The sequence below is a fragment of the Rhamphochromis longiceps genome, linkage group LG2 (assembly GCF_057381845.1).
Source record: "Rhamphochromis longiceps isolate RC_006_pf linkage group LG2, R_longiceps_female_GT1.1, whole genome shotgun sequence".
Lineage (NCBI taxonomy): Eukaryota > Metazoa > Chordata > Actinopteri > Cichliformes > Cichlidae > Rhamphochromis > Rhamphochromis longiceps.
Genome location: NC_140558.1, coordinates 17273467 through 17345555, shown reverse-complemented (window position 1 = coordinate 17345555; position 72089 = coordinate 17273467). Strand labels below are relative to the sequence as shown.

Here is a 72089-nt window from a genome sequence, read left to right as displayed (position 1 = left end):
TGAATGGGAAACTCACCCGAGACAAAGTATAGGTTTTCATTATGTGAATAATTTTAAAATCTTAGCTCAAACGGCTGCAAAACCTGTTTGCCCAGCACGGGGATATTGAGTTCTATAAGATAAAGCCATAAATATGTTTGTCTGAGTCTTCTATCAAAAGTTACAGCGATTTATATGAAGTTGTACGAAAACGCTTTATTTCGCCAAGACAATGCGTTTCTCACTGTTACATGCATTTGAATGGGAAACTCGCCTGAAACAAAGTATAGGTTTTCATTATGTGAATAATTTTAAAATCTTAGCTCAAACGGCTGCAAAACATGTTTGCCCAGCACGGGGATATTGAGTTCTATAAGATAAAGCCATAAACATGTTTGTCTGAGTCTTCTATCAAAAGTTACAGCGATTTATATGAAGTGGTTGAAAAACGCTTTATTTCGCCAAGACAGTGTATTTCTCACTGTTACATGCATTTGAATGGGAAACTCGCCTGAAACAAAGTATAGGTTTTCATTATGTGAATAATTTTAAAATCTTAGCTCAAACGGCTGCAAAACCTGTTTGCCCAGCACGGGGATATTGAGTTCTATAAGATAAAGCCATAAACATCTTTGTCTGAGTCTTCTATCAAAAGTTACAGCGATTTATATGAAGTTGTACAAAAACGCTTTATTTCGCCAAGACAATGCGTTTCTCACTGTTACATGCATTTGAATGGGAAACTCGCCTGAAACAAAGTATAGGTTTTCATTATGTGAATAATTTTAAAATCTTAGCTCAAACGGCTGCAAAACCTGTTTGCCCAGCACGGGGATATTGAGTTCTATAAGATAAAGCCATAAACATGTTTGTCTGAGTCTTCTATCAAAAGTTACAGCGATTTATATGAAGTTGTTCAAAAACGCTTTATTTCGCCAAGACAATGCGTTTCTCACTGTTACATGCATTTGAATGGGAAACTCGCCTGAAACAAAGTATAGGTTTTCATTGTGTGAATAATTTTAAAATCTTAGCTCAAACGGCTGCAAAACATGTTTGCCCAGCACGGGGATATTGAGTTCTATAAGATATAGCCATAAACATGTTTGTCTGAGTCTTCTATCAAAAGTTACAGCGATTTATATGAAGTTGTACGAAAACGCTTTATTTCGCCAAGACAGTGTGTTTCTCACTGTTACATGCATTTGAATGGGAAACTCGCCTGAAACAAAGTATAGGTTTTCATTATGTGAATAATTTTAAAATCTTAGCTCAAACGGCTGCAAAACATGTTTGCCCAGCACGGGGATATTGAGTTCTATAAGATAAAGCCATAAACATGTTTGTCTGGGTCTTCTATCAAAAGTTACAGCGATTTATATGAAGTGGTTGAAAAACGCTTTATTTCGCCAAGACAGTGTATTTCTCACTGTTACATGCATTTGAATGGGAAACTCGCCTGAAACAAAGTATAGGTTTTCATTATGTGAATAATTTTAAAATCTTAGCTCAAACGGCTGCAAAACCTGTTCTGTTTGCCCAGCACGGGGATATTGAGTTCTATAAGATAAAGCCATAAACATCTTTGTCTGAGTCTTCTATCAAAAGTTACAGCGATTTATATGAAGTTGTACAAAAACGCTTTATTTCGCCAAGACAGTGTATTTCTCACTGTTACATGCATTTGAATGGGAAACTCGCCTGAAACAAAGTATAGGTTTTCATTATGTGAATAATTTTAAAATCTTAGCTCAAACGGCTGCAAAACCTGTTTGCCCAGCACGGGGATATTGAGTTCTATAAGATAAAGCCATAAATATGTTTGTCTGAGTCTTCTATCAAAAGTTACAGCGATTTATATGAAGTTGTACGAAAACGCTTTATTTCGCCAAGACAATGCGTTTCTCACTGTTACATGCATTTGAATGGGAAACTCGCCTGAAACAAAGTATAGGTTTTCATTATGTGAATAATTTTAAAATCTTAGCTCAAACGGCTGCAAAACCTGTTTGCCCAGCACGGGGATATTGAGTTCTATAAGATAAAGCCATAAACATGTTTGTCTGAGTCTTCTATCAAAAGTTACAGCGATTTATAAGAAGTTGTACAAAAACGCTTTATTTCGCCAAGACAATGCGTTTCTCACTGTTACATGCATTTGAATGGGAAACTCACCTGAAACAAAGTATAGGTTTTCATTGTGTGAATAATTTTAAAATCTTAGCTCAAACGGCTGCAAAACCTGTTCTGTTTGTCCAGCACGGGGATATTGAGTTCTATAAGATAAAGCCATAAATATGTTTGTCTGAGTCTTCTATCAAAAGTTACAGCGATTTATATGAAGTGGTTGAAAAACGCTTTATTTCGCCAAGACAGTGTATTTCTCACTGTTACATGCATTTGAATGGGAAACTCGCCTGAAACAAAGTATAGGTTTTCATTATGTGAATAATTTTAAAATCTTAGCTCAAACGGCTGCAAAACCTGTTTGCCCAGCACGGGGATATTGAGTTCTATAAGATAAAGCCATAAACATGTTTGTCTGAGTCTTCTATCAAAAGTTACAGCGATTTATATGAAGTTGTTCAAAAACGCTTTATTTCACCAAGACAATGCGTTTCTCACTGTTACATGCATTTGAATGGGAAACTCGCCTGAAACAAAGTATAGGTTTTCATTATGTGAATAATTTTAAAATCTTAGCTCAAACGGCTGCAAAACCTGTTTGCCCAGCACGGGGATATTGAGTTCTATAAGATAAAGCCATAAACATGTTTGTCTGAGTCTTCTATCAAAAGTTACAGCGATTTATATGAAGTTGTTCAAAAACGCTTTATTTCGCCAAGACAGTGTGTTTCTCACTGTTACATGCATTTGAATGGGAAACTCGCCTGAAACAAAGTATAGGTTTTCATTATGTGAATAATTTTAAAATCTTAGCTCAAACGGCTGCAAAACCTGTTCTGTTTGCCCAGCACGGCGATATTGAGTTCTATAAGATAAAGCCATAAACATGTTTGTCTGAGTCTTCTATCAAAAGTTACAGCGATTTATATGAAGTTGTACAAAAACGCTTTATTTCGCCAAGACAGTGTGTTTCTCACTGTTACATGCATTTGAATGGGAAACTCACCCGAGACAAAGTATAGGTTTTCATTATGTGAATAATTTTAAAATCTTAGCTCAAACGGCTGCAAAACCTGTTCTGTTTGCCCAGCACGGGGATATTGAGTTCTATAAGATAAAGCCATAAACATGTTTGTCTGAGTCTTCTATCAAAAGTTACAGCGATTTATATGAAGTTGTACAAAAACGCTTTATTTCGCCAAGACAGTGTGTTTCTCACTGTTACATGCATTTGAATGGGAAACTCACCCGAGACAAAGTATAGGTTTTCATTATGTGAATAATTTTAAAATCTTAGCTCAAACGGCTGCAAAACCTGTTTGCCCAGCACGGGGATATTGAGTTCTATAAGATAAAGCCATAAATATGTTTGTCTGAGTCTTCTATCAAAAGTTACAGCGATTTATATGAAGTTGTACAAAAACGCTTTATTTCGCCAAGACAGTGTGTTTCTCACTGTTACATGCATTTGAATGGGAAACTCACCCGAGACAAAGTATAGGTTTTCATTATGTGAATAATTTTAAAATCTTAGCTCAAACGGCTGCAAAACCTGTTTGCCCAGCACGGGGATATTGAGTTCTATAAGATAAAGCCATAAATATGTTTGTCTGAGTCTTCTATCAAAAGTTACAGCGATTTATATGAAGTTGTACGAAAACGCTTTATTTCGCCAAGACAATGCGTTTCTCACTGTTACATGCATTTGAATGGGAAACTCGCCTGAAACAAAGTATAGGTTTTCATTATGTGAATAATTTTAAAATCTTAGCTCAAACGGCTGCAAAACCTGTTTGCCCAGCACGGGGATATTGAGTTCTATAAGATAAAGCCATAAACATGTTTGTCTGAGTCTTCTATCAAAAGTTACAGCGATTTATATGAAGTGGTTGAAAAACGCTTTATTTCGCCAAGACAGTGTATTTCTCACTGTTACATGCATTTGAATGGGAAACTCGCCTGAAACAAAGTATAGGTTTTCATTATGTGAATAATTTTAAAATCTTAGCTCAAACGGCTGCAAAACCTGTTCTGTTTGCCCAGCACGGGGATATTGAGTTCTATAAGATAAAGCCATAAACATGTTTGTCTGAGTCTTCTATCAAAAGTTACAGCGATTTATATGAAGTTGTTCAAAAACGCTTTATTTCGCCAAGACAATGCGTTTCTCACTGTTACATGCATTTGAATGGGAAACTCGCCTGAAACAAAGTATAGGTTTTCATTATGTGAATAATTTTAAAATCTTAGCTCAAACGGCTGCAAAACCTGTTTGCCCAGCACGGGGATATTGAGTTCTATAAGATAAAGCCATAAACATGTTTGTCTGAGTCTTCTATCAAAAGTTACAGCGATTTATATGAAGTTGTTCAAAAACGCTTTATTTCGCCAAGACAGTGTGTTTCTCACTGTTACATGCATTTGAATGGGAAACTCGCCTGAAACAAAGTATAGGTTTTCATTATGTGAATAATTTTAAAATCTTAGCTCAAACGGCTGCAAAACATGTTTGCCCAGCACGGGGATATTGAGTTCTATAAGATAAAGCCATAAACATGTTTGTCTGGGTCTTCTATCAAAAGTTACAGCGATTTATATGAAGTGGTTGAAAAACGCTTTATTTCGCCAAGACAGTGTATTTCTCACTGTTACATGCATTTGAATGGGAAACTCGCCTGAAACAAAGTATAGGTTTTCATTATGTGAATAATTTTAAAATCTTAGCTCAAACGGCTGCAAAACCTGTTCTGTTTGCCCAGCACGGGGATATTGAGTTCTATAAGATAAAGCCATAAACATCTTTGTCTGAGTCTTCTATCAAAAGTTACAGCGATTTATATGAAGTTGTACAAAAACGCTTTATTTCGCCAAGACAGTGTATTTCTCACTGTTACATGCATTTGAATGGGAAACTCGCCTGAAACAAAGTATAGGTTTTCATTATGTGAATAATTTTAAAATCTTAGCTCAAACGGCTGCAAAACCTGTTTGCCCAGCACGGGGATATTGAGTTCTATAAGATAAAGCCATAAATATGTTTGTCTGAGTCTTCTATCAAAAGTTACAGCGATTTATATGAAGTTGTACGAAAACGCTTTATTTCGCCAAGACAATGCGTTTCTCACTGTTACATGCATTTGAATGGGAAACTCGCCTGAAACAAAGTATAGGTTTTCATTATGTGAATAATTTTAAAATCTTAGCTCAAACGGCTGCAAAACCTGTTTGCCCAGCACGGGGATATTGAGTTCTATAAGATAAAGCCATAAACATGTTTGTCTGAGTCTTCTATCAAAAGTTACAGCGATTTATAAGAAGTTGTACAAAAACGCTTTATTTCGCCAAGACAATGCGTTTCTCACTGTTACATGCATTTGAATGGGAAACTCACCTGAAACAAAGTATAGGTTTTCATTGTGTGAATAATTTTAAAATCTTAGCTCAAACGGCTGCAAAACCTGTTCTGTTTGTCCAGCACGGGGATATTGAGTTCTATAAGATAAAGCCATAAATATGTTTGTCTGAGTCTTCTATCAAAAGTTACAGCGATTTATATGAAGTGGTTGAAAAACGCTTTATTTCGCCAAGACAGTGTATTTCTCACTGTTACATGCATTTGAATGGGAAACTCGCCTGAAACAAAGTATAGGTTTTCATTATGTGAATAATTTTAAAATCTTAGCTCAAACGGCTGCAAAACCTGTTTGCCCAGCACGGGGATATTGAGTTCTATAAGATAAAGCCATAAACATGTTTGTCTGAGTCTTCTATCAAAAGTTACAGCGATTTATATGAAGTTGTTCAAAAACGCTTTATTTCACCAAGACAATGCGTTTCTCACTGTTACATGCATTTGAATGGGAAACTCGCCTGAAACAAAGTATAGGTTTTCATTATGTGAATAATTTTAAAATCTTAGCTCAAACGGCTGCAAAACCTGTTTGCCCAGCACGGGGATATTGAGTTCTATAAGATAAAGCCATAAACATGTTTGTCTGAGTCTTCTATCAAAAGTTACAGCGATTTATATGAAGTTGTTCAAAAACGCTTTATTTCGCCAAGACAGTGTGTTTCTCACTGTTACATGCATTTGAATGGGAAACTCGCCTGAAACAAAGTATAGGTTTTCATTATGTGAATAATTTTAAAATCTTAGCTCAAACGGCTGCAAAACCTGTTCTGTTTGCCCAGCACGGCGATATTGAGTTCTATAAGATAAAGCCATAAACATGTTTGTCTGAGTCTTCTATCAAAAGTTACAGCGATTTATATGAAGTTGTACAAAAACGCTTTATTTCGCCAAGACAGTGTGTTTCTCACTGTTACATGCATTTGAATGGGAAACTCACCCGAGACAAAGTATAGGTTTTCATTATGTGAATAATTTTAAAATCTTAGCTCAAACGGCTGCAAAACCTGTTTGCCCAGCACGGGGATATTGAGTTCTATAAGATAAAGCCATAAATATGTTTGTCTGAGTCTTCTATCAAAAGTTACAGCGATTTATATGAAGTTGTACAAAAACGCTTTATTTCGCCAAGACAGTGTGTTTCTCACTGTTACATGCATTTGAATGGGAAACTCACCCGAGACAAAGTATAGGTTTTCATTATGTGAATAATTTTAAAATCTTAGCTCAAACGGCTGCAAAACCTGTTTGCCCAGCACGGGGATATTGAGTTCTATAAGATAAAGCCATAAATATGTTTGTCTGAGTCTTCTATCAAAAGTTACAGCGATTTATATGAAGTTGTACGAAAACGCTTTATTTCGCCAAGACAATGCGTTTCTCACTGTTACATGCATTTGAATGGGAAACTCGCCTGAAACAAAGTATAGGTTTTCATTATGTGAATAATTTTAAAATCTTAGCTCAAACGGCTGCAAAACCTGTTTGCCCAGCACGGGGATATTGAGTTCTATAAGATAAAGCCATAAACATGTTTGTCTGAGTCTTCTATCAAAAGTTACAGCGATTTATATGAAGTGGTTGAAAAACGCTTTATTTCGCCAAGACAGTGTATTTCTCACTGTTACATGCATTTGAATGGGAAACTCGCCTGAAACAAAGTATAGGTTTTCATTATGTGAATAATTTTAAAATCTTAGCTCAAACGGCTGCAAAACCTGTTCTGTTTGCCCAGCACGGGGATATTGAGTTCTATAAGATAAAGCCATAAACATGTTTGTCTGAGTCTTCTATCAAAAGTTACAGCGATTTATATGAAGTTGTTCAAAAACGCTTTATTTCGCCAAGACAATGCGTTTCTCACTGTTACATGCATTTGAATGGGAAACTCGCCTGAAACAAAGTATAGGTTTTCATTATGTGAATAATTTTAAAATCTTAGCTCAAACGGCTGCAAAACCTGTTTGCCCAGCACGGGGATATTGAGTTCTATAAGATAAAGCCATAAACATGTTTGTCTGAGTCTTCTATCAAAAGTTACAGCGATTTATATGAAGTTGTTCAAAAACGCTTTATTTCGCCAAGACAGTGTGTTTCTCACTGTTACATGCATTTGAATGGGAAACTCGCCTGAAACAAAGTATAGGTTTTCATTATGTGAATAATTTTAAAATCTTAGCTCAAACGGCTGCAAAACCTGTTCTGTTTGCCCAGCACGGGGATATTGAGTTCTATAAGATAAAGCCATAAACATGTTTGTCTGAGTCTTCTATCAAAAGTTACAGCGATTTATATGAAGTTGTACAAAAACGCTTTATTTCGCCAAGACAGTGTGTTTCTCACTGTTACATGCATTTGAATGGGAAACTCACCCGAGACAAAGTATAGGTTTTCATTATGTGAATAATTTTAAAATCTTAGCTCAAACGGCTGCAAAACCTGTTCTGTTTGCCCAGCACGGGGATATTGAGTTCTATAAGATAAAGCCATAAACATGTTTGTCTGAGTCTTCTATCAAAAGTTACAGCGATTTATATGAAGTTGTACAAAAACGCTTTATTTCGCCAAGACAGTGTGTTTCTCACTGTTACATGCATTTGAATGGGAAACTCACCCGAGACAAAGTATAGGTTTTCATTATGTGAATAATTTTAAAATCTTAGCTCAAACGGCTGCAAAACCTGTTTGCCCAGCACGGGGATATTGAGTTCTATAAGATAAAGCCATAAATATGTTTGTCTGAGTCTTCTATCAAAAGTTACAGCGATTTATATGAAGTTGTACAAAAACGCTTTATTTCGCCAAGACAGTGTGTTTCTCACTGTTACATGCATTTGAATGGGAAACTCACCCGAGACAAAGTATAGGTTTTCATTATGTGAATAATTTTAAAATCTTAGCTCAAACGGCTGCAAAACCTGTTTGCCCAGCACGGGGATATTGAGTTCTATAAGATAAAGCCATAAATATGTTTGTCTGAGTCTTCTATCAAAAGTTACAGCGATTTATATGAAGTTGTACGAAAACGCTTTATTTCGCCAAGACAATGCGTTTCTCACTGTTACATGCATTTGAATGGGAAACTCGCCTGAAACAAAGTATAGGTTTTCATTATGTGAATAATTTTAAAATCTTAGCTCAAACGGCTGCAAAACCTGTTTGCCCAGCACGGGGATATTGAGTTCTATAAGATAAAGCCATAAACATGTTTGTCTGAGTCTTCTATCAAAAGTTACAGCGATTTATATGAAGTGGTTGAAAAACGCTTTATTTCGCCAAGACAGTGTATTTCTCACTGTTACATGCATTTGAATGGGAAACTCGCCTGAAACAAAGTATAGGTTTTCATTATGTGAATAATTTTAAAATCTTAGCTCAAACGGCTGCAAAACCTGTTTGCCCAGCACGGGGATATTGAGTTCTATAAGATAAAGCCATAAACATGTTTGTCTGAGTCTTCTATCAAAAGTTACAGCGATTTATATGAAGTTGTTCAAAAACGCTTTATTTCGCCAAGACAATGCGTTTCTCACTGTTACATGCATTTGAATGGGAAACTCGCCTGAAACAAAGTATAGGTTTTCATTATGTGAATAATTTTAAAATCTTAGCTCAAACGGCTGCAAAACCTGTTTGCCCAGCACGGGGATATTGAGTTCTATAAGATAAAGCCATAAACATCTTTGTCTGAGTCTTCTATCAAAAGTTACAGCGATTTATATGAAGTTGTTCAAAAACGCTTTATTTCGCCAAGACAGTGTGTTTCTCACTGTTACATGCATTTGAATGGGAAACTCGCCTGAAACAAAGTATAGGTTTTCATTATGTGAATAATTTTAAAATCTTAGCTCAAACGGCTGCAAAACCTGTTCTGTTTGCCCAGCACGGGGATATTGAGTTCTATAAGATAAAGCCATAAACATGTTTGTCTGAGTCTTCTATCAAAAGTTACAGCGATTTATATGAAGTTGTACAAAAACGCTTTATTTCGCCAAGACAGTGTGTTTCTCACTGTTACATGCATTTGAATGGGAAACTCACCCGAGACAAAGTATAGGTTTTCATTATGTGAATAATTTTAAAATCTTAGCTCAAACGGCTGCAAAACCTGTTTGCCCAGCACGGGGATATTGAGTTCTATAAGATAAAGCCATAAATATGTTTGTCTGAGTCTTCTATCAAAAGTTACAGCGATTTATATGAAGTTGTACAAAAACGCTTTATTTCGCCAAGACAGTGTGTTTCTCACTGTTACATGCATTTGAATGGGAAACTCACCCGAGACAAAGTATAGGTTTTCATTATGTGAATAATTTTAAAATCTTAGCTCAAACGGCTGCAAAACCTGTTTGCCCAGCACGGGGATATTGAGTTCTATAAGATAAAGCCATAAATATGTTTGTCTGAGTCTTCTATCAAAAGTTACAGCGATTTATATGAAGTTGTACGAAAACGCTTTATTTCGCCAAGACAATGCGTTTCTCACTGTTACATGCATTTGAATGGGAAACTCGCCTGAAACAAAGTATAGGTTTTCATTATGTGAATAATTTTAAAATCTTAGCTCAAACGGCTGCAAAACCTGTTTGCCCAGCACGGGGATATTGAGTTCTATAAGATAAAGCCATAAACATGTTTGTCTGAGTCTTCTATCAAAAGTTACAGCGATTTATATGAAGTGGTTGAAAAACGCTTTATTTCGCCAAGACAGTGTATTTCTCACTGTTACATGCATTTGAATGGGAAACTCGCCTGAAACAAAGTATAGGTTTTCATTATGTGAATAATTTTAAAATCTTAGCTCAAACGGCTGCAAAACCTGTTCTGTTTGCCCAGCACGGGGATATTGAGTTCTATAAGATAAAGCCATAAACATGTTTGTCTGAGTCTTCTATCAAAAGTTACAGCGATTTATATGAAGTTGTACAAAAACGCTTTATTTCGCCAAGACAGTGTGTTTCTCACTGTTACATGCATTTGAATGGGAAACTCACCCGAGACAAAGTATAGGTTTTCATTATGTGAATAATTTTAAAATCTTAGCTCAAACGGCTGCAAAACCTGTTTGCCCAGCACGTGGATATTGAGTTCTATAAGATAAAGCCATAAATATGTTTGTCTGAGTCTTCTATCAAAAGTTACAGCGATTTATATGAAGTTGTACAAAAACGCTTTATTTCGCCAAGACAGTGTGTTTCTCACTGTTACATGCATTTGAATGGGAAACTCACCCGAGACAAAGTATAGGTTTTCATTATGTGAATAATTTTAAAATCTTAGCTCAAACGGCTGCAAAACCTGTTTGCCCAGCACGGGGATATTGAGTTCTATAAGATAAAGCCATAAACATGTTTGTCTGAGTCTTCTATCAAAAGTTACAGCGATTTATATGAAGTTGTTCAAAAACGCTTTATTTCGCAAAGACAATGCGTTTCTCACTGTTACATGCATTTGAATGGGAAACTCGCCTGAAACAAAGTATAGGTTTTCATTATGTGAATAATTTTAAAATCTTAGCTCAAACAGCTGCAAATCCTGTTTGCCCAGCACGGGGATATTGAGTTCTATAAGATAAAGCCATAAACATGTTTGTCTGAGTCTTCTATCAAAAGTTACAGCGATTTATATGAAGTTGTTCAAAAACGCTTTATTTCGCCAAGACAATGCGTTTCTCACTGTTACATGCATTTGAATGGGAAACTCGCCTGAAACAAAGTATAGGTTTTCATTATGTGAATAATTTTAAAATCTTAGCTCAAACGGCTGCAAAACCTGTTTTCCCAGCACGGGGATATTGAGTTCTATAAGATAAAGCCATAAACATGTTTGTCTGAGTCTTCTATCAAAAGTTACAGCGATTTATATGAAGTTGTACAAAAACGCTTTATTTCGCCAAGACAGTGTGTTTCTCACTGTTACATGCATTTGAATGGGAAACTCGCCTGAGACAAAGTATAGGTTTTCATTATGTGAATAATTTTAAAATCTTAGCTCAAACGGCTGCAAAACCTGTTTGCCCAGCACGGGGATATTGAGTTCTATAAGATAAAGCCATAAACATGTTTGTCTGAGTCTTCTATCAAAAGTTACAGCGATTTATATGAAGTTGTTCAAAAACGCTTTATTTCGCCAAGACAATGCGTTTCTCACTGTTACATGCATTTGAATGGGAAACTCGCCTGAAACAAAGTATAGGTTTTCATTATGTGAATAATTTTAAAATCTTAGCTCAAACGGCTGCAAAACCTGTTTGCCCAGCACGGGGATATTGAGTTCTATAAGATAAAGCCATAAACATGTTTGTCTGAGTCTTCTATCAAAAGTTACAGCGATTTATATGAAGTTGTTCAAAAACGCTTTATTTCGCCAAGACAATGCGTTTCTCACTGTTACATGCATTTGAATGGGAAACTCACCCGAGACAAAGTATAGGTTTTCATTATGTGAATAATTTTAAAATCTTAGCTCAAACGGCTGCAAAACCTGTTTGCCCAGCACGGGGATATTGAGTTCTATAAGATAAAGCCATAAATATGTTTGTCTGAGTCTTCTATCAAAAGTTACAGCGATTTATATGAAGTTGTACAAAAACGCTTTATTTCGCCAAGACAATGCGTTTCTCACTGTTACATGCATTTGAATGGGAAACTCGCCTGAAACAAAGTATAGGTTTTCATTATGTGAATAATTTTAAAATCTTAGCTCAAACGGCTGCAAAACCTGTTCTGTTTGCCCAGCACGGGGATATTGAGTTCTATAAGATAAAGCCATAAACATGTTTGTCTGAGTCTTCTATCAAAAGTTACAGCGATTTATATGAAGTTGTTCAAAAACGCTTTATTTCGCCAAGACAATGCGTTTCTCACTGTTACATGCATTTGAATGGGAAACTCGCCTGAAACAAAGTATAGGTTTTCATTATGTGAATAATTTTAAAATCTTAGCTCAAAACCTGTTCTGTTTGCCCAGCACGGGGATATTGAGTTCTATAAGATAAAGCCATAAACATGTTTGTCTGAGTCTTCTATCAAAAGTTACAGCGATTTATATGAAGTTGTACAAAAACGCTTTATTTCGCCAAGACAGTGTGTTTCTCACTGTTACATGCATTTGAATGGGAAACTCACCCGAGACAAAGTATAGGTTTTCATTATGTGAATAATTTTAAAATCTTAGCTCAAACGGCTGCAAAACCTGTTTGCCCAGCACGGGGATATTGAGTTCTATAAGATAAAGCCATAAACATGTTTGTCTGAGTCTTCTATCAAAAGTTACAGCGATTTATATGAAGTTGTTCAAAAACGCTTTATTTCGCAAAGACAATGCGTTTCTCACTGTTACATGCATTTGAATGGGAAACTCGCCTGAAACAAAGTATAGGTTTTCATTATGTGAATAATTTTAAAATCTTAGCTCAAACAGCTGCAAATCCTGTTTGCCCAGCACGGGGATATTGAGTTCTATAAGATAAAGCCATAAACATGTTTGTCTGAGTCTTCTATCAAAAGTTACAGCGATTTATATGAAGTTGTTCAAAAACGCTTTATTTCGCCAAGACAATGCGTTTCTCACTGTTACATGCATTTGAATGGGAAACTCGCCTGAAACAAAGTATAGGTTTTCATTATGTGAATAATTTTAAAATCTTAGCTCAAACGGCTGCAAAACCTGTTTTCCCAGCACGGGGATATTGAGTTCTATAAGATAAAGCCATAAACATGTTTGTCTGAGTCTTCTATCAAAAGTTACAGCGATTTATATGAAGTTGTACAAAAACGCTTTATTTCGCCAAGACAGTGTGTTTCTCACTGTTACATGCATTTGAATGGGAAACTCGCCTGAGACAAAGTATAGGTTTTCATTATGTGAATAATTTTAAAATCTTAGCTCAAACGGCTGCAAAACCTGTTTGCCCAGCACGGGGATATTGAGTTCTATAAGATAAAGCCATAAACATGTTTGTCTGAGTCTTCTATCAAAAGTTACAGCGATTTATATGAAGTTGTTCAAAAACGCTTTATTTCGCCAAGACAATGCGTTTCTCACTGTTACATGCATTTGAATGGGAAACTCGCCTGAAACAAAGTATAGGTTTTCATTATGTGAATAATTTTAAAATCTTAGCTCAAACGGCTGCAAAACCTGTTTGCCCAGCACGGGGATATTGAGTTCTATAAGATAAAGCCATAAACATGTTTGTCTGAGTCTTCTATCAAAAGTTACAGCGATTTATATGAAGTTGTTCAAAAACGCTTTATTTCGCCAAGACAATGCGTTTCTCACTGTTACATGCATTTGAATGGGAAACTCACCCGAGACAAAGTATAGGTTTTCATTATGTGAATAATTTTAAAATCTTAGCTCAAACGGCTGCAAAACCTGTTTGCCCAGCACGGGGATATTGAGTTCTATAAGATAAAGCCATAAATATGTTTGTCTGAGTCTTCTATCAAAAGTTACAGCGATTTATATGAAGTTGTACAAAAACGCTTTATTTCGCCAAGACAATGCGTTTCTCACTGTTACATGCATTTGAATGGGAAACTCGCCTGAAACAAAGTATAGGTTTTCATTATGTGAATAATTTTAAAATCTTAGCTCAAACGGCTGCAAAACCTGTTCTGTTTGCCCAGCACGGGGATATTGAGTTCTATAAGATAAAGCCATAAACATGTTTGTCTGAGTCTTCTATCAAAAGTTACAGCGATTTATATGAAGTTGTTCAAAAACGCTTTATTTCGCCAAGACAATGCGTTTCTCACTGTTACATGCATTTGAATGGGAAACTCGCCTGAAACAAAGTATAGGTTTTCATTATGTGAATAATTTTAAAATCTTAGCTCAAAACCTGTTCTGTTTGCCCAGCACGGGGATATTGAGTTCTATAAGATAAAGCCATAAACATGTTTGTCTGAGTCTTCTATCAAAAGTTACAGCGATTTATATGAAGTTGTACAAAAACGCTTTATTTCGCCAAGACAGTGTGTTTCTCACTGTTACATGCATTTGAATGGGAAACTCACCCGAGACAAAGTATAGGTTTTCATTATGTGAATAATTTTAAAATCTTAGCTCAAACGGCTGCAAAACCTGTTTGCCCAGCACGGGGATATTGAGTTCTATAAGATAAAGCCATAAACATGTTTGTCTGAGTCTTCTATCAAAAGTTACAGCGATTTATATGAAGTGGTTGAAAAACGCTTTATTTCGCCAAGACAGTGTGTTTCTCACTGTTACATGCATTTGAATGGGAAACTCGCCTGAAACAAAGTATAGGTTTTCATTATGTGAATAATTTTAAAATCTTAGCTCAAACGGCTGCAAAACCTGTTCTGTTTGCCCAGCACGGGGATATTGAGTTCTATAAGATAAAGCCATAAACATGTTTGTCTGAGTCTTCTATCAAAAGTTACAGCGATTTATATGAAGTGGTTGAAAAACGCTTTATTTCGCCAAGACAGTGTGTTTCTCACTGTTACATGCATTTGAATGGGAAACTCGCCTGAAACAAAGTATAGGTTTTCATTATGTGAATAATTTTAAAATCTTAGCTCAAACGGCTGCAAAACCTGTTTGCCCAGCACGGGGATATTGAGTTCTATAAGATAAAGCCATAAACATGTTTGTCTGAGTCTTCTATCAAAAGTTACAGCGATTTATATGAAGTGGTTGAAAAACGCTTTATTTCGCCAAGACAGTGTATTTCTCACTGTTACATGCATTTGAATGGGAAACTCGCCTGAAACAAAGTATAGGTTTTCATTATGTGAATAATTTTAAAATCTTAGCCCAAACGGCTGCAAAACCTGTTTGCCCAGCACGGGGATATTGAGTTCTATAAGATAAAGCCATAAACATGTTTGTCTGAGTCTTCTATCAAAAGTTACAGCGATTTATATGAAGTGGTTGAAAAACGCTTTATTTCGCCAAGACAGTGTGTTTCTCACTGTTACATGCATTTGAATGGGAAACTCGCCTGAAACAAAGTATAGGTTTTCATTATGTGAATAATTTTAAAATCTTAGCTCAAACGGCTGCAAAACCTGTTTGCCCAGCACGGGGATATTGAGTTCTATAAGATAAAGCCATAAATATGTTTGTCTGAGTCTTCTATCAAAAGTTACAGCGATTTATATGAAGTTGTACGAAAACGCTTTATTTCGCCAAGACAATGCGTTTCTCACTGTTACATGCATTTGAATGGGAAACTCGCCTGAAACAAAGTATAGGTTTTCATTATGTGAATAATTTTAAAATCTTAGCTCAAACGGCTGCAAAACCTGTTTGCCCAGCACGGGGATATTGAGTTCTATAAGATAAAGCCATAAATATGTTTGTCTGAGTCTTCTATCAAAAGTTACAGCGATTTATATGAAGTTGTACGAAAACGCTTTATTTCGCCAAGACAATGCGTTTCTCACTGTTACATGCATTTGAATGGGAAACTCGCCTGAAACAAAGTATAGGTTTTCATTATGTGAATAATTTTAAAATCTTAGCTCAAACGGCTGCAAAACCTGTTTGCCCAGCACGGGGATATTGAGTTCTATAAGATAAAGCCATAAACATGTTTGTCTGAGTCTTCTATCAAAAGTTACAGCGATTTATATGAAGTGGTTGAAAAACGCTTTATTTCGCCAAGACAGTGTATTTCTCACTGTTACATGCATTTGAATGGGAAACTCGTCTGAAACAAAGTATAGGTTTTCATTATGTGAATAATTTTAAAATCTTAGTTCAAACGGCTGCAAAACATGTTTGCCCAGCACGGGGATATTGAGTTCTATAAGATAAAGCCATAAACATGTTTGTCTGAGTCTTCTATCAAAAGTTACAGCGATTTATATGAAGTTGTACGAAAACGCTTTATTTCGCCAAGACAATGCGTTTCTCACTGTTACATGCATTTGAATGGGAAACTCGCCTGAAACAAAGTATAGGTTTTCATTATGTGAATAATTTTAAAATCTTAGCTCAAACGGCTGCAAAACCTGTTTGCCCAGCACGGGATATTGAGTTCTATAAGATAAAGCCATAAACATGTTTGTCTGAGTCTTCTATCAAAAGTTACAGCGATTTATATGAAGTGGTTGAAAAACGCTTTATTTCGCCAAGACAGTGTATTTCTCACTGTTACATGCATTTGAATGGGAAACTCGCCTGAAACAAAGTATAGGTTTTCATTATGTGAATAATTTTAAAATCTTAGCTCAAACGGCTGCAAAACCTGTTTGCCCAGCACGGGGATATTGAGTTCTATAAGATAAAGCCATAAACATGTTTGTCTGAGTCTTCTATCAAAAGTTACAGCGATTTATATGAAGTGGTTGAAAAACGCTTTATTTCGCCAAGACAGTGTATTTCTCACTGTTACATGCATTTGAATGGGAAACTCGTCTGAAACAAAGTATAGGTTTTCATTATGTGAATAATTTTAAAATCTTAGCTCAAACGGCTGCAAAACATGTTTGCCCAGCACGGGGATATTGAGTTCTATAAGATAAAGCCATAAACATGTTTGTCTGAGTCTTCTATCAAAAGTTACAGCGATTTATATGAAGTTGTACGAAAACGCTTTATTTCGCCAAGACAATGCGTTTCTCACTGTTACATGCATTTGAATGGGAAACTCGCCTGAAACAAAGTATAGGTTTTCATTATGTGAATAATTTTAAAATCTTAGCTCAAACGGCTGCAAAACCTGTTTGCCCAGCACGGGATATTGAGTTCTATAAGATAAAGCCATAAACATGTTTGTCTGAGTCTTCTATCAAAAGTTACAGCGATTTATATGAAGTGGTTGAAAAACGCTTTATTTCGCCAAGACAGTGTATTTCTCACTGTTACATGCATTTGAATGGGAAACTCGCCTAAAACAAAGTATAGGTTTTCATTATGTGAATAATTTTAAAATCTTAGCTCAAACGGCTGCAAAACCTGTTTGCCCAGCACGGGGATATTGAGTTCTATAAGATAAAGCCATGAACATCTTTGTCTGAGTCTTCTATCAAAAGTTACAGCGATTTATATGAAGTTGTTCAAAAACGCTTTATTTCGCCAAGACAATGCGTTTCTCACTGTTACATGCATTTGAATGGGAAACTCGCCTGAAACAAAGTATAGGTTTTCATTATGTGAATAATTTTAAAATCTTAGCTCAAACGGCTGCAAAACCTGTTCTGTTTGCCCAGCACGGGGATATTGAGTTCTATAAGATAAAGCCATAAACATGTTTGTCTGAGTCTTCTATCAAAAGTTACAGCGATTTATATGAAGTTGTTCAAAAACGCTTTATTTCGCCAAGACAATGCGTTTCTCACTGTTACATGCATTTGAATGGGAAACTCGCCTGAAACAAAGTATAGGTTTTCATTGTGTGAATAATTTTAAAATCTTAGCTCAAACGGCTGCAAAACCTGTTCTGTTTGCCCAGCACGGGGATATTGAGTTCTATAAGATAAAGCCATAAACATGTTTGTCTGAGTCTTCTATCAAAAGTTACAGCGATTTATATGAAGTTGTACGAAAACGCTTTATTTCGCCAAGACAGTGTGTTTCTCACTGTTACATGCATTTGAATGGGAAACTCACCTGAAACAAAGTATAGGTTTTCATTATGTGAATAATTTTAAAATCTTAGCTCAAACGGCTGCAAAACCTGTTTGCCCAGCACAGGGATATTGAGTTCTATAAGATAAAGCCATAAACATGTTTATCTGAGTCTTCTATCAAAAGTTACAGCGATTTATATGAAGTTGTACAAAAACGCTTTATTTCGCCAAGACAATGCGTTTCTCACTGTTACATGCATTTGAATGGGAAACTCGCCTGAAACAAAGTATAGGTTTTCATTATGTGAATAATTTTAAAATCTTAGCTCAAACGGCTGCAAAACCTGTTCTGTTTGTCCAGCACGGGGATATTGAGTTCTATAAGATAAAGCCATAAACATGTTTGTCTGAGTCTTCTATCAAAAGTTACAGCGATTTATATGAAGTTGTACGAAAACGCTTTATTTCGCCAAGACAATGCGTTTCTCACTGTTACATGCATTTGAATGGGAAACTCGCCTGAAACAAAGTATAGGTTTTCATTATGTGAATAATTTTAAAATCTTAGCTCAAACGGCTGCAAAACCTGTTTGCCCAGCACGGGGATATTGAGTTCTATAAGATAAAGCCATAAACATGTTTGTCTGAGTCTTCTATCAAAAGTTACAGCGATTTATATGAAGTGGTTGAAAAACGCTTTATTTCGCCAAGACAGTGTATTTCTCACTGTTACATGCATTTGAATGGGAAACTCGTCTGAAACAAAGTATAGGTTTTCATTATGTGAATAATTTTAAAATCTTAGCTCAAACGGCTGCAAAACCTGTTTGCCCAGCACAGGGATATTGAGTTCTATAAGATAAAGCCATAAACATGTTTGTCTGAGTCTTCTATCAAAAGTTACAGCGATTTATATGAAGTTGTACGAAAACGCTTTATTTCGCCAAGACAATGCGTTTCTCACTGTTACATGCATTTGAATGGGAAACTCGCCTGAAACAAAGTATAGGTTTTCATTATGTGAATAATTTTAAAATCTTAGCTCAAACGGCTGCAAAACCTGTTCTGTTTGTCCAGCACGGGGATATTGAGTTCTATAAGATAAAGCCATAAACATGTTTGTCTGAGTCTTCTATCAAAAGTTACAGCGATTTATATGAAGTTGTTCAAAAACGCTTTATTTCGCCAAGACAGTGTGTTTCTCACTGTTACATGCATTTGAATGGGAAACTCGTCTGAAACAAAGTATAGGTTTTCATTATGTGAATAATTTTAAAATCTTAGCTCAAACGGCTGCAAAACATGTTTGCCCAGCACGGGGATATTGAGTTCTATAAGATAAAGCCATAAACATGTTTGTCTGAGTCTTCTATCAAAAGTTACAGCGATTTATATGAAGTTGTACGAAAACGCTTTATTTCGCCAAGACAATGCGTTTCTCACTGTTACATGCATTTGAATGGGAAACTCGCCTGAAACAAAGTATAGGTTTTCATTATGTGAATAATTTTAAAATCTTAGCTCAAACGGCTGCAAAACCTGTTTGCCCAGCACGGGATATTGAGTTCTATAAGATAAAGCCATAAACATGTTTGTCTGAGTCTTCTATCAAAAGTTACAGCGATTTATATGAAGTTGTTCAAAAACGCTTTATTTCGCCAAGACAATGCGTTTCTCACTGTTACATGCATTTGAATGGGAAACTCGCCTGAAACAAAGTATAGGTTTTCATTGTGTGAATAATTTTAAAATCTTAGCTCAAACGGCTGCAAAACCTGTTCTGTTTGCCCAGCACGGGGATATTGAGTTCTATAAGATAAAGCCATAAACATGTTTGTCTGAGTCTTCTATCAAAAGTTACAGCGATTTATATGAAGTTGTACAAAAACGCTTTATTTCGCCAAGACAGTGTGTTTCTCACTGTTACATGCATTTGAATGGGAAACTCGCCTGAGACAAAGTATAGGTTTTCATTATGTGAATAATTTTAAAATCTTAGCTCAAACGGCTGCAAAACCTGTTTGCCCAGCACGGGGATATTGAGTTCTATAAGATAAAGCCATAAACATGTTTGTCTGAGTCTTCTATCAAGAGTTACAGCGATTTATATGAAGTTGTACGAAAACGCTTTATTTCGCCAAGACAATGCGTTTCTCACTGTTACATGCATTTGAATGGGAAACTCGCCTGAAACAAAGTATAGGTTTTCATTATGTGAATAATTTTAAAATCTTAGCTCAAACGGCTGCAAAACCTGTTCTGTTTGTCCAGCACGGGGATATTGAGTTCTATAAGATAAAGCCATAAACATGTTTGTCTGAGTCTTCTATCAAAAGTTACAGCGATTTATATGAAGTTGTTCAAAAACGCTTTATTTCGCCAAGACAGTGTGTTTCTCACTGTTACATGCATTTGAATGGGAAACTCACCCGAGACAAAGTATAGGTTTTCATTATGTGAATAATTTTAAAATCTTAGCTCAAACGGCTGCAAAACCTGTTCTGTTTGCCCAGCACGGGGATATTGAGTTCTATAAGATAAAGCCATAAACATGTTTGTCTGAGTCTTCTATCAAAAGTTACAGCGATTTATATGAAGTTGTTCAAAAACGCTTTATTTCGCCAAGACAATGCGTTTCTCACTGTTACATGCATTTGAATGGGAAACTCGCCTGAAACAAAGTATAGGTTTTCATTGTGTGAATAATTTTAAAATCTTAGCTCAAACGGCTGCAAAACCTGTTTGCCCAGCACGGGGATATTGAGTTCTATAAGATAAAGCCATAAACATGTTTGTCTGAGTCTTCTATCAAAAGTTACAGCGATTTATATGAAGTTGTACAAAAACGCTTTATTTCGCCAAGACAGTGTGTTTCTCACTGTTACATGCATTTGAATGGGAAACTCACCCGAGACAAAGTATAGGTTTTCATTATGTGAATAATTTTAAAATCTTAGCTCAAACGGCTGCAAAACCTGTTCTGTTTGTCCAGCACGGGGATATTGAGTTCTATAAGATAAAGCCATAAACATGTTTGTCTGAGTCTTCTATCAAAAGTTACAGCGATTTATATGAAGTTGTTCAAAAACGCTTTATTTCGCCAAGACAGTGTGTTTCTCACTGTTACATGCATTTGAATGGGAAACTCACCCGAGACAAAGTATAGGTTTTCATTATGTGAATAATTTTAAAATCTTAGCTCAAACGGCTGCAAAACCTGTTCTGTTTGCCCAGCACGGGGATATTGAGTTCTATAAGATAAAGCCATAAACATGTTTGTCTGAGTCTTCTATCAAAAGTTACAGCGATTTATATGAAGTTGTTCAAAAACGCTTTATTTCGCCAAGACAATGCGTTTCTCACTGTTACATGCATTTGAATGGGAAACTCGCCTGAAACAAAGTATAGGTTTTCATTGTGTGAATAATTTTAAAATCTTAGCTCAAACGGCTGCAAAACCTGTTTGCCCAGCACGGGGATATTGAGTTCTATAAGATAAAGCCATAAACATGTTTGTCTGAGTCTTCTATCAAAAGTTACAGCGATTTATATGAAGTTGTACAAAAACGCTTTATTTCGCCAAGACAGTGTGTTTCTCACTGTTACATGCATTTGAATGGGAAACTCACCCGAGACAAAGTATAGGTTTTCATTATGTGAATAATTTTAAAATCTTAGCTCAAACGGCTGCAAAACCTGTTCTGTTTGCCCAGCACGGGGATATTGAGTTCTATAAGATAAAGCCATAAACATGTTTGTCTGAGTCTTCTATCAAAAGTTACAGCGATTTATATGAAGTTGTACAAAAACGCTTTATTTCGCCAAGACAGTGTGTTTCTTACGGAGCCCCTCTGATGACATGGTACAAAAAATAAATAAATTGTGGCCACGAAATATCATTTCGAGGCCACGAAATAGGTATAACGTGCCCACGAAATACTTATTTGTGGCCACGAAATACTATTTCGAGGGCACGAAACAGGTATAACGTGCCCACGAAATACTTATTTGTGGCCACGAAATACTATTTCGAGGCCACGAAATAGGTATAACGTGCGCACGAAATGCTAATTTGTGGGCACGAATTGGGTATAACGTGGCAACGAATTACGCATTTGTGGCCACGAAATAGATAACGTGCGCACATCTTATTGATAGAATTCCTGGACAGCTGCGTAGAGACACAAGCATAAAAGTAGGCTAAATACACCATGGACAGAGACAGTCTGAGTTTTATTTCAGGCTGGGAATGAGCTACAAATGCATTTTGAAAAGCCTGGCAATGCAAGGAACCATCATTACGGAGAGACATTTAAACCGGATATTGAGAGCCAAGTCGCTTTACAGACGTAAGTACGACCTGGACGCCGGGATAGATTTTATTGTGAACCAACTGCAAGGGCCTGGGAAGGATCACGGTTATCGGTGGATGTTTACAAAGTGCAAACAACACGGCATTGCGATCAGGAAAGAAGACGTCAGGATCCTCATCTCTTTACTGGACCCAGTAGGTTCCCAGGTTCGCCAGACCAGACGTCTCAGAAGGAGGCAATATTTTGCTCAGGGGCCTAACTTTGTGTGGCACATAGACTCTTATGACAAACTAAAGCCATATGGGATATGTATTAATGGATGCATCGACGGTTTCTCACGCAACATCATTTGGCTGCGGGCCGCACACACTAACAGTGACCCAAAGGTTATCGGAGGTTACTTTGTGGAAGCAGTGGAGAGTCGTGGGGGTTTCCCCAGGCTCGTACGAACTGACATGGGCACTGAGAACGTGTTGGTCAGAGACCTCCAGCGTTATTTACGGAGAAATGACGGGGATGATAGAGCAGGAGACAGAAGCTACGTCACAGGAGCAAGTACCGCAAACCAGAGAATTGAGAGCTGGTGGGGAGTGATGAGAAAAGAAGGAGTCGAGTCATGGATCAAGCTTCTAGGAGAACTGAAGGACGAAGGATTCTTCTTTGGGGATTTCATTGACAAAGCTCTGTCGCAGTTCTGCTTCATGCCAATCATTCAGGTAAATGACCCATATTATGATAACCAGTGGTGGTAATTAATTACATTAAATTAAGCTGTTTTAGCAGTAAGGGTAACAAAATAATTGTTTACATAGTTAAAACGACGTTACCTTTACCGTACGGTAAATGCAATGTATTCCTAACGTTGTTGAAGGTCAACTGCGCTCTGTATGTGCGTAATGGAGGCTGAAGCATCAACCCAGCCAAAGTTTTTAAATCAGGGAACACTTTGCCAATTGAACTGATCAGAAGTCAGCACGACTTAAATGTTGTTTTTTTCTGATCGGAGGACATTATCCTTGTCTGCACTCATTCTGCATCAGCAGTTATGCTGCAGCTAACGATCTGTCACTGCCAGTCTGTCAAAAGCAGTCAGGCTTCACGCATCAGTAACTCTTCAGCGCTCTATCATTGGTACTATATTGGATCCCCTCATGGGATTGAAAAATATTGATTTTGTCACCTGTATTATGCGCATAAAGTTGAAAAGCTTTGCGCATCCGCACCAAGATTAGTATTAGTATTAGTATAAAGCCCAGATCCCACAACTCAGTGGTTTGCCTGGTGTGGTTCTTTCTTTTCTTTTTTTGCCATCACTCCCTCTTCCTTTGGTTTTCATTAAACTGCATCCAAACATTGCTGCTTTTCAATTCATTTAAGGATGCACCACACTTATTTTCGACCATTTTAAAAATGCCTTGTATTACAGCTCTGACCTAATTCTTGTTTCTTCATCAGGAGGTATTGAATGACATCCGGAGTGTTTGGAATGCTCACCGTATAAGGCCCTCAAAGAATAACAACGTGCCCTGTGGGATACCTGATGTCATGTACATGGCCCCTCACCTTTGGGGTGCAGAAGACTGTCTCGTTCCACTGACAGAAGATTTGACCTTGTGTAAAAATAGCTGCACTTTTGTTAGTTCAGTCCCATGTGATGTGCAAGTATTTGATTTGTGCACAATAATAATGGAGGAATCAAGCTTGGAATTCCCATCTACCATGTCCCAGGCCCTTGATTTATATTTTCATCTCAGGGATACAGTTCGTTCACAGTTATTTGAGGCTACTTAAATGGACACAAACATACAAATGTAGTACATTTTGTACTTCAGTACGTATTCCTACAGCTTAATGTACTTATTATTAAGTAATTATTTTTCTCCAGTGTGTAGTTATCTTGTCTTTGTATCAAAATTATCAGAAAAGACTGTATAACATAATTTTCATTTTGTCCATGTCAGTAAATTAACTCATCATGAAGTGTTGCTTGCTCTTGGTAGCTACAAAGCGTGGAGTATTAAACTAAAATATGATACAGGTTAGAAAAAAAAAATCCTTTTGGGATTGAGTTAAACTTATCACACTGTTAAAGCATCAAAAGTTGTTCATAATAGTTTTTGGTACCAAAAATGTGTTCATTTCTAACAAAAAAAGAGCACCTTGGATAACAACCACATAGACTGGCAATATATCTAATGTTGTGATCAATTAGACAAGAAGACCAAGTAGGCTAAAGTGTAGAATCATAGTTGTGTCACCAATGCTCCAAATGTTTCTTGAGCCTATAATTTTGTTATTGTGGAATAGATTAAAGCAATCCCATGTTTGATAAAGAACGGCTTTTTTTCTTAAAAATCACAGCACGTGTATGACATTATAGAATGAGTAGTTAAATAACTTTCAGCTGTGTCATTAGACATGTTCATGTTTAAAGATGTATAGAATGTAACAGAGAGGACAAAGTTTTGTACCAATGAGAATGGTTTACTGGTGTCTTTCAAAATACACCATACTCAAAAACAGGTTGTATTTTGCATATAATAACAGGATAAAATAACAGTTATTTCTAAAATGTTATACAAACCTCTTTACAATGTAACCAATCTCTGTAATTGACAACTTTTCTTCTAAACCCATTAGGAACATAAAGGTTCACATTCTTGTTTCTATTAAGATTTCTGCAAACATCTGAAATACTTTAATATAGAACATGCTTAATCAGTTGGAATATGGTATTTGTAATGGTGTTGTACTTATGTATGTATATACAGTAGAAAGCACTCAGCAATCTTCCAGTTTGTAGAACTGTTACTGTATGCTATATTGGAAATATTTGTTACTCTTCCTGTAGTAAAAAAGTATTAGAATGTTAAAATTAGTAATTTATTTTGGCACTAGCCAAAAACACAGTAACAATGTGTGCAGCAGGAACAGATGCACTTCTATGTTTAGTGTACGGATTCCTACCAGGTGAAGCACTGAAAATGTTATTTAAATATGTATATGTATTTTCAACTGGTGTTGTTTTGTGGTCTCATTCCCCAACCAATTTGTTGCCTTATTTTGTCCCCAACACTCACTGCTGCTTCTGCAAAATCAGAGTGCTAAGTGCTGTCTACTACAGGTAACTCCACTTTAAAAAACCTGAACATTCCCTTTAGCTTACTATTTTAATTGGGGGGAGAAACTAAGAAAGCACTTACTGACCAGATGAAAAAAAAGGCTGCACATGAAAAAGGCACAACGGGCTACACTGTTAAGAGAACTTAACCACCCAGTCTATTGAACATTCACATTCATTCCTTCATGTTACTGTTAACTACACCCGTGTTTCTATGAACTGTTAGGGTGGAAAACCTAAAACGTGTAGGGCAGAGTGCCTTGAGGACCAAGGTTGGGTAACACTGACCTACACCACATCCATCACCCACATAGAGCTTGCGAGAATGCTGTTAAATTCACTGCGAAAGTCTGGATAGCTGTGATAACCAAGGGGCAGCTTTAGTACACATCCACATGTGTGGGATTGTGGTCTGCGGAGGAAATCTGTAGTTTCTATGAACTCAATTAGTATGGCTTTATCCAACAGATTGGATCCTGTACAGAACCGCAGGAAAAGCTGAAGATAATTGAAATCAATTTCTCCAATGTACCTTTTCAGGTAACGAGAAACTGTTGACTGGGCAGCTGTCATCTCCTCTGGAAAGATTAGAAGCTCCTTCACTGTTTTTACAGTCGGTTTTTTTTCTGCTATGAAATGATGCAGTCCTTCTGGTGGGAGTAAACCAGCTACAGAACCCACAACGGGACGCCAGCACTTGATTACAAACATTGGGGCCTGAATAAGTACTTTGTGTCCTATCTGTGCCAAAACAGGGAGCAGTGTGTCCTTGGTAGGAACCTGCTTGCACTCATGTGCATCAAGTACTTCCAGCAATTCATCTGTATCCACTGAATTGAAGTCATCCAAAGCCTTCAGGAGAACAGATCGCTCTTCTTGTGAGACGTACAAAAGAAAGGAATCTTTTAAACTACTGGTTGTTGAGCCGTACAATATCTCCTCCAGAAAGGGTATTGCAAGCTTCACTGGGAAGTAACCAGCTTGCTTCCACCCTACAACAAACACTCTAGCTATAGCCTGCCATTCTTCACACTGAAAGTCATGCCGGATGAATGGGACTTTCACCTCAACTCCCAATGTGCAGCTGTCATAGAAATCCATCCAAAATTCTGTCAGGCAGTCCCGCAAAACACCACTTCCTTCCCCCTGTTCAAGCTCTCCATTTGGTAACAACATTTTGATATTGACCTCAGATGAAATAATGTTTGAGTCCTTAAAGGCACTGATCAAATCAGTAAGACAATGACCTCTTCTAACAGTTAGTATTACGGGACAAGATCGTGGTTCAGGGGGTGCTTGGTCAGGAATATTGGCCTCTCCTGTCAGCCCCGGTGAGAGAGACAATGTGTGATGAGGTGGATCAGACTCTTTTTCTGTAAACAGTGTTTCAGGGTTTAGTTCAACCACACTAATATCCACCCTGTTATCCCCACTAATAATAACAACTGCATCAGAATCTTCACTTTCACCTACATTTGGCAGACCATCCCATGGTAATGTGTCATTCAGTTCAAAATATCCACTTGTGGAAGCTCCATCATTAATTACAAAGTTTGATGGTTCTGAATTTATGTTTTCCGCCAACAGATCATCAGTGGCCTGATTAGGTTCATTGCCAGTGAGATCTACCACAGAGGGCTGGGTTACTGCATGATTGGCCTCTACGTCTTGGGGCTGCTGTTGTGTTTTCTTTCTGGTACACAGATAAAGTCGCAGAATTTTGACTTTACTTTGCTTATACAACTCATCAACTGTACTGGAAGCATCCACATGCATCTGTGAGCTCTCAATATGAGTTGAATAGTGTGAAAGACTTTTGGTTTTTTTTGAGGTGCCATTGGGGAAAAACAGATTTTCAGCCATAAGTTTGATATTTGACACTGTTTCATTTTTATCTACAGATAAATGCCTTGTTCCACCACCACTTACAGACTTCACCTGTTTGAACCCACCCTTCGACTCATCAAAATCCATCCAGCCAACCTCAATTCGTCTAACTGTTCGTTTTGCATTTGTATTTTCTGCCCACTGAGACAATTTCTTTTTAGGAGGCATTCCCTCAGCTCCTGTCAGTCTTTGTCGTAGCCTTGAGAGTATAGATTCTTTCCTGGATGGTGACGTCCGTGACAGTGTTGCTTGTCTGCAGAAGGCCACAGTGGAGACTCTATCGCCAACTTTGGGGATGTACTTTGCCAGGTCACTGTCTGTCATTAAGGGAATGACAGTTTCATCAATCTGAAAAATATAAATAACAAATTAATAAAATTGTCAATATTAAAAAAACAATGAATACATACAACTGCATATTTTAGAGTTGTTTTTTGCTATCTACTTTTGATAACAGATACTTTTGGTAATGTGGTACACATTTGTCCAACATAAGATGAACAAAAATTGCTTTTAAAATTACTCTTTAAACATATCACGTCATTAATTAATGTCACTGATTAAACACAAATATGAAATTCAATAAATTCTTTTAGAATGTGCATAGTAAATTGTGGATTGCGGCTTTCCGTTCAAAAACAAACACACAGACACACACGCACGCACACAGCAAAAGCTGCAGTGGCTTACATTCTCATCTTCAAGTTTCTTGATCACATCTTCTTCAACTTTGCGCTCTGTTAAGAATTCTCGCAGCCGAGTATCCATAGCTGACCTCTAAACCACATGAAAATAAAATTAGTATTTTTACACTCAGTTATAAATTTTATGTAGCAGATTTTTACATGATAGCCTACCTATAAAATCACTTTATCTATGGCAAATCAGAATTTGATAATGATTGTTTTATTACTTAGATATTATCTATGGTAATGAGGAATGGAGCGATTGTCTACTTGGAGTTTAAGTAGTTCAGCATGAGCAATGACAACCTGCATCAATACAAAATCATTCCGATCACTGTATGCTTTATTAGTTCCCTTGGCAACGTGATAACCGCAGTGAGCTACTGTAACTGCAAGGCTTCATCCGATAATGCGTTGAAAGCTACGGCTCATTTAGCATGTATTACCTTAACAAGTGTGACTCACATGATGCTACTTTCAAAGGAGATGTTCAGCAAAAAAAAGGCAATTTTAAGATGCTTTCCATCTAAAACTGTTATTATTGTCCAGACCAGATTAGTTGCACCAGCTAGTATGGTGATGTGGCCAGGGTAAAAGAGAGACACCTTCGTGACACAGAGAACTAAGGTTTTATGTTGAACATACCTCATTTATTAGTAGCCTTCAGCCTTGCTCTACTTTGAAAGTGTGCTGCGGGGCCGCCGCACGTCCTACAGTTAAAAATGAGTTTACGGCTACATATTAGCACAACAAAACAACGTGTACTAACAACATGAGGATACAACATTTGAAATGTCAGCAGATACCATTTAGAACATAGTAACAATATAGGTCTGAATAAATAACTGCCGAATTGCGGGATAACAATATGAAATAAATATAAAATATAATACACTCACCTTAAGGACATCACCAACAGCAAGGACTCCGTACTATGGCTGACGCAGGTTCTAGTGAATGTGCCCTGGGATAATATATATATATATCATCAAGTGTTTCGTGGCCACAAATAAGTATTTCGTGGGCACGTTATACCTGTTTCGTGCCCTCGAAATAGTATTTCGTGGCCACAAATAAGTATTTCGTGGGCACGTTATACCTATTTCGTGGCCACAAATAAGTATTTCGTGGGAACGTTATACCTATTTCGTGGCCACAAATAAGTATTTCGTGGGCACGTTATACCTATTTCGTGGCCTCGAAATGATATTTCGTGGCCACAATTTATTTATTTTTTGTACCATGTCATCAGAGGGGCTCCGTAGTTTCTCACTGTTACATGCATTTGAATGGGAAACTCACCCGAGACAAAGTATAGGTTTTCATTATGTGAATAATTTTAAAATCTTAGCTCAAACGGCTGCAAAACCTGTTTGCCCAGCACGGGGATATTGAGTTCTATAAGATAAAGCCATAAACATGTTTGTCTGAGTCTTCTATCAAAAGTTACAGCGATTTATATGAAGTTGTTCAAAAACGCTTTATTTCGCCAAGACAATGCGTTTCTCACTGTTACATGCATTTGAATGGGAAACTCGCCTGAAACAAAGTATAGGTTTTCATTATGTGAATAATTTTAAAATCTTAGCTCAAACGGCTGCAAAACCTGTTCTGTTTGCCCAGCACGGGGATATTGAGTTCTATAAGATAAAGCCATAAACATGTTTGTCTGAGTCTTCTATCAAAAGTTACAGCGATTTATATGAAGTTGTACAAAAACGCTTTATTTCGCCAAGACAATGCGTTTCTCACTGTTACATGCATTTGAATGGGAAACTCACCCGAGACAAAGTATAGGTTTTCATTATGTGAATAATTTTAAAATCTTAGCTCAAACGGCTGCAAAACCTGTTTGCCCAGCACGGGGATATTGAGTTCTATAAGATAAAGCCATAAACATGTTTGTCTGAGTCTTCTATCAAAAGTTACAGCGATTTATATGAAGTTGTTCAAAAACGCTTTATTTCGCCAAGACAATGCGTTTCTCACTGTTACATGCATTTGAATGGGAAACTCGCCTGAAACAAAGTATAGGTTTTCATTATGTGAATAATTTTAAAATCTTAGCTCAAACGGCTGCAAAACCTGTTCTGTTTGCCCAGCACGGGGATATTGAGTTCTATAAGATAAAGCCATAAACATGTTTGTCTGAGTCTTCTATCAAAAGTTACAGCGATTTATATGAAGTTGTTCAAAAACGCTTTATTTCGCCAAGACAATGCGTTTCTCACTGTTACATGCATTTGAATGGGAAACTCGCCTGAAACAAAGTATAGGTTTTCATTGTGTGAATAATTTTAAAATCTTAGCTCAAACGGCTGCAAAACCTGTTTGCCCAGCACGGGGATATTGAGTTCTATAAGATAAAGCCATAAACATGTTTGTCTGAGTCTTCTATCAAAAGTTACAGCGATTTATATGAAGTTGTTCAAAAACGCTTTATTTCGCCAAGACAATGCGTTTCTCACTGTTACATGCATTTGAATGGGAAACTCGCCTGAAACAAAGTATAGGTTTTCATTATGTGAATAATTTTAAAATCTTAGCTCAAACGGCTGCAAAACCTGTTCTGTTTGCCCAGCACGGGGATATTGAGTTCTATAAGATAAAGCCATAAACATGTTTGTCTGAGTCTTCTATCAAAAGTTACAGCGATTTATATGAAGTTGTACAAAAACGCTTTATTTCGCCAAGACAATGCGTTTCTCACTGTTACATGCATTTGAATGGGAAACTCACCCGAGACAAAGTATAGGTTTTCATTATGTGAATAATTTTAAAATCTTAGCTCAAACGGCTGCAAAACCTGTTTGCCCAGCACGGGGATATTGAGTTCTATAAGATAAAGCCATAAACATGTTTGTCTGAGTCTTCTATCAAAAGTTACAGCGATTTATATGAAGTTGTTCAAAAACGCTTTATTTCGCCAAGACAATGCGTTTCTCACTGTTACATGCATTTGAATGGGAAACTCGCCTGAAACAAAGTATAGGTTTTCATTATGTGAATAATTTTAAAATCTTAGCTCAAACGGCTGCAAAACCTGTTCTGTTTGCCCAGCACGGGGATATTGAGTTCTATAAGATAAAGCCATAAACATGTTTGTCTGAGTCTTCTATCAAAAGTTACAGCGATTTATATGAAGTTGTTCAAAAACGCTTTATTTCGCCAAGACAATGCGTTTCTCACTGTTACATGCATTTGAATGGGAAACTCGACCGAAACAAGTATAGGTTTTCATTATGTGAATAATTTTAAAATCTTAGCTCAAACGGCTGCAAAACCTGTTCTGTTTGCCCAGCACGGGGATATTGAGTTCTATAAGATAAAGCCATAAACATGTTTGTCTGAGTCTTCTATCAAAAGTTACAGCTATTTATATGAAGTTGTACAAAAACGCTTTATTTTGTCAAGACAGTGGGTTTTAGAGTCTTCATCATTAAATCTCTGGTTGCTTCATTTTTCTATCCTATATCAGATATTTTAAAGGTTAGCTTAGGTAAAGTTCCATTCTCATGGTGAGGCAAAGTGCTTTATGTGTGTGTGTGCGCGTGTCATGAACGGCTATAAAAGGCCTATAATTAAAGAACAAAGCGGGGTTTGAGTTCGAGTTGCGGCAGACTGTCACTACTTGTAAATGGAACGCTGCCTTCCTACGGCGGACAGCTAATAACAGGAATCGGATGCGGTCCAGCCAAGTCCACAGCAACCACCATAGCAACCGCCTAGCATGACCTTAAAAACATATTCTGTCTTCATAACTATCAAAATCGTGAAATGATTTGCAAAGTGTGAAAGTGTTACAGCTGCAGAGAGCTATGGCGGTATCTATGGAAGCTGTTTACATAGCTAATAATATACGATGTAACCATGGAGACAGTCAGTCACGTTTTCTACAGTGAATAAGGTGATTGAGTGCACAGCGTCCACACTCTGCAGGGGGTAAAGACATTACTTCAATATTGTTTTATATTGATATATATTTGCCTTCTGTTGACCATCACCTCAGGTTCACCATTATAGTTTCAGCATACAAATGCACACTGTCTAAACACATTCAAAAACTCATGTCTCAGAGATAAGCACAGCTGTTCATGTTTGTCATTAGAGTTTTATTTGTAAGAAAATTATGAACTTCATATTGTGCATTAAATAAAAGAACATTTCACAACTCTGAGTCAACAGAAACAGGTAACAGAAATGTCTCTAATGTGTACAGTGTAGTGTAAGCATTAAAAGATCATAAAGGAAAAACTAACATTTATGTGAAACTAATTGTAATAAAAAATGAGCAGGTGCTTTATAGATTTAAAAGAAAGAATCTGAAAACAACACTTTTTTGGTCTAAGTGATCAAAGTAGAAAACAGAACTGATGTTCAAGAACAAACCGTAGCTGCACTAATATTACACATCTCGATCGTTGTACTGAACAGACATGTTGCTTTTAAAACCACATGCAGTGTGTGACCATGACTGTTCACTGAGACCATGAACGCCACTTCGCTGAAGCATTCTTCTTCTTCTTCTTGCCATTAAATTGGAAGCAGAAGCAGCACGAGCTGATTTGATCTACTGAAAGGAAAAAGCAGAACATCTGAGTTGAAACCAGTCAGCTGAAATCATTAAGACAGGAACAAATTCAATGCAGTGTCTCAAGTGGCTTAGCCTGTTACAACTGTTGATACAAGCTAAATACGGTTAACACACAGTGTCAGGGAGCTCCAGTGTGGGAACTAGTGGCTTTAGGTTTGTAGTCATTTAACTTTCATCCATTCATTCATTTAATTCAGGAGGAAGAAATGCCAGGTTGGTGCAGGCTGGTTACATGCATTTGGTCCCATGCTGTCTTTAATTAAATGACTTGGTTCATTTTATGGCTGGGCTGTATGTGGGGTTATATCATGTTATTTGGGCAGGAGTACCTGTCCCCTGTTAGACTTAGAAAGTTTCTCCATAAGTAGAGTTTCTAACTCTTCTAGCACATCTGTGGCTGACAGCTTTTTGGTGGCTCTTTTTACCCCACACTGGTTGTGAGTGTGTAAATAGCCCCACTAGTTATTTTGGGTTGCAGTTAACTAGGGAGGAAGGGGTGGGTATGCCATGATTAGGTGAATAACAATTATATGTGATACATAAATTTCACAATGCATGCATATATCTCTATCAATTAAACCTGGCCTGAGGGCTGCCATTTTTTACATTCAGTTATTTCTCTTAGAAATGTTGGAACTAAATAATGAATGTGTTACAGTTAAAGTGAAACACTGGTCAGTGTAAATGGCTCATTGGGACACAGAAACCTTTAAATTAAACCTGATATCTAGTGTCAAACAATATCAAAGCTGTAAAAGATGTTTACATTCAGAATTTATAAAACTATGATTGTAAATAAATTCAAACAAGTGAGCTTTTCTCTTTGTGCTGAATATCAACACTGTGGTTTCTTAGACTGTAAGCTTTACTTTAGTGCAACCAGTTGCAGAAGCTGCCACTCCAAATGTCTTTTGATAACAAGAAAAAAATACCTTTTCAGTACACGGCCTGAAGTTCTTCTCCGAAATCTTCTGCAATCGGCTTTGTCTGCTGGTTTGAAGACAATAAACCATAAAAAAGATGATTTAGTCACTTTGTCTGTATCATGCAGCTCGAATGTGTCGTGTAACGATGTTGAATAGCCGTCGTTATCCCTCTGCTGCGTCAGTAGGATTGTACTGTACAGCATCTCATTGATATGTGAGGAATGCTAATGTAACACGATAACAGACTTACATCATTAAAATATAAAGTGCAGGAGATATTTAGATATTTTTTATATCTATATTACATTTTATAGCTGACGGATATTACTAAATAGATAGAATTTACTAAATAGCTGGATGAACATGAAAAATATGTCTATAATAACAAATGACCATGAGAGCCAGTAGAATTAATTCAGCTGGACACTCGAAAGACGTCCTTAAATGCTCTTTAAGTGGCAGAACAGATGAACAAACAGTTAATCGCTTACTTGAGATGAAATCTGCTCAGCTACTTTGAAAACAGCTTCTAACTGGTTCCTCCTTTAACAGGATGACTGCTCAGGGGTAAGGCCATCATGCAATCCAGCAACCTTTATGGTTCTGCTTTGATTCACCAGGAACTATTAGGGAAACCTTCCAGCGCCTCCTGTGAAAGACACAGGCATAAACACACAAACATTTATTAACATGTTCCACAGTGTTCCAGTTTGATTTTCTTATCCTGTGGACAACAACGTACATGGATGCAGGTTTATTGTTAACTTTTGTAAGGTTTATTTAATGAACATATCCAGCTGCAGCTCCACTGTGATCCTGAACTGGATAAGCACTTAAGAAAATGTGTCAATAAATGGACAAACATCAACTTACTATATTTATCCAAACAGACGGGACCAATAATGCTTCGCTGAGTTAGAGACTTTAACAGACTCTTCTATGTAAGAATGTCTCGTGCTGATATACCTGCAAACTTGACAACAAAGGTTTTTCAGACTACATGTAGCTGTCCTCTATGTCAGCTAACACATTTACATTTATGTCACACTTATTTCTGCTTTCCCATTTTATAATTATTACTTACATTTTGATTAGATACCTTGAGTTTGTAAATGATCAGATTACATAATTGGAATACAATGTATCCAATTCAGGGTTGCGGGAGGATGAAGCCTATCCCAGCTGATACAGGACAAAGACAGGCTGCCAGTTTATTGCAGGGCTAATACAATATGTGTAACAGAAAATCCACTTAAATGTTTGATATTTCTTATAATAATCATAATTATGACTATTATTTAAAGGTTTCTTCATAAATACATTTTGATTTTTTATAACCCCTAAAATATAAACCTGAGCTGTTTCAGATTCTGACCTCTGACCTCAGTGACCTGGCTGTGTCCTCACTGCAGCTCCCTCTTGGAAGTACGTCTGCTTCTTGTCTTCCCCCAGTGTTGACCGCCTGATATCAAGATATCACGTACTGTAACTGAGGAACAAAAAAGGACAAACACTTGCCTTCATTTAAAAGTACATTCATACAGAGATAATCTATGGAAACACACTAGTTCACAGTTTGGGAGGAACCAGTTCCTGTGAAACATTTCTGTATATGAACATCATGTGGAGAATGAATGAAATGAGTTCTTCAGGTGACTCAGCAGTCCCACACTGACAAATGAAATCTAGTTAAACTATTAAGCATATTTGCTCTTCTGAAATCTGTGTTAAACAACAACAAACATAAATTAGTAACAAAAACTACAGCTGAGTATAGGCTTTACAAACCACCAGCAGCCATAATGCTAAATTTTAATCTTCAAATGTTTCTGAGCTGTCTTCAACCTGCTTTTAGCACATTAAAGTCTCAATAAATAAAGTCAATGCAGACTCAATCCTAAATGTTCAGCACACAGAGACACAGAGGTACTGTTTAAAGTTTAGTGTTAACTTGAGTCACTGATCATTCACAGTATTACAGAGTCTGGCAGTCTTTGCATGATGTCCACGTCACTGTAAGTTTCTAGCTGACTCTCAGGTGTGCCAGCAGGAAAGAGTAATAATAACCTGCATCCTGAGGTTTGTCATGCAGGATTAAAGGAGCCAAGCTTTGTTCACACAGCTAGGATTGTATTTTACACTGACCCTGGGTCAGTATCAACTTCAAGAAGACAGCTGTAACTGTTGATAGAAGAATCACACACACATATTTATGGCTTTGCCTTATAGAATTCAGCATCTCAGTGCTCAGGAAATAGGTTTTGCAGCTGTTTGAGCTAAGATTTTCAAGTTATTCACAAATTAAAACCTATACTTTGTGTCGGGCAAGAACTAAATTCAAATGCATGTAACAGTGAGAAACGCACTGTCTTGGCGAAGTAAAGCGTTTCTCATCAACTTCATAGAGCTTGCTGTAACTTTTGATAGAAGACTCAGACAAACATATTCATGGCTTTATCTTATAGACTTCAATATCCCCCCAATGTGTGTGTGAGTCTTCTCTCAAAATTTACAGCTGTCTTTATGAAGTTTATGGAAAAACGCTTTATTTCACCACGTTAGTGCGTTTCTCGCTATTACATGCATTTGAATGGAGTTCTCGCCCGACACAAAGTATAGGTTTTCAATTTGTGAATAACTTGAAAATCTTAGCTCAAACAGCTGCAAAACCTATTTCCTCAGCACGGAGATGCTGAATTCTATAAGGCAAAGCCATAAATATGTTTGTGTGTGAGTCCTCTATCAAAAGTTACAGCTGTCTTCATGAAGTTGATACTGACCCAGGGTCAGTGTAAAATACAAGTTATTCACATAATGAAAACTTATACTTTGTTTCGTGCAAGAACTCCATTCAAATGCATGTAATAGTCAGAAACGCACTGTCTCGGCGAAATGAAGCCTTTTTGTACAACTTCATGAAGTTAGCTGTAACTTTTGATAAAAGGCTCAAAGCAGAGGGATAACGACGGCTATTCAACATCGTTACACGACACATTCGAGCTGCATGACGCAGACAAAGTGACTAAATCATCTTCTTTGTGGTTTATTGTCTTCAAACCAGCAGACAAAGCCGATTGCAGAAGATGTCGGAGAAGAACTTCAGGCCGTGTACTGAAAAGGTATTTTTTTCTTGTTATCAAAAGACATTTGGAGTGGCAGCTTCTGCAACTGGTTGCACTAAAGTAAAGCTTACAGTCTAAGAAACCACAGTGTTGATATTCAGCACAAAGAGAAAAGCTCACTTGTTTGAATTTATTTACAATCATAGTTTTATAAATTCTGAATGTAAACATCTTTTACAGCTTTGATATTGTTTGACACTAGATATCAGGTTTAATTTAAAGGTTTCTGTGTCCCAATGAGCCATTTACACTGACCAGTGTTTCACTTTAACTGTAACACATTCATTATTTAGTTCCAACATTTCTAAGAGAAATAACTGAATGTAAAAAATGGCAGCCCTCAGGCCAGGTTTAATTGATAGAGATATATGCATGCATTGTGAAATTTATGTATCACATATAATTGTTATTCACCTAATCATGGCATACCCACCCCTTCCTCCCTAGTTAACTGCAACCCAAAATAACTAGTGGGGCTATTTACACACTCACAACCAGTGTGGGGTAAAAAGAGCCACCAAAAAGCTGTCAGCCACAGATGTGCTAGAAGAGTTAGAAACTCTACTTATGGAGAAACTTTCTAAGTCTAACAGGGGACAGGTACTCCTGCCCAAATAACATGATATAACCCCACATACAGCCCAGCCATAAAATGAACCAAGTCATTTAATTAAAGACAGCATGGGACCAAATGCATGTAACCAGCCTGCACCAACCTGGCATTTCTTCCTCCTGAATTAAATGAATGAATGGATGAAAGTTAAATGACTACAAACCTAAAGCCACTAGTTCCCACACTGGAGCTCCCTGACACTGTGTGTTAACCGTATTTAGCTTGTATCAACAGTTGTAACAGGCTAAGCCACTTGAGACACTGCATTGAATTTGTTCCTGTCTTAATGATTTCAGCTGACTGGTTTCAACTCAGATGTTCTGCTTTTTCCTTTCAGTAGATCAAATCAGCTCGTGCTGCTTCTGCTTCCAATTTAATGGCAAGAAGAAGAAGAAGAATGCTTCAGCGAAGTGGCGTTCATGGTCTCAGTGAACAGTCATGGTCACACACTGCATGTGGTTTTAAAAGCAACATGTCTGTTCAGTACAACGATCGAGATGTGTAATATTAGTGCAGCTACGGTTTGTTCTTGAACATCAGTTCTGTTTTCTACTTTGATCACTTAGACCAAAAAAGTGTTGTTTTCAGATTCTTTCTTTTAAATCTATAAAGCACCTGCTCATTTTTTATTACAATTAGTTTCACATAAATGTTAGTTTTTCCTTTATGATCTTTTAATGCTTACACTACACTGTACACATTAGAGACATTTCTGTTACCTGTTTCTGTTGACTCAGAGTTGTGAAATGTTCTTTTATTTAATGCACAATATGAAGTTCATAATTTTCTTACAAATAAAACTCTAATGACAAACATGAACAGCTGTGCTTATCTCTGAGACATGAGTTTTTGAATGTGTTTAGACAGTGTGCATTTGTATGCTGAAACTGTAATAGTGAACCTGAGGTGATGGTCAACAGAAGGCTAATAGATATCAATATAAAATAATATTGAAGTAATGTCTTTATCCCCTGCAGAGTGTGGACGCTGTGCACTCAATCACCTTATTCACTGTAGTAAACATGCACCGCTAGCTCAAGTGACTGACTGTCTCCATGGTTACATCGTATATTATTAGCTATGTAAACAGCTTCCATAGATACCGCCATAGCTCTCTGCAGCTGTAACACTTTCACACTTTGCAAATCATTTCACGATTTTGATAGTTATGAAGACAGAATATGTTTTTAAGGTCATGCTAGGCGGTTGCTATGGTGGTTGCTGTGGACTTGGCTGGACCGCGTCCGATTCCTGTTATTAGCTGTCCGCCGTAGGAAGGCTGCGTTCCATTTACAAGTAGTGACAGTCTGCCGCAACTCGAACTCAAAACCCCACTTTGTTCTTTAATTATAGGCCTTTTATAGCCGTTCATGACACACGCACACACACACATAAAGCACTTTGCCTCACCATGAGAATGGAACTGTTAAGAGAATTTTTATTTTAGTTAAATCATTAAAGTATAATCAAGTAGAAACAAGTATGCCTTATAATCAAGTGTTTATATATTTTCACACGGTAAAGCTTACTGTTGAAAAGAACACAATGTATTCCTTGCTTAAGTGTGTGAGATGTTTGACAAAGACAGGACATATACATGCATTCTTTACTTCAGTGTCTGCGATGTCAGATAAGCATGAATACTGCAGTGTCGTTGTTTTTCAGTTTGTGTGCAGAAGTTAGATAGCTAAGACAATGCCTGAGCTCTCCCCTCTTCAGTTGAAAGAGGAAGTACTATGTAACCCATTTTGCCTTATAAATAAAGCGAGTAAACGGTGCTCGGTGTGTTAGTCTGCTCAGAGACTCTCACCCGTGCGCACGTCTTTGAAACTCTGAGTCGGTCTGCCAGTGTCTCATTTCTCTCTTACTGTGTTTGAACAAATTGTCAACCCTTGACATTTAATTGGTCCTTCGAGCCGGATAACTGACTGTTATTTTAACGTCTAGTTTTCCACAGACGGTCTCCATCGGATCCTGACGTCGTGACGCCTGCGCTGGAAGAAATCTGATCAGTAAAACGAAAAACCCGGGAACGTGAATTCGATCTCCGGTCAGCGTTCGGCCTTCACGGCTCCAGGACCCGATGAGCACCGGATCTTAAAACGCAGCGCCACAGTAGAGGTGAATATGACACGCATTCCACCAAGCGCTAAAATACGTTGATATTGAGATTTTCCTTTAAGTAGTGTGTAAACCTAGGTACGCCGACAGATCTCAGTGTCCATGCGGGACTAAGAAGACGACAGGCAAGAGCGAAATTCTAGAAAAATCGCTATTAAAAGTTCCGGTCGCTCTGGGAGTGGCTGCAACGGAACAGGTTTCCGGTCACTCAAGAAGAGTGGCTGAAGGTGAAGGTGTTACACAAATAAATAGGCCTACGGAAAATCTCAATAAAAATCATAGAAACGCGCTTTGTTTGTGAGGAGTGAGTTGTTTTTACGACCCAATACGCGGTCGAACCACTTCTCAAACTGTTTTCCTGTGTACACTCACGTATTGGTAAAGGTGGAAAAAAGGGTTGTGCTTCATCACGTAAAATTGATAACCGCTCTCTCAATTAGTGGGAGAGTAGAAGGCTGTTATCGAAAACCCATTCTCACTTTTTCATGCCAAAGAAGGTGTCACAGTTCTGACGTAATTAGTTCAAAATGGGTAACTCTAAAACTAAAGTAAAATTAACAGCAGATGAAGGATGGTTGGAAAAAAACTGTCCAAATGCAGGAAGAGTCAGTGCAAATAGGTGGAGAAATCCACATAAAATTTATTGCCCAGCCTGGCAAGGCAAATGCAATCAAGAATCAATAACTGCTTTAAAGGCTGCTTTACAAAAAGAATTATTTGAGGAAAAGAGCCAAAAGAAAAAAGCAAAACGCTTAGCAGAATGGCACCTTTTCAAGGCGTGGATGGTAGAAAACGATAAACGCATTGCTAAACGTGCCCAAAAGCAGGAAACTAAAGATAAACAGAAAACTGCAGGAGAAGAAAAACCGTACCCCCCTCCTTATGCTCTTCAGCCTGCACAGCCTGCAGCAGCTGCACCTAACCTTACGTCAGCACTTCCTGTAAGCTCTCCTCACAAACCTTTTGTTTCAAATCCCTATATGGAGGCCAGACAACAACTTGATCTTATGACTAAGCATGGTCATTCCAAAAAAACAGAAATTGTAGGTCAGTTTCCAATGGTAGCCTTATCTAACCCCAGGTACGGTCAACCCACTGGTCCCCCAGACGCCCAAGGAGTCATACCAGTAGACGGTGAGCCTTTAATTTATGCATTCCGACCCTGGTCTCATAAAGACAGAGAGAATGTACTAAAAGATGTGCCACCCCTTAAAGAAGGCTTCCGGCCGTGGCGAGATGCAGTGGAATTGATCCGTCAGGGGTGGGGTTTAAATGGTCATGAGATTCATCAAGTTTTTCAAGATTTATTAGGTTTAAGTCTTCCTAGAGCTAGAGGTCAATTTACAGGAAATGATTTAAACGGTGACGTGTTGGGGCCAGACACTCCCCAATTAATACAGGAGCTTAATAACTTGTATGGCAGAATAGAAGTTATTTTAGCCCCAAGGCCAGATTATGGAAAGATAGGAGAGTGCAAACAAAAGGAAGGAGAGACAGCATCAGACTATTTGGATCGCCTACGCCCAGTTTTCAGACAAAACTCAGGGCTAAATTATGATGCCGATCCACTGTCTGCTTTTCAACAACAATTAAAAAATGCCTTCCTAAATGGTCTACTGCCTAAGATAAAAGCACATGTAGACAAACACTGGGTCACTCAAAATACAGGAACCTTGCCTGAAGCCCTACAATATGCTGAGCATGCAGTCAAAATTCAAAAACAAAAAGAAAAAACAGAAGGAGTTTTCATGATTGATCCAGAGACAGGCTTTATAGCCTTCTCAGGACAGCAACACACGGCAGGTTTTAAGCAAAGTAGGGGAAAGCAAAAAGCAGGACAAAGAAGAGATAGAAGAGATATGAGATGTTATAACTGTGGTAAAATCGGGCACTTTGCTCGAAACTGTAGAAATGTAAGCCAAGAACAGGAAGGTGGAGATGACAGGCGCAGACGCCGTGATGAATGACTAGCACAAGAAAAGGGAAGTGAAACAAGTGAAGGGGAAGTTTACAACATTGAACAACTACTGTTAGGCTCAGAAGCAAAGCCCACCGTTATAGTGCACGTTAACGGGGTCCCAATAAAATTCCTTTGCGACACAGGTGCTTGTAAAACTGTCCTAACAGTAGAAGTCCCAAATTTAACCTCTTCAAAAGATACCTTAATCGTGAAATCAGCCTCAGGACATGTGACAAAACAGCATCTAACCGACCCCCTTTTTATGTCACATAGAGATAGTGGCCGTGCCTGCAAAAATCAGTGCATCTATGATCCATCTTGTCCACTAAATTTGTTAGGAAGAGATGCTTTAACAAAATTAAAAATAGGAGTTTTTCCTGAAGAAAGTGGCATGAAAGCCAGACTCCTACTCTCTGAAAGTCAGAGCCAAACTGAAGATATTTTTGTTTGTGAAGGTTTAGGTGAGCCAAATTATTACTGGGCCTTAGATTTACCAAAACTTGAACCATTAGAGGCCAAAGCTAATATGTACTTACCTGAGCACTCACATAGACAGGACCCAGCAAAATATCACAACACCTTGTGGTATAAATATGTCCCAGGTCCAGACAAAATTTATGATCAACAAGTGCACAGACTAGGACCGCAAAAACTAGTCCTACAACACCTGTATGTGACACAGAGTGGTAATGCAGTATGCTCAGTGTTACAGACAGATGCAGTGCAGCGCTTAAATAAGATATGCAACCCTCATGTATCTGTTGCACGCAACGACCAAACGCCTTGGTCTGAGTTAGGCACAGTGCTGAGAAATGTAGAAATGGACAGATATGACAAAATAGAGTGTGAGGACTGGCAAAAAGGCCGTAGAACTGGGTGCATGAGGCTAACGCTGTGTTGGCCGGTGACAGCCACACCAGCCACACATTTAGCCACAACAGAGCAAGATGAATGACAAGTATTAACAATTGAAGCACATCCAGAACTAGAGAAGCTGCCACAAACATTATGGTCTCAAGGACCCACGGATGTAGGCCTAATAAAAGGAGCAGATCCAGTAGTGGTGAAAACTACAACCTCATATAGGCCTGTAAAACCACAATATCCCTTGAGTGCAGAGGCAAAAGAAGGTATCAGACCAGTCATAGCAGAGATGCAAAAAGCAGGTATTCTCGTGAAAACTAATGAAGCCACGTGTAATACACCAATTTTTCCAGTAAAAAAGGCTAATACAGGAAAATATCGCTTAGTTCATGATCTAAGAGCAATAAATGAGGTAACAGAGCAAATACCTCCAGTGGTTGCAAATCCACACACAATTCTAAATCAAGTAACACCAAAAGAACGGTGGTTCTCTGTAATAGACTTGTCCAATGCCTTCTTCTCTGTACCTCTGCACCCTGACTCACAGAAGTTATTCGGATTCACCTTTGACAATCAAAAGTATACTTATACAAGGTTGCCTCAGGGATTCCAGAATAGCCCAACTCTGTATGCAGAGGCTTTGAGAAAATCAATGTCATCTTGTACGCTCCCTGCCCCAGGGCAGTTCTTGTTGTATGTAGATGATATATTGATCACAGGCCATACAAAAGATGAGTGCAAAGAAAACACATTAACAGTTTTGCAACATCTCGCAGAGCAAGGCCATAAAGTGTCACAGCATAAACTGCAATTGTGGAGCCAGGAAGTAACATACCTTGGCCACAAATTGACAGGACAAGGCAGGCAGCTGTTAGAGAGCAGAAAGATAGCAGTCCAAAATGCCCCAAAACCAGTAACTAAACAACAAATGATGAGTTTTTTAGGACTGTGCAATTTCTGTAGATGCTGGATTCCAGAATACGCATTACTAGCTCAACCACTACAGAACCTCATTTATGGTAAAGATCTAGCATTAAAAGACAAAGTACAATGGATTCCAGAAGCAGAAAAAGCTTTCGTTGATTTGAAAATAGCACTGCAGACATGTACCGTCTTAGCATTACCAGACTATGGAAAACCTTTCGTTCTCCATGTTGATGGTGCAGGAGGGTATATGAAAGCAGTCTTAACTCAAGCTTTTGGAGAAAAACAACGTCCATTAGCTTTCTACTCATGCAAACTTGACTCTGTAGCTGCTGGATTACCTACCTGTGTTCAGGCATGCGCAGCAGCAGCAGAGGCAGTTAAAAAATGTGCAGACATTGTTCTAGGACATAAATTGATCATCAAAGTCCCACATGCAGTGACCTCTATTTTGCTCCAAGCGAACCTCTCTTTCCTCACGCATGCAAGACAACTTTCTTATGTGGGGATTCTACTTACACAATCACACATAAAAATAGAGAAGTGTGGCCAGCTAAACCCAAGTACACTTTTGCCGACTTCTCTGGACGGAGAACAACACTGTTGCATTCAAAAATTAGAGGAAGATACAAAACCTCGCACTGATATATACAGCTCCCCCCAGAGCAGTTTCAGTAATGTTTTTGTGGACGGCTCAGCGTCAAAAGACATTCACGGTAGAAATTGTGTGGGTTATGCGGTCACAACTGTTGATAAAGTGATAGAAGCAAAAGCTCTCAGCTCCTCAAACTCTGCTCAAAGCGCAGAACTAACCGCAGTCATCAGAGCATGTACTTTATATAAGGGTCAAAGTGTTAATGTTTACACAGACAGTCAATATGTCTATTCAGCAGTTCATCATTTCGCTAAAATATGGCATAACAGAGGAATGACAACTTCCTCAGGCAACACAGTTCAACATGCAAACCTTCTAAAAAAGCTATTAGAAGTAATAACGTTGCCAAAAGAATTAGCACTATGCAAATGTGCAGCTCATCAAAAGGATGACACAGAAATTACGAGAGGAAATAACTTTGCTGACAAAGCAGCAAAAGCAGCTGCAGAAAAACAAATTGATGTTTTAACAACAGAAACCATAGATCTAATACCTTTAGAAATACTAGCAGATGCACAGAAAACAGCATCGCTGAGTGAACAAAAATCTTGGGTGAAAGATGGAGCAGAATTAAAAGACAACCTTATGATGTGTAATGGCAAACCAGTGCTTCCAAAATCTTTGCATAGAACTGCTGCTTTAGTGACACATGGGAAAACTCATGTGTCATCAGGAGGGATGATTAATATTCTTAATAAACAATTCTATACAAAAAATTTTGAAAGTTCAGCACAAGAGTTTATCAGAACATGTATGATTTGCCAAAGACACAACGCACAGGGAAATCTACGTCCAAAGCGAGGGCATTTCCCTATACCACCGCATCCATTTCACACTGTCCACATGGATTTCATAGAATTAAATGAATCACAATCCTCCAAATATGCACTTGTGATAATTGATGTATTTTCCAAGTGGCCAGAAATATACCCAGTGAAAAAAGCAGATGCAATATCAGTAGCAAAATGTCTATGTAATCATTTTATTCCAACGTACGGTATTCCATCTCTGATAAGATCAGACAATGGCACACATTTTGTAAATGAAGTAATAAGTAAAGTTTCTGAAGCTTTAGGCTTCAGCATAAAACATCACTGTTCTTATCATCCACAAAGTGCAGGATTAGTCGAGAGAACTAACGGCACAATTAAACAAAGGTTGAGGAAATGTATGGAAGAGACTAAAAAACCTTGGCCTGAATGTCTAAGCTTGGTTAAATTATGGATGAGAATAACTCAAGGAACAGGTGGTCTAACGCCATTTGAAATCGTACATGGCAGACATTTTCCACTCCCCATAATGAGTGAGCCAATTAATAAATCTATTGCAGAAACAACAATGGCAGAATGGATGACAAAACTATTTGAGAATAAAGAAGTGAGATTAAGCAATCAACTGCCGAGTGACTTTTCTTCAGTTTCTTGCAGGTTGAACCCCGGTGATTGGATTCTGATTAAAGTCCTCCAGCGGAAAAACTGGAGTGCTCCAAAGTGGGAAGGTCCCTTCCAGGTGCTACTTACCACACCCACAGCGTGTAAGATAGCCGAACGAGTTTCGTGGATTCATCAATCCCACGTGAAGAAAGTGTTTGCACCACAATAAGACGCCGGTTCCCCTGACTCTTACGTGAACCCCTGCTGGAGGACAGGGCTGAACGGGTTTCCCGCCCTGTGCTTCCTCGGCAGTGCTACTCACGTGGGAGCTCGGGTGTGCCTGGTCGCCCTGAAGATTAGACTGACCTATCCCACCGAAGAGCAGAACCAATAATAACACCAGGGACGCCTGAATAAAATCTCAACAAGATGACTGAGGAAAACAACCTGATAAATCCAGAAGAAGAACCAGCTTCAGAATCAATGCTAGCACCAGTTCCAGCCCCAAAGCTGTTGTGCTTGGGCGCTTGTGACATCAAACGAAAACTACTCATGTGCTACATATTCTGTCTAATGGCTATCCTCCTGATGACGACACTCTTTTGGTTGATGCCCAGTGGAACCCACAAGACAGTACCAATTATTCTCCGACCTAAGAGGTGGACCCACGACAACTCGCACCTGAAGGAGATAGACAAAGAACACAACCACCCGTGGCTGAACAATGCATGGTACCGGTATGTCCATGACAGAGTGCACAGAGAAGACAATGCCGCAAACTGCTATGTCTGCTCACATATGCCCACGACAGCACTCCATGCCACAGTGTATGGAAAACCCCCAACCAAGGCTGAAGCACTCTGCATATATGACAAAGCCATTACCGGGACCTGCTCAACACCAGGAACACCTGTGATGGTGATAGGTGGATCCATAAAGGACCAAAACAGCAACACATGCCACAACACTACACAATATATAGTCCCACAGAGTGTAAAGTCTTTAATCTACAACATAACAAACTGCACCCACCAGTACCCAAATATAAACTACACCTGCAATGAAGCCTACTGGGTGCATATAAACGTCAGCCATAGAAAACTGAAATCATTCTCAGTTGTTTTGCCACCTGACATACAACACCCAGTGTGCTTTAACTTCACAGGAGCAACCGGACAAACAGGTACGCCCCAGGGTCTGAAGAAATTAGGACAAAACCGAAACTGCTCCATGATCCTGGCGGCACCAGATTGGGATGGCATCGGCTCATCGACAGGTACATACTGGGTACAGGGCGCAGCTTGGGCGTGTGGCCTGAAAGTCTATTTCATGCTGCCACCAAACAGCACCGGACTCTGTGCCCCTGTTCTGGTATCTGACCACACCTTTAAGATGTCAGTGAACAGCAACACCAGAGCTAAACGTAGCACAGGCCTCAAGCCCCATGATCCATATCTTGGTTCTGATGTACCAGATGACTTCAAACTCTGGACCAAGAGCCAGAAGGTAATACACGCTTTGTTTCCATGGATAGGAGTAGGGAAACACGCACTACGGATAGAAACCCTGGACTATCGTTTTGGATTATTTTTAAATGCTTCAACCCGCATTAATCAAGGACAGAATGAAGAAATTGATGCAATTCGCATCACTGTCATGCAGCACCGAGTGGCTTTAGACATCATTCTCGCAGAGAAAGGTGGTCTCTGCGTATTGTTTAACACTACATGTTGTACCTACATACCTGATAACATCCATTCATTAAACATGACAAATGCTTTGAATGTTTTGAAACAACTGAGAGACGCTCAGCAGCAGGACTACGTTACCGATACTCAAGGTTGGTGGGACTGGCTGCTGAGCGGCTCTTGGAAATCTCTACTGATTAAAGGCCTGTTGGCCCTTTTCAGTGTGATGTTACTATTTTGCCTTTTCATTGCTTGTATTATCCCATGTCTGAGAAGCATAATGACAAACATGTTCAAGCGTATGTTAGGAAACCATGTCTTGGCTCAGTCAGTTATGGAGGATCCCTATCGTCAGTATGGTATGCTGAGTGTGGGAGAGAGAGAAGAAAATCTCTATGACAATCTTGACAAGCTTGTTGTTTAATTATTTCACTGAATGACGTGCAAGTTGAAAATGTGACTAACAAGTGACTATGCATTGAGTAAAACATGTGAAATATATTAACATCAGGAGGGAATGTTAAGAGAATTTTTATTTTAGTTAAATCATTAAAGTATAATCAAGTAGAAACAAGTATGCCTTATAATCAAGTGTTTATATATTTTCACACGGTAAAGCTTACTGTTGAAAAGAACACAATGTATTCCTTGCTTAAGTGTGTGAGATGTTTGACAAAGACAGGACATATACATGCATTCTTTACTTCAGTGTCTGCGATGTCAGATAAGCATGAATACTGCAGTGTCGTTGTTTTTCAGTTTGTGTGCAGAAGTTAGATAGCTAAGACAATGCCTGAGCTCTCCCCTCTTCAGTTGAAAGAGGAAGTACTATGTAACCCATTTTGCCTTATAAATAAAGCGAGTAAACGGTGCTCGGTGTGTTAGTCTGCTCAGAGACTCTCACCCGTGCGCACGTCTTTGAAACTCTGAGTCGGTCTGCCAGTGTCTCATTTCTCTCTTACTGTGTTTGAACAAATTGTCAACCCTTGACAGGAACTTTACCTAAGCTAACCTTTAAAATATCTGATATAGGATAGAAAAAATGAAGCAACCAGAGATTTAATGATGAAGACTCTGGGTTCTGTAGTGACCTGAATGACTCTTTGCATACAATTTATTGAAGAGGACTTTAGAATGCACTTTACATTTAGACTGTTGCTGTTTAATTTTTTACATTGTTGCGGTGTTATGTCATGAATAAAGTTCACCTGCTGGGGGTTTGATGGATCAGATCATCATAATCAATGGGTCCTGAGGTGGGCGGGACTGTCTCTGGTGATGTCACCATGAAGGAACAGCATCTGGCACGTGTTGCTGAAACATCCCAGTACACTGGTGTAGTTTCCTCTCCAGCTGTTTGACATTTGACACTTCAAAATTAAGGGGAAGAAGAAGAAACAGTGTTAGGTCAGGTGACCACATGGTTTCTAAAGTAACTGACAGGAAGTAACCAGGCCGTTAGAAATGGATGGCATGTGTTTAGAGTTACTGGAGTTGGGTAACTCTACTTACCAAAAGCAGAAGCACACAGATGAAGGATCAGATGCTGAATGTTGCAGGAACATGCTCGTGCGGTGGTCATTCAGTGCTGCTCCGGCAGGTTAGACAGTCCAAGACTGATAATACTGCCCATCTGAGAGTTTGAAAACACACATGCAAAGATTTATTTTGTATTACAGTCAAAGTTGGATGTTCATTTTTGTCCTTTAAAAATGTTTGTGTATTTGAAAGCACTAACATTTAAGGATGACTTGGATCGTCTCCTTTAAAGGGGAGACAAGTGTATCCACTGATCCACGTCACTTTACCTGGATGATGACTCCTCTCCCCCTCACGCAGAAACGCTCCTAATATAACCAAGCAAATAAATAATATTGAAGATTTACTTACATCATTACAAAAACAGGAAAAACATCTCCCTTTGATTCTATTTCTCCATTCCTGCTGAACATCAGGCAACAAATATCTCAATAAATCACAGTAAAATGTAAAGCACATGTTTTCTCTGCTTTGTCTAACCTCTGCAGAGCCTCTGTCAAGAAAAACATATCTGTAAGCATAAAACAAATATACATTTCATAACAAGTCACTGGACAAACCTCGGTCAGTTGATTTCCTCTGTGCAGTGCAGACGAACATCAGTCAGCAAGTCAAGGTGGTGAGATGGACTGGTGTCCTTTGTGACTCTGCTGGTTCTTCTGAGGAAATACCACCGTCTCTCCACACTGTCACCATCTGTGAGCACAAACTGCTGCTCTGCTCTGCCAGCATGTAGGAAATCACATATCACACACACAGGGGTGAAGAAACATTAGAACTCAACTTTGGATACTTTAGATCTAAACAGATCAAAGTAGCTCTTAGCTTCAACAATCAGTGAACAGACAAACAATGATACCATACTGATTCTGTATGAATACAATATGGTATTTTCAATACAGGTGTCAAATTAATTTACTAAAACTAATACAGATATATGTATTTTTTTTTTTTGATAAATTCGTTTGCTAAATTATAAGAATATATATTTTTTCATTTAACAATTGCAACTGAAAGAAATTAAATATTGAACAAAAATATATTGTCACATTCTGAGCATGCTCAGCATGCTGACAGACTTGAAGTTGCTACAGATTTTAAGAAGTGATAATTATAGGGAAAAAACTTCTCTTTTTCATCCGTTTAATCAAACATTTGATGCCTTAGATGTCTCAGTCCTATAGCATTCTGCAACTACAACTAAGCTGAAGCTTGGATTTGGCTGCAGGTGCCCTGTACATCCTTCTCAACATGTGGGTACCATTTAATCACACTTCTTCCTGAGCTTTGCTTCGTCACAAGACCAAAGGTGGCATCCCGTGTCACGGTCATATCATCATCCAGAAGAAACATTTGAAGAAACATCATGGAGAAGAAACATTTACGCGCCTCCCGGTTTTGTTTTCTGATCCTGCAAAAAGACTGAGGACAACAAAGCCCAGAGAACACGAGATACACAACATCCAACATTCAGACTCAACAGCCTCCATAAATGAAGAGCACCAGGTTGGTTCAGTTATAGTAGATGTCATGGAATTTTTTAAATAAAGTCTGCAACACAGAAAGAGCTGTGATCATGCTATTTATTACTGTGCACAGGAGAGCAAACACACATCAAACATCACAGTTCAGTCATGTCAGCTCTGCCACTTCACGTGTCTCGCTATGAAACCTAACGGATCAATGGTTATGCTGTTTTGTGCCCTTGACGTTATCAGCACCTGTAAAGGGAGTTGTTTTCTCAAACTGCTGAAGTAAGTTCATCTAGTTTTAGAAACTTTCATTGAACAGTCTATAACAGTGTCACAACTAAGCATATGCATAAGCACTTAAATGCTTTAAATGAGAATAACATAAAATTTCTATTACAGGAGCTAGAGCCTGTCCCAGTAGTCATAGGTAGAGCACACCTGGACAGGTCACCAGTCTGTCAGAGGACTAACACAGATGCAGCCTGACTCAATCCTAAATGTTCAGCACACAGAGACACAGAGGTACCGTTTAAAGTTTAGTGTTAACTTGAGTCACTGATCATTTGCAGTATTACAGAGTCTGGCAGTCTTTGCATGATGTCCACGTCACTGTAAGTTTCTAGCTGACTCTCAGGTGTGACAGGTGTGCCAGCAGGAAAGAGTAATAATAGCCTGCATCCTGAGGTTTTTCATGCAGGATTAAAGGAGCCAGGCTTTGTTCACACAGCTAGGATTGTATTTTACACTGACCCTGGGTCAGTATAAGTATCATACAGTTTAAACGAAGCACTGAAACTTGCACATATTTATTACAGATGCACTGAAGCTAATCGAGATATTTGCTGTCAGTCTGTGGCTGCGATTAAACACTTTACTGGAAACTTTATTAACTAGTAACTTCGTCAGTCATGACAGAAGCTAATATTTCTGTGCTAACATCGTTTAAACAGTAACAGCTTTACTCCAATATAAGCTAACGTTTACACCGTAACTTTAAGCTAGCACCATAAAGACGGTAAAACACGTAATAACATCTACAAATGCATCTTAAAGCTGTTATATTAGCACTCGGTGTATTACTAACATAACCACATTAACATTATTGACACTCGCTGGTCTGACTTTTAATAGTCATTCTATAAATGCTGTCCGTTTAAACGGTCTTACCTGTACACACATTGCAGCCAGAGTGGATTCTGGAGTCTTCCCACGCTCCTGTTAGTGATCCTCCATCTGGATGGATGATAACAACCTTCTGAACAATCTAGCAGGAGATGGTCCATATCTAGGGGATATGGACTGATAACAGCCGAAGCGGGTGAAAAAGTCACCCAGTCGCTAGCTGTGCGATTACCCAGCATACACCAGCACAATATTAGGCACAGCACCACCATAGACATTTTCAGTGGTTTTGAATGCAGGACATGGTTATCTTACCTTGTAAAATGCATGACAATAAAACAGCTAACCACCATAAAATGGTATTGTGTATGTATGTATGTGCATGTGTGTGTGTGTGTGTGTGAGAGAGAGAGAGAGAGAGAGAGAGAGAGAGAGAGAGAGAGAGAGAAAGAGAGGGGGGGGGAAGAGATCAAAGGCGTGCGCTTATGTTTTTTCTTGATCAAGAGTGTGCCTCCTCTCTCTTATTGGATGTATGGTATAGCATGTTTATTCAGGTGCACCTTTGAAGTCTATGAGAATACTTTGCAGCCTGGTCTGAGTGGTCATTTCTGCACAGACACAATGAAGCGTGCACTCAGTTTAGAGGAGGCTGTTGCTGCAGTTTTGCACTCTCCACAAGCAGTGGAGATACTTCTGACAGCGAAGAAGAATTTTTGCCAGGCACCAAGGAGCTTTGCAGCTCATGTGCGGAGGAGGAGAAGGAGAAGGAGGAAGAAGAGCAGGAGGAAGAGACAAGACTGGAGGATGGCCAGTGGAGATCTAAAAATGGAGAAATCATGTGGCAACCCACACACGAAGAGGTCCTGCCATTTTTTCCTCCCCCCATTTTAACCCCAGGACCAACCCATTATGCAATTCGTATAGGATCAGCAGCCCTGTGAGCACTTTCCATCTTTTTTTTTGCAGAGGACATTATGCAGCTAATCCTGCATTTCACCAACCTGCAGGGGCAACAGGTCAGTAAAAGACTGGAAGGACATAGATGAGGAGTTGCAGGCTTACATGGGGCTTGTGATGCTGGCTGGCCTGTACAGGTCTCAACATGAAACGACAACAAGCCTGTGAAATGGGGAGACAGGGCTCTTCTGTTTCATGCTACCATGTCAAAAAAAAAAAGAAAAAGATTTGAGCAAATTAATCGGGCAGTAAGATTCGATGATCGTCTCTCCCGTCCAGGTCGCTACAGGGGGGGGCAAGGCTGTGGTTTCCTACATCCCCAAGCAAAGAAAAAAGGTTGTCTTATTGAGCACCAGGCACCGTGAGCTACAAGTCCAGGACTCTGGGAAGAGAAAGCCCCACATCATCCTGGATTATAACAAATGCAAAGGGACTGTGGATCATTTGGACCAGGTAAGCACAATTATAAGTATTTATTTTCATTTTATTATTATTTTTTATTATTATTTATTATTATTTTATTTATTTTATTTATTTTTAAATTATAAGTATTATTTGCCAAATTGTTTACCGTTTCTCATTGTTATAACTGATAAAGTCATAATGTGATTATAATAGTTTTGATATGAGATGATAGTTTTAGACTATGATAGTTTTGATAGTTACAGTAAGGAGGGGGGGGGGGGGGGGGGGTCCAGTTTGACGCCCACAGGCAGGAAGAATCTCTTGCTTATGGCTGTATAAATCTGTTCATGTCACCTGATCATTTCTTTTTGTTTTGCAGGTTTGTGGCAACTACTCCTGCCGTAGAAGGACACGTAGGTGGCCCATGTGTCTGTTCTACCACATGATCGAGGTAAGCTGCTATAATGCTTTCATTCAAGACAGCTGTAACTTTTGATAGAAGACGCATATAAACATATTTATGGCTTTATCTTATAAAGTTCGATATCCCCGTGTTGAGCAAACAGGTTTTGCAGCTGTTTGATCTAAGATTTTCAAGTTATTCACAAAATGAATACCTATGCTTTGTTTCGTGCGACAACTCCATTCAAATGCATGTAATAGTCAGAAACGCACTGTCTTGGCGAAATAAAGCGTTTACAACTTCATGAAGACAGCTCTAACTTTTGATAGGAGACTCAGATATGCGTATTTATGGCTTTATCTTATCGAATTCAATATGCCCGTGTTGAGCAAACAGTTTTAAAGCTATGTGAGCTAAGATTTTCAAGTTATTCACAAGATGAAAACCTATACTTTGTTTCGTGCGAGAACTCCATTCAAATGCATGTAATAGTCAGAAACGCACGGTCTCGGCGAAATAAAGTGTTTTTGTACAGCTTCATGAAGTTACCTGTAACTTTTGATAGAAGGCTCAGACACACATCAATATGGCTTTGCCTTATACAATTCAGCATCTCCGTGCTGGGGAAACAGGTTTTGCAGCTGTTTGAGCCAAGAGCTTCCAGTTATTGAAAAAATGAAAGCCTATACTTTGTTTCGTGCGAGAACTCCATTCAAATGCATGTAAAAGTCAGAAACGCACTGTCTCGGCGAAATAAAGGGTTTACAACTTCATGAAGACAGCTGTAACTTTTGATAGGAAACTCAGATATACGTATTTATGGCTTTATCTTATAGAATTCAATATCCCCGTTGAGCAAACAGTTTTAAAGCTATGTGAGCTAAGATTTTTAAGTTATTCACAAAATAAAAAGCTATACTTTGTTTCGTGTTTGAACTCCATTTATGTTACGCCCCTAATCTAGGCGTGTAGGGACGCACATAAGGTTGGAGGAGAGAGAGACAAATCCCCGCCCTGGTTCCCAAGCCAAACATCCAAACCAGTTGTGAGTAAAAAAAGGTGATTTTATTTAAGGACAAGAAGCATAGCTCCAGGGTGAGCCCAGGCCAAAATAATAAACAAAACCAACTAAGACCCACCAGAAAAGACTAACTAAACCCTAGGAAAGAAAAAGAACAAACAAATGACAGAGCTATCCCTCGCTCCCTGACCAAGAAAACAGGAGAAAACGATTCCAAAAGAAAAGGCAGCTCACCCCTTCCGCTTCAGCCCACGAGTGCCTAAGCTCTCAGCTAATGCACTAGGAGCGGCTTTTACAATTCACCCTCACACAAATACACAAGATAAGCACAGGCTGGGAAAACCATGGTAAGAACCGCGACGGCTGTCAGGCTACTCACTCGTTGCACACACTCTCTCTCTCTCTCCCCTCTGGAGCTGTCAGAGCGGCTTTTTGAACGTGGTCACCTGTTCCATGGTCCAATCAGCTGCTCACTACTCTTCATTAGGGGAGGGACCTGTAAAGTGTCTTAAACACAGTAAAGAGACACATGTCTCGCATGTAATAGTCAGAAACGCACTATCTTTGCAAAATAAAGCCTTTTTGTACAACTTCATGAAGTTAGCTGTAACTTTTGATAGAAGATTCAGATTTACGTAGTTATGGCTTTATCTTATAATATTCAGTATCCCCATGCTGAGCAAACAGGTTTGAGCTAAGATTTTCGGGTTATTCACATAATGAAAACCTATACTTTGTTTCGTGCGAGAACTGCATTCAAATGCATGTAATAGTCAGAAACGCACTGTCTCGGCGAAATAAAGTGTTTTTGTACAGCTTCATGAAGACAGCTGTAACTTTTGATAGAAGGCTCAGATTTACGTATTTATGGTTTTATCTTATATAATTCAATATCCCCGTGCTGGGCAAACAGATTTTGCAGCTGTGTGAGCTAAGATTTCCAAGTTATACACATAATGAAAACCTATACTTTGTTTCGGTCGAGTTCCCCATTCAAATGCATGCAACAGTGAGAAACGCACTGTCTTGGCGAAATAAAGCGTTTTTGTACAACTTCATATAAATAGCTGTAACTTTTGATAGAAGACTCAGACAAACATGTTTATGGCTTTATCTTATAGAACGCAAGGTCCCCGTGCTGGGAAAACAGGATTTGCAGCTGTTTGAGCTAAGATTTCCAAGTTATACACATAATGAAAACCTATACTTTGTTTCGGGCGAGTTCCCCATTCAAATGCATGCAACAGTGAGAAACGCACTGTCTTGGCGAAATAAAGCGTTTTTGTACAACTTCATATAAATAGCTGTAACTTTTGATAGAAGACTCGGATACACATGTTTATGGTTTTATCTTATAGAACTCAAGGTCCCCGTGCTGGGAAAACAGGTTTTGCAGCCGTTTGAGCTAAGATTTTAAAATTATTCACATAATGAAAACCTATACTTTGTTTCGGTCGACTTCCCCATTCAAATGCATGTAACAGTGAGAAACGCACTGTCTTGGCGAAAGAAAGCGTTTTTGTACAACTTCATATAAATAGCTGTAACTTTTGATAGAAGACTCGGATACACATGTTTATGGCTTTATCTTATAGAACTCAATATCCCCGTGCTGGGAAAACAGGATTTGCAGCTGTTTGAGCTAAGATTTCCAAGTTATACACATAATGAAAACCTATACTTTGTTTCGGGCGAGTTCCCCATTCAAATGCATGTAACAGTGAGAAACGCACTGTCTTGGCGAAAGAAAGCGTTTTTGTACAACTTCATATAAATAGCTGTAACTTTTGATAGAAGACTCAGACAAACATGTTTATGGCTTTATCTTATAGAACTCAAGGTCCCCGTGCTGGGTAAACAGGTTTTGCAGCTGTTTGAGCTAAGATTTTCAAGTTATACACATAATGAAAACCTATACTTTGTTTCGGTCGAGTTCCCCATTCAAATGCATGTAACAGTGAGAAACGCACTGTCTTGGCGAAATAAAGCGTTTTTGTACAACTTCATATAAATAGCTGTAACTTTTGATAGAAGACTCAGACAAACATGTTTATGGCTTTATCTTATAGAACTCAAGGTCCCCGTGCTGGGAAAACAGGTTTTGCAGCCGTTTGAGCTAAGATTTTAAAATTATTCACATAATGAAAACCTATACTTTGTTTCGGTCGAGTTCCCCATTCAAATGCATGTAACAGTGAGAAACGCACTGTCTTGGCGAAAGAAAGCGTTTTTGTACAACTTCATATAAATAGCTGTAACTTTTGATAGAAGACTCGGATACACATGTTTATGGCTTTATCTTATAGAACTCAATATCCCCGTGCTGGGAAAACAGGATTTGCAGCTGTTTGAGCTAAGATTTCCAAGTTATACACATAATGAAAACCTATACTTTGTTTCGGGCGAGTTCCCCATTCAAATGCATGTAACAGTGAGAAATGCACTGTCTTGGCGAAATAAAGCGTTTTTGTACAACTTCATATAAATAGCTGTAACTTTTGATAGAAGACTCGGACAAACATGTTTATGGCTTTATCTTATAGAACTCAAGGTCCCCGTGCTGGGAAAACAGGATTTGCAGCTGTTTGAGCTAAGATTTCCAAGTTATACACATAATGAAAACCTATACTTTGTTTCGGGTGAGTTCCCCATTCAAATGCATGTAACAGTGAGAAACGCACTGTCTTGGCGAAAGAAAGCGTTTTTGTACAACTTCATATAAATAGCTGTAACTTTTGATAGAAGACTCGGATACACATGTTTATGGCTTTATCTTATAGAACTCAATATCCCCGTGCTGGGAAAACAGGTTTTGCAGCTGTTTGAGCTAAGATTTCCAAGTTATTCACATAATGAAAACCTATACTTTGTTTCGGTCGAGTTCCCCATTCAAATGCATGCAACAGTGAGAAACGCACTGTCTTGGCGAAATAAAGCGTTTTTGTACAACTTCATATAAATAGCTGTAACTTTTGATAGAAGACTCGGATACACATGTTTATGGCTTTATCTTATAGAACTCAAGGTCCCCGTGCTGGCAAAACAGGTTTTGCAGCCGTTTGAGCTAAGATTTTAAAATTATTCACATAATGAAAACCTATACTTTGTTTCGGTCGAGTTCCCCATTCAAATGCATGTAACAGTGAGAAACGCACTGTCTTGGCGAAATAAAGCGTTTTTGTACAACTTCATATAAATAGCTGTAACTTTTGATAGAAGACTCGGATACACATGTTTATGGCTTTATCTTATAGAACTCAATATCCCCGTGCTGGGCAAACAGGTTTTGCAGCCGTTTGAGCTAAGATTTTAAAATTATTCACATAATGAAAACCTATACTTTGTCTCGGGTGTTTCCCATTCAAATGCATGTAACAGTGAGAAACGCATTGTCTTGGCGAAATAAAGCGTTTTTGAACAACTTCATATAAATCGCTGTAACTTTTGATAGAAGACTCAGACAAACATGTTTATGGCTTTATCTTATAGAACTCTATATCCCCGTGCTGGGTAAACAGGTTTTGCAGCCGTTTGAGCTAAGATTTTAAAATTATTCACATAATGAAAACCTATACTTTGTTTCAGGCGAGTTTCCCATTCAAATGCATGTAACAGTGAGAAACGCATTGTCTTGGCGAAATAAAGCATTTTTGAACAACTTCATATAAATCGCTGTAACTTTTGATAGAAGACTCAGACAAACATGTTTATGGCTTTATCTTATGGAACTCAATATCCCCGTGCTGGGCAAACAGGTTTTGCAGCCGTTTGAGCTAAGATTTTAAAATTATTCACATAATGAAAACCTATACTTTGTTTCAGGCGAGTTTCCCATTCAAATGCATGTAACAGTGAGAAACGCATTGTCTTGGTGAAATAAAGCGTTTTTCAACCACTTCATATAAATCGCTGTAACTTTTGATAGAAGACTCAGACAAACATGTTTATGGCTTTATCTTATAGAACTCAAGGTCCCCGTGCTGGGAAAACAGGTTTTGCAGCTGTTTGAGCTAATATTTTAAAATTATTCACATAATGAAAACCTATACTTTGTTTCGGTCGAGTTCCCCATTCAAATGCATGTAACAGTGAGAAACGCACTGTCTTGGCGAAATAAAGCGTTTTTGTACAACTTCATATAAATAGCTGTAACTTTTGATAGAAGACTCAGACAAACATGTTTATGGCTTTATCTTATAGAACTCAAGGTCCCCGTGCTGGGCAAACAGGTTTTGCAGCCGTTTGAGCTAAGATTTTAAAATTATTCACATAATAAAACCTATACTTTGTTTCAGGCGAGTTTCCCATTCAAATGCATGTAACAGTGAGAAACACACTGTCTTGGCGAAATAAAGCGTTTTTGAACAACTTCATATAAATCGCTGTAACTTTTGATAGAAGACTCAGACAAACATGTTTATGGCTTTATCTTATAGAACTCAATATCCCCGTGCTGGGCAAACAGGTTTTGCAGCCGTTTGAGCTAAGATTTTAAAATTATTCACATAATGAAAACCTATACTTTGTTTCAGGCGAGTTTCCCATTCAAATGCATGTAACAGTGAGAAACGCATTGTCTTGGCGAAATAAAGCGTTTTTCAACCACTTCATATAAATCGCTGTAACTTTTGATAGAAGACTCAGACAAACATGTTTATCACTAGGAGTCCCAGGCTTCTACCTTTCTACCTTTAAAACCCACCACCAGCCAAATGGCTGGTAGGCTTTTAGCTAGGCTTTAGCTTCAGCCAAGTGGAAGCTAAATTGGCTAGTCATTCATATGTAAATTAGGTTGTTAGCTGGGAATTCTGGAGGGAGGGGAGTGGGGGTGTGTGGATGAGGGGGTGGGGGAGCTGCTAAAAGCTGTGAACTTCCTTTTGTGTTTCATCTTGATGCATTCTCAATCATCCAGGGAAATAAATCTCCAAAAGTCACCAACTTGGAGTGTTTCAGTTTGCCATCTTAGGGAGAAATCAACACACATGGGTGTAGGTCCTTTGTTGCTGAGATTTATTGATAAAAACAGTACAAAAAACCAACCATTTGTACAGATATTTACAAATAATAATAAAAAGTGAGTGAGTACATTTCAACATTTTCAGCAATCACTCACAATCCTGGCACTGCCATGGTATCTGTAGTCTGCATTTACCACATGTGTATCTGTAGCAGTGAACACATCGCACAGTGGCATGATTGTTCTTGCATTTGTGTTTGACCTGACACATGGCTCTTTTTCCAGGACTAGGTGTGAAGCAACTGTTCTTTTCTTGCCTTCTTCTCAGCTACATGAGAGTGAGCCAACTCTCTTGCAAGCTCCACCACATTTACATATGAATGACTAGCCAATCCACTAGTGGATTGAGGAATTTCCCTGCGAATCTTGTTGACTGTGCCGAGGATGGTGGTTTTCAGTCTAAGAAGTTTTTGCGCGAGTGAAAGCGATGTGAAAAAATTGTCCGTGGTAACATTTCTGCCCTTGTCTAGGAATGGTTCCATCAGCCTCATTACTACATTTTCAGAAAGTCTCTCCCCAGTGGGACGATTGGGGTCCTTGCCAACATATGGGAAGACATTGCAAATGTACTTGGATTTTAGGTCGCAAGCCACCCAAAACTTGATCCCAAACTTGTCAGGTTTACTTGCAATATACTGCAGGAAACAGCACCGAGTCTTTGATGGGAAAAGCTGTTCATCAACGGTGATATGTAGACCAGGGTTGTAGCACGTGATGCAGTTGGTGACCAATGATCCCCACACACTGGAAATTGCAGCGAACTTATCAGTCTTTGCTCGATTTGCTCCATTGTGGCATCAATCAGACCACTGGTATAATGTTGAAATGTACTCACTCACTTTTTATTATTATTTGTAAATATGTGTACAAATGGTTGGTTTTTTGTACTGTTTTTATCAATAAATCTCAGCAACAAAGGACATACACCCATGTGTGTTGATTTGTCCCTAAGACGGCAAACTGAAACACTCCAAGTTGGTGACTTTTGGAGATTTATTTCCCTGGATGATTGAGAATGCATCAAGATGAAACACAAAAGGAAGTTCACAGCTTTTAGCAGCTCCCCCACCCCCTCATCCACACACCCCCACTCCCCTCCCTCCAGAATTCCCAGCTAACAACCTAATATACATATGAATGACTAGCCAATTTAGCTTCCACTTGGCTGAAGCTAAAGCTTAGCTAAAAGCCATTTGGCTGCTCTCCGGGTTTTAAAGGTAGAAAAAGCCAAATGGCAGTCCGTGGTGATGTAAGTGTTATGGCTTTATCTTATAGAACTCAATATCCCCGTGCTGGGCAAACAGGTTTTGCAGCCGTTTGAGCTAAGATTTTAAAATTATTCACATAATGAAAACCTATACTTTGTTTCAGGCGAGTTTCCCATTCAAATGCATGTAACAGTGAGAAACGCATTGTCTTGGCGAAATAAAGCGTTTTTGAACAACTTCATATAAATCGCTGTAACTTTTGATAGAAGACTCAGACAAACATGTTTATGGCTTTATCTTATAGAACTCAAGGTCCCCGTGCTGGGAAAACAGGTTTTGCAGCTGTTTGAGCTAAGATTTTAAAATTATTCACATAATGAAAACCTATACTTTGTTTCGGTCGAGTTCCCCATTCAAATGCATGTAACAGTGAGAAACGCACTGTCTTGGCGAAAGAAAGCGTTTTTGTACAACTTCATATAAATAGCTGTAACTTTTGATAGAAGACTCGGATACACATGTTTATGGCTTTATCTTATAGAACTCAAGGTCCCCGTGCTGGGAAAACAGGATTTGCAGCTGTTTGAGCTAAGATTTTCAAGTTATACACATAACGAAAACCTATACTTTGTTTCGGTCGAGTTCCCCATTCAAATGCATGTAACAGTGAGAAACGCACTGTCTTGGCGAAATAAAGCGTTTTTGTACAACTTCATATAAATAGCTGTAACTTTTGATAGAAGACTCAGACAAACATGTTTATGGCTTTATCTTATAGAACTCAAGGTCCCCGTGCTGGGAAAACAGGTTTTGCAGCCGTTTGAGCTAATATTTTAAAATTATTCACATAATGAAAACCTATACTTTGTTTCGGTGGAGTTCCCCATTCAAATGCATGTAACAGTGAGAAACGCACTGTCTTGGCGAAATAAAGCGTTTTTGTACAACTTCATATAAATAGCTGTAACTTTTGATAGAAGACTCAGACAAACATGTTTATGGCTTTATCTTATAGAACTCAAGGTCCCCGTGCTGGGAAAACAGGTTTTGCAGGTGTTTGAGCTAAGATTTTCAAGTTATACACATAATGAAAACCTATACTTTGTTTCGGTCGAGTTCCCCATTCAAATGCATGTAACAGTGAGAAACGCACTGTCTTGGCGAAATAAAGCGTTTTTGTACAACTTCATATAAATAGCTGTAACTTTTGATAGAAGACTCGGATACACATGTTTATGGCTTTATCTTATAGAACTCAAGGTCCCCGTGCTGGGAAAACAGGTTTTGCAGCCGTTTGAGCTAAGATTTTAAAATTATTCACATAATGAAAACCTATACTTTGTTTCGGTCGAGTTCCCCATTCAAATGCATGTAACAGTGAGAAACGCATTGTCTTGGCGAAATAAAGCGTTTTTGTACAACTTCATATAAATAGCTGTAACTTTTGATAGAAGACTCAGACAAACATGTTTATGGCTTTATCTTATAGAACTCAAGGTCCCCGTGCTGAGAAAATAGGTTTTGCAGCTGTTTGAGCTAAGATTTTCAAGTTATACACATAATGAAAACCTATACTTTGTTTCGGTCGAGTTCCCCATTCAAATGCATGTAACAGTGAGAAACGCACTGTCTTGGCGAAATAAAGCGTTTTTGTACAACTTCATATAAATCGCTGTAACTTTTGATAGAAGACTCAGACAAACATGTTTATGGCTTTATCTTATAGAACTCAATATCCCCGTGCTGGGCAAACAGGTTTTGCAGCCGTTTGAGCTAAGATTTTAAAATTATTCACATAATGAAAACCTATACTTTGTTTCAGGCGAGTTTCCCATTCAAATGCATGTAACAGTGAGAAACGCATTGTCTTGGCGAAATAAAGCGTTTTTCAACCACTTCATATAAATCGCTGTAACTTTTGATAGAAGACTCAGACAAACATGTTTATCACTAGGAGTCCCAGGCTTCTACCTTTCTACCTTTAAAACCCACCACCAGCCAAATGGCTGGTAGGCTTTTAGCTAGGCTTTAGCTTCAGCCAAGTGGAAGCTAAATTGGCTAGTCATTCATATGTAAATTAGGTTGTTAGCTGGGAATTCTGGAGGGAGGGGAGTGGGGGTGTGTGGATGAGGGGGTGGGGGAGCTGCTAAAAGCTGTGAACTTCCTTTTGTGTTTCATCTTGATGCATTCTCAATCATCCAGGGAAATAAATCTCCAAAAGTCACCAACTTGGAGTGTTTCAGTTTGCCATCTTAGGGAGAAATCAACACACATGGGTGTAGGTCCTTTGTTGCTGAGATTTATTGATAAAAACAGTACAAAAAACCAACCATTTGTACACATATTTACAAATAATAATAAAAAGTGAGTGAGTACATTTCAACATTTTCAGCAATCACTCACAATCCTGGCACTGCCATGGTATCTGTAGTCTGCATTTACCACATGTGTATCTGTAGCAGTGAACACATCGCACAGTGGCATGATTGTTCTTGCATTTGTGTTTGACCTGACACATGGCTCTTTTTCCAGGACTAGGTGTGAAGCAACTGTTCTTTTCTTGCCTTCTTCTCAGCTACATGAGAGTGAGCCAACTCTCTTGCAAGCTCCACCACATTTACATATGAATGACTAGCCAATCCACTAGTGGATTGAGGAATTTCCCTGCGAATCTTGTTGACTGTGCCGAGGATGGTGGTTTTCAGTCTAAGAAGTTTTTGCGCGAGTGAAAGCGATGTGAAAAAATTGTCCGTGGTAACATTTCTGCCCTTGTCTAGGAATGGTTCCATCAGCCTCATTACTACATTTTCAGAAAGTCTCTCCCCAGTGGGACGATTGGGGTCCTTGCCAACATATGGGAAGACATTGCAAATGTACTTGGATTTTAGGTCGCAAGCCACCCAAAACTTGATCCCAAACTTGTCAGGTTTACTTGCAATATACTGCAGGAAACAGCACCGAGTCTTTGATGGGAAAAGCTGTTCATCAACGGTGATATGTAGACCAGGGTTGTAGCACGTGATGCAGTTGGTGACCAATGATCCCCACACACTGGAAATTGCAGCGAACTTATCAGTCTTTGCTCGATTTGCTCCATTGTGGCATCAATCAGACCACTGGTATAATGTTGAAATGTACTCACTCACTTTTTATTATTATTTGTAAATATGTGTACAAATGGTTGGTTTTTTGTACTGTTTTTATCAATAAATCTCAGCAACAAAGGACATACACCCATGTGTGTTGATTTGTCCCTAAGACGGCAAACTGAAACACTCCAAGTTGGTGACTTTTGGAGATTTATTTCCCTGGATGATTGAGAATGCATCAAGATGAAACACAAAAGGAAGTTCACAGCTTTTAGCAGCTCCCCCACCCCCTCATCCACACACCCCCACTCCCCTCCCTCCAGAATTCCCAGCTAACAACCTAATATACATATGAATGACTAGCCAATTTAGCTTCCACTTGGCTGAAGCTAAAGCTTAGCTAAAAGCCATTTGGCTGCTCTCCGGGTTTTAAAGGTAGAAAAAGCCAAATGGCAGTCCGTGGTGATGTAAGTGTTATGGCTTTATCTTATAGAACTCAATATCCCCGTGCTGGGCAAACAGGTTTTGCAGCCGTTTGAGCTAAGATTTTAAAATTATTCACATAATGAAAACCTATACTTTGTTTCAGGCGAGTTTCCCATTCAAATGCATGTAACAGTGAGAAACGCATTGTCTTGGCGAAATAAAGCGTTTTTGAACAACTTCATATAAATCGCTGTAACTTTTGATAGAAGACTCAGACAAACATGTTTATGGCTTTATCTTATAGAACTCAAGGTCCCCGTGCTGGGAAAACAGGTTTTGCAGCCGTTTGAGCTAAGATTTTAAAATTATTCACATAATGAAAACCTATACTTTGTTTCGGTCGAGTTCCCCATTCAAATGCATGTAACAGTGAGAAACGCACTGTCTTGGCGAAATAAAGCGTTTCTGTACAACTTCATATAAATAGCTGTAACTTTTGATAGAAGACTCGGATACACATGTTTATGGCTTTATCTTATAGAACTCAAGGTCCCCGTGCTGGCAAAACAGGTTTTGCAGCCGTTTGAGCTAAGATTTTAAAATTATTCACATAATGAAAACCTATACTTTGTTTCGGTCGAGTTCCCCATTCAAATGCATGTAACAGTGAGAAACGCACTGTCTTGGCGAAAGAAAGCGTTTTTGTACAACTTCATATAAATAGCTGTAACTTTTGATAGAAGACTCGGATACACATGTTTATGGCTTTATCTTATAGAACTCAATGTCCCCGTGCTGGGAAAACAGGATTTGCAGCCGTTTGAGCTAAGATTTTCAAGTTATACACATAATGAAAACCTATACTTTGTTTCGGTCGAGTTCCCCATTCAAATGCATGTAACAGTGAGAAACGCACTGTCTTGGCGAAATAAAGCGTTTTTGTACAACTTCATATAAATAGCTGTAACTTTTGATAGAAGACTCAGACAAACATGTTTATGGCTTTATCTTATAGAACTCAAGGTCCCCGTGCTGGGAAAACAGGTTTTGCAGCCGTTTGAGCTAATATTTTAAAATTATTCACATAATGAAAACCTATACTTTGTTTCGGTCGAGTTCCCCATTCAAATGCATGTAACAGTGAGAAACGCACTGTCTTGGCGAAATAAAGCGTTTTTGAACAACTTCATATAAATAGCTGTAACTTTTGATAGAAGACTCGGATACACATGTTTATGGCTTTATCTTATAGAACTCAAGGTCCCCGTGCTGGGAAAACAGGATTTGCAGCTGTTTGAGCTAAGATTTTAAAATTATTCACATAATGAAAACCTATACTTTGTCTCAGGCGAGTTCCCCATTCAAATGCATGTAACAGTGAGAAACGCATTGTCTTGGCGAAATAAAGCGTTTTTGAACAACTTCATATAAATCGCTGTAACTTTTGATAGAAGACTCAGACAAACATGTTTATGGCTTTATCTTATAGAACTCTATATCCCCGTGCTGGGAAAACAGGTTTTGCAGCCGTTTGAGCTAAGATTTTAAAATTATTCACATAATGAAAACCTATACTTTGTTTCGGTCGAGTTCCCCATTCAAATGCATGTAACAGTGAGAAACGCACTGTCTTGGCGAAAGAAAGCGTTTTTGTACAACTTCATATAAATAGCTGTAACTTTTGATAGAAGACTCGGATACACATGTTTATGGCTTTATCTTATAGAACTCAATATCCCCGTGCTGGGAAAACAGGATTTGCAGCTGTTTGAGCTAAGATTTTCAAGTTATACACATAATGAAAACCTATACTTTGTTTCGGTCGAGTTCCCCATTCAAATGCATGTAACAGTGAGAAACGCACTGTCTTGGCGAAATAAAGCGTTTTTGTACAACTTCATATAAATAGCTGTAACTTTTGATAGAAGACTCAGACAAACATGTTTATGGCTTTATCTTATAGAACTCAAGGTCCCCGTGCTGGGAAAACAGGTTTTGCAGCCGTTTGAGCTAATATTTTAAAATTATTCACATAATGAAAACCTATACTTTGTTTCGGTCGAGTTCCCCATTCAAATGCATGTAACAGTGAGAAACGCACTGTCTTGGCGAAATAAAGCGTTTTTGAACAACTTCATATAAATAGCTGTAACTTTTGATAGAAGACTCGGATACACATGTTTATGGCTTTATCTTATAGAACTCAAGGTCCCCGTGCTGGGAAAACAGGATTTGCAGCTGTTTGAGCTAAGATTTTAAAATTATTCACATAATGAAAACCTATACTTTGTCTCAGGCGAGTTCCCCATTCAAATGCATGTAACAGTGAGAAACGCATTGTCTTGGCGAAATAAAGCGTTTTTGAACAACTTCATATAAATCGCTGTAACTTTTGATAGAAGACTCAGACAAACATGTTTATGGCTTTATCTTATAGAACTCAAGGTCCCCGTGCTGGGAAAACAGGTTTTGCAGCTGTTTGAGCTAATATTTTAAAATTATTCACATAATGAAAACCTATACTTTGTTTCGGTCGAGTTCCCCATTCAAATGCATGTAACAGTGAGAAACGCACTGTCTTGGCGAAATAAAGCGTTTTTCAACCACTTCATATAAATCGCTGTAACTTTTGATAGAAGACTCAGACAAACATGTTTATGGCTTTATCTTATAGAACTCAAGGTCCCCGTGCTGGGAAAACAGGTTTTGCAGCTGTTTGAGCTAATATTTTAAAATTATTCACATAATGAAAACCTATACTTTGTTTCGGTCGAGTTCCCCATTCAAATGCATGTAACAGTGAGAAACGCACTGTCTTGGCGAAATAAAGCGTTTTTGTACAACTTCATATAAATAGCTGTAACTTTTGATAGAAGACTCAGACAAACATGTTTATGGCTTTATCTTATAGAACTCAAGGTCCCCGTGCTGGGCAAACAGGTTTTGCAGCCGTTTGAGCTAATATTTTAAAATTATTCACATAATGAAAACCTATACTTTGTTTCGGTCGAGTTCCCCATTCAAATGCATGTAACAGTGAGAAACGCACTGTCTTGGCGAAATAAAGCGTTTTTCAACCACTTCATATAAATCGCTGTAACTTTTGATAGAAGACTCAGACAAACATGTTTATGGCTTTATCTTATAGAACTCTATATCCCCGTGCTGGGAAAACAGGTTTTGCAGCCGTTTGAGCTAAGATTTTAAAATTATTCACATAATGAAAACCTATACTTTGTTTCGGTCGAGTTCCCCATTCAAATGCATGTAACAGTGAGAAACGCACTGTCTTGGCGAAAGAAAGCGTTTTTGTACAACTTCATATAAATAGCTGTAACTTTTGATAGAAGACTCGGATACACATGTTTATGGCTTTATCTTATAGAACTCAATGTCCCCGTGCTGGGAAAACAGGATTTGCAGCTGTTTGAGCTAAGATTTTCAAGTTATACACATAATGAAAACCTATACTTTGTTTCGGTCGAGTTCCCCATTCAAATGCATGTAACAGTGAGAAACGCACTGTCTTGGCGAAATAAAGCGTTTTTGTACAACTTCATATAAATAGCTGTAACTTTTGATAGAAGACTCAGACAAACATGTTTATGGCTTTATCTTATAGAACTCAAGGTCCCCGTGCTGGGCAAACAGGTTTTGCAGCCGTTTGAGCTAATATTTTAAAATTATTCACATAATGAAAACCTATACTTTGTTTCGGTCGAGTTCCCCATTCAAATGCATGTAACAGTGAGAAACGCACTGTCTTGGCGAAATAAAGCGTTTTTGAACAACTTCATATAAATAGCTGTAACTTTTGATAGAAGACTCGGATACACATGTTTATGGCTTTATCTTATAGAACTCAAGGTCCCCGTGCTGGGAAAACAGGATTTGCAGCTGTTTGAGCTAAGATTTTAAAATTATTCACATAATGAAAACCTATACTTTGTCTCAGGCGAGTTCCCCATTCAAATGCATGTAACAGTGAGAAACGCATTGTCTTGGCGAAATAAAGCGTTTTTGAACAACTTCATATAAATCGCTGTAACTTTTGATAGAAGACTCAGACAAACATGTTTATGGCTTTATCTTATAGAACTCTATATCCCCGTGCTGGGCAAACAGGTTTTGCAGCCGTTTGAGCTAAGATTTTAAAATTATTCACATAATGAAAACCTATACTTTGTTTCAGGCGAGTTTCCCATTCAAATGCATGTAACAGTGCGAAAAGCATTGTCTTGGCGAAATAAAGCGTTTTTGTACAACTTCATATAAATAGCTGTAACTTTTGATAGAAGACTCAGACAAACATGTTTATGGCTTTATCTTATAGAACTCAATATCCCCGTGCTGGGAAAACAGGTTTTGCAGCCGTTTGAGCTAATATTTTAAAATTATTCACATAATGAAAACCTATACTTTGTTTCAGGCGACTTTCCCATTCAAATGCATGTAACAGTGCGAAAAGCATTGTCTTGGCGAAATAAAGCGTTTTTGAACAACTTCATATAAATCGCTGTAACTTTTGATAGAAGACTCAGACAAACATGTTTATGGCTTTATCTTATAGAACTCAATATCCCCGTGCTGGGCAAACAGGTTTTGCAGCCGTTTGAGCTAAGATTTTAAAATTATGCACATAATGAAAACCTATACTTTGTTTCAGGCGAGTTTCCCATTCAAATGCATGTAACAGTGAGAAACGCATTGTCTTGGCGAAATAAAGCGTTTTTCAACCACTTGATATAAATCGCTGTAACTTTTGATAGAAGACTCAGACAAACATGTTTATGGCTTTATCTTATAGAACTCAATATCCCCGTGCTGGGCAAACAGGTTTTGCAGCCGTTTGAGCTAAGATTTTAAAATTATTCACATAATGAAAACCTATACTTTGTCTCAGGCGAGTTTCCCATTCAAATGCATGTAACAGTGAGAAACGCATTGTCTTGGCGAAATAAAGCGTTTTTGTACAACTTCATATAAATCGCTGTAACTTTTGATAGAAGACTCAGACAAACATGTTTATGGCTTTATCTTATAGAACTCAATATCCCCGTGCTGGGCAAACAGGTTTTGCAGCCGTTTGAGCTAAGATTTTAAAATTATTCACATAATGAAAACCTATACTTTGTTTCAGGCGAGTTTCCCATTCAAATGCATGTAACAGTGAGAAACGCATTGTCTTGGCGAAATAAAGCGTTTTTGAACAACTTCATATAAATCGCTGTAACTTTTGATAGAAGACTCAGACAAACATGTTTATGGCTTTATCTTATAGAACTCAAGGTCCCCGTGCTGGGAAAACAGGTTTTGCAGCCGTTTGAGCTAAGATTTTAAAATTATTCACATAATGAAAACCTATACTTTGTTTCGGTCGAGTTCCCCATTCAAATGCATGTAACAGTGAGAAACGCACTGTCTTGGCGAAATAAAGCGTTTTTGAACAACTTCATATAAATCGCTGTAACTTTTGATAGAAGACTCAGACAAACATGTTTATGGCTTTATCTTATAGAACTCAAGGTCCCCGTGCTGGGCAAACAGGTTTTGCAGCCGTTTGAGCTAAGATTTTAAAATTATTCACATAATGAAAACCTATACTTTGTTTCAGGCGAGTTTCCCATTCAAATGCATGTAACAGTGCGAAAAGCATTGTCTTGGCGAAATAAAGCGTTTTTGAACAACTTCATATAAATCGCTGTAAGTTTTGATAGAAGACTCAGACAAACATGTTTATGGCTTTATCTTATAGAACTCAATATCCCCGTGTTGGGCAAACAGGTTTTGCAGCCGTTTGAGCTAAGATTTTAAAATTATGCACATAATGAAAACCTATACTTTGTTTCGGGCGAGTTTCCCATTCAAATGCATGTAACAGTGAGAAACGCACTGTCTTGGCGAAATAAAGCGTTTTCGTACAACTTCATATAAATAGCTGTAACTTTTGATAGAAGACTCGGACAAACATGTTTATGGCTTTATCTTATAGAACTCAAGGTCCCCGTGCTGGGAAAACAGGATTTGCAGCTGTTTGAGCTAAGATTTCCAAGTTATACACATAATGAAAACCTATACTTTGTTTCGGGCGAGTTCCCCATTCAAATGCATGTAACAGTGAGAAACGCACTGTCTTGGCGAAAGAAAGCGTTTTTGTACAACTTCATATAAATCGCTGTAACTTTTGATAGAAGACTCGGATACACATGTTTATGGCTTTATCTTATAGAACTCAAAGTCCCCGTGCTGGGAAAACAGGTTTTGCAGCTGTTTGAGCTAAGATTTCCAAGTTATTCACATAATGAAAACCTATACTTTGTTTCGGTCGAGTTCCCCATTCAAATGCATGTAACAGTGAGAAACGCACTGTCTTGGCGAAATAAAGCGTTTTTCAACCACTTCATATAAATCGCTGTAACTTTTGATAGAAGACTCAGACAAACATGTTTATGGCTTTATCTTATAGAACTCAATATCCCCGTGCTGGGCAAACAGGTTTTGCAGCCGTTTGAGCTAAGATTTTAAAATTATTCACATAATGAAAACCTATACTTTGTTTCAGGCGAGTTTCCCATTCAAATGCATGTAACAGTGAGAAACGCATTGTCTTGGCGAAATAAAGCGTTTTTGAACAACTTCATATAAATCGCTGTAACTTTTGATAGAAGACTCAGACAAACATGTTTATGGCTTTATCTTATAGAACTCAATATCCCCGTGCTGGGCAAACAGGTTTTGCAGCCGTTTGAGCTAAGATTTTAAAATTATTCACATAATGAAAACCTATACTTTGTCTCGGGTGTTTCCCATTCAAATGCATGTAACAGTGAGAAACGCATTGTCTTGGCGAAATAAAGCGTTTTTGAACAACTTCATATAAATCGCTGTAACGTTTGATAGAAGACTCAGACAAACATGTTTATGGCTTTATCTTATAGAACTCTATATCCCCGTGCTGGGCAAACAGGTTTTGCAGCCGTTTGAGCTAAGATTTTAAAATTATTCACATAATGAAAACCTATACTTTGTTTCAGGCGAGTTTCCCATTCAAATGCATGTAACAGTGAGAAACGCATTGTCTTGGCGAAATAAAGCGTTTTTGAACAACTTCATATAAATCGCTGTAACTTTTGATAGAAGACTCAGACAAACATGTTTATGGCTTTATCTTATAGAACTCAAGGTCCCCGTGCTGGGAAAACAGGTTTTGCAGCCGTTTGAGCTAAGATTTTAAAATTATTCACATAATGAAAACCTATACTTTGTTTCGGTCGAGTTCCCCATTCAAATGCATGTAACAGTGAGAAACACACTGTCTTGGCGAAATAAAGCGTTTTTGAACAACTTCATATAAATCGCTGTAACTTTTGATAGAAGACTCGGATACACATGTTTATGGCTTTATCTTATAGAACTCAAGGTCCCCGTGCTGGGAAAACAGGATTTGCAGCTGTTTGAGCTAAGATTTTAAAATTATTCACATAATGAAAACCTATACTTTGTCTCAGGCGAGTTCCCCATTCAAATGCATGTAACAGTGAGAAACGCATTGTCTTGGCGAAATAAAGCGTTTTTGAACAACTTCATATAAATCGCTGTAACTTTTGATAGAAGACTCAGACAAACATGTTTATGGCTTTATCTTATAGAACTCTATATCCCCGTGCTGGGCAAACAGGTTTTGCAGCCGTTTGAGCTAAGATTTTAAAATTATTCACATAATGAAAACCTATACTTTGTTTCAGGCGAGTTTCCCATTCAAATGCATGTAACAGTGCGAAAAGCATTGTCTTGGCGAAATAAAGCGTTTTTGTACAACTTCATATAAATAGCTGTAACTTTTGATAGAAGACTCAGACAAACATGTTTATGGCTTTATCTTATAGAACTCAATATCCCCGTGCTGGGAAAACAGGTTTTGCAGCCGTTTGAGCTAATATTTTAAAATTATTCACATAATGAAAACCTATACTTTGTTTCAGGCGAGTTTCCCATTCAAATGCATGTAACAGTGCGAAAAGCATTGTCTTGGCGAAATAAAGCGTTTTTGAACAACTTCATATAAATCGCTGTAACTTTTGATAGAAGACTCAGACAAACATGTTTATGGCTTTATCTTATAGAACTCAATATCCCCGTGCTGGGCAAACAGGTTTTGCAGCCGTTTGAGCTAAGATTTTAAAATTATGCACATAATGAAAACCTATACTTTGTTTCAGGCGAGTTTCCCATTCAAATGCATGTAACAGTGAGAAACGCATTGTCTTGGCGAAATAAAGCGTTTTTCAACCACTTGATATAAATCGCTGTAACTTTTGATAGAAGACTCAGACAAACATGTTTATGGCTTTATCTTATAGAACTCAATATCCCCGTGCTGGGCAAACAGGTTTTGCAGCCGTTTGAGCTAAGATTTTAAAATTATTCACATAATGAAAACCTATACTTTGTCTCAGGCGAGTTTCCCATTCAAATGCATGTAACAGTGAGAAACGCATTGTCTTGGCGAAATAAAGC

At 38.2% G+C, this 72089-nt stretch overlaps 3 protein-coding genes and 1 long non-coding RNA gene across 6 annotated transcripts; 2 read left to right on the top strand and 2 right to left on the bottom strand.

Moving 5' to 3' along the window:
• Window positions 1-22348: 22348 nt before the first annotated feature.
• On the top strand, window positions 22349-24170 carry LOC146677122 (uncharacterized). Its single transcript, XM_085429475.1, has 2 exons — window positions 22349-23095; window positions 23835-24170. Exons 1-2 carry the CDS (start codon window positions 22349-22351, stop codon window positions 24168-24170), a joined length of 1083 nt encoding a protein of 360 aa, XP_085285601.1.
• Window positions 24171-25582: 1412 nt separating this feature from the next.
• LOC146677121 (uncharacterized) lies at window positions 25583-27276 on the bottom strand. The gene has a single exon (XM_085429463.1). The coding sequence runs from the start codon at window positions 27274-27276 to the stop codon at window positions 25789-25791; it is 1488 nt and encodes a 495-aa protein (XP_085285589.1). The 3' UTR covers window positions 25583-25788.
• Window positions 27277-32177: 4901 nt separating this feature from the next.
• On the bottom strand, window positions 32178-48267 carry LOC146677119 (uncharacterized). The gene is made up of 5 exons (XR_014907487.1): window positions 48122-48267; window positions 34976-35082; window positions 34085-34242; window positions 33600-33657; window positions 32178-32646 (listed from the first exon to the last, which is right to left on the bottom strand). It is a non-coding gene; the product is annotated as an uncharacterized LOC146677119 (long non-coding RNA).
• LOC146677120 (uncharacterized) lies at window positions 39237-47663 on the top strand. 3 transcript variants are annotated; one of them, XM_085418363.1, is made up of 2 exons: window positions 39237-39449; window positions 45280-47663. In XM_085418363.1, exon 2 carries the CDS (start codon window positions 45655-45657, stop codon window positions 47335-47337), a length of 1683 nt encoding a protein of 560 aa, XP_085274489.1. In that variant the 5' UTR covers window positions 39237-39449; window positions 45280-45654; the 3' UTR covers window positions 47338-47663. The 3 variants fall into 3 exon arrangements, with proteins under 3 accessions (XP_085274489.1, XP_085274482.1, XP_085274474.1); XM_085418356.1 differs by having other exon boundaries at window positions 45270-47663; XM_085418348.1 differs by lacking the exon at window positions 39237-39449 and adding an exon at window positions 41510-43008 and having other exon boundaries at window positions 44364-47663.
• Window positions 48268-72089: the final 23822 nt, after the last annotated feature.

Excerpts from the sequence above, each read along its gene's own strand:
- LOC146677121 (XM_085429463.1), bottom strand. The coding sequence starts at position 27,276 with ATGCATGTGGATGCTTCCAGTACAGTTGATGAGTTGTATAAGCAAAGT.
- LOC146677122 (XM_085429475.1), top strand. The coding sequence starts at position 22,349 with ATGCAAGGAACCATCATTACGGAGAGACATTTAAACCGGATATTGAGA. Across the intron at positions 23,096-23,834 it reads GCTTCATGCCAATCATTCAG|GAGGTATTGAATGACATCCG; the intron begins GTAAATGACCCA and ends TTTCTTCATCAG.
- LOC146677120 (XM_085418363.1), top strand. The coding sequence starts at position 45,655 with ATGACTGAGGAAAACAACCTGATAAATCCAGAAGAAGAACCAGCTTCA.